This window comes from Tetrao urogallus, assembly GCF_951394365.1.
Source record: "Tetrao urogallus genome assembly, chromosome: Z".
Taxonomy (NCBI): Eukaryota; Metazoa; Chordata; class Aves; order Galliformes; family Phasianidae; genus Tetrao; species Tetrao urogallus.
Window position 1 is genome coordinate 45,287,069 of NC_136816.1, and position 72,089 is coordinate 45,359,157.

Consider the following 72,089-nt stretch of genomic DNA (forward strand, 5'->3'; position numbering starts at 1 on the left):
CAAACAAAACAGTGACATTTTGACTATGCCAACAATCTCACAGACTATCTGCTAGTGAGCCAGGTGCATATTTTTTGCCTAATTTGAAATCCATCATAACTTTCTAAACTGTGTTACTTTAGTAAATCGTATTAACTAAAATATATATCAAGCAAAATAAGACAGCCAGATCACTTATTTTCAAGTACATATGCTGGATCAGCTGTCTCCTAATTCCAAAGTAAAAAAAGATGAGAGATGTGAATTAACTGATCTTAACTAGACTGATTGTTTTGGGGATCCTAGAATAAACAAGTTCAAATTGAATTATGAAATTACCAATAAAGATCAGCACTATCAACATTTCTGAACTCTTTTCAAAAATTATAATACTACTCAACAATTATGGCCACAATGAAGTCAAGATATGTTATTTACCTTGTACGTTATCTCTGTGATTTATCATAACTGGAAACACATTAAGCCCTCAGGGCTTACCCTCAATTGGTTTAGATATGAAACTGTAACTTCATATGCACTGGTATCAGGAATAAATGCACTCTGGAGCTTGATACATGCCCTGGCATTGTGATGCCTGCAAAAACAGAACAAAGCAAAACAAAAATATATATTTTTATTATATTTGTTGTTGTATATATGAATATAAGTGAAAAGAAAACAAGAATATTTGATTTATGAAATTTCCATTCATATTTAGAATTTTTGGTGGCAATGATTTTTAGAAAGTCAGACATATTTTTCATAATATTCTATACACATTATTTTCTTTTGAAGCAAAAGAACATGCTAATGCTATTTGATCATGAACAGATTTGCACAAAATCTTTTACACCATATAGAATACTGAAAGTACTGAAGATTTTTATTTAAAAAAATGCTTTCAATTATGTGTATCTAATGGTTATAATTTAAATATCCAATTACTAAGAAATTAATTAGTCCAACAGTTTTCATGTTGCTTTTTTTTTTTTTTTTAACTCACTGAGAATATGGATTTTTGCAAAACTATTATATGTCATCCTCAATATAAATCATTTAAAAAACAAATTAAGAATTCTAAAAGTGTTGTGAAATGACATATAAAGTTATATTTAATAATTTTAATTCTGGCTCAGTACCAAAATATTGTTTCATATATTCATCATTAATTTATTTATTTTGAAAAGTGTAATAATGAACACTAAGTTTAGTAATAAGAAACAGCTAAGTTCCATTTATTAGCTCATCATGGCTATGGAAATTAGAGCAAATGCAGTCAGTTTTTCTTGGAATTATGAAGGAGTGAGGTTTAGCTGGAAATGTTTTCATGAAATGTTCCCATTAGAAATAAAAAATATATATATTTTATGCTTTGGAAAAAAATGGGGTTTTAAAAATGCAGAGTTAGTTTAGATTTTCTTTCCTTGTTCATTATTTAAAACAAAATTAATAAACAAAAATAATTAAAGATTGACTCTTTAATTTAAAGAATTGTTTATCTTAATAGGACTGTTTTTTCCCTACATACACAGGGAAAAAGAGCTGATGATTCCTTATCCACCATATAGTACTTAATATGCATATCTGTGAGAAGTGGCCATACCAAAAGTTTTGCGGGAGTCCAGTTAGATAGCATCAGTTGTCTTTATTTGTCCTTTGATGCTGTGACTGTAACATGAAGGTGTGACTTGCCCTTCACAAGGCCATGTTGGCTGTCTTGCATAAACTCTCTGTTTTGCATGTACCTTAACATAGCTTCCAGGAGGATCTCTTCCATCATCTTCCCAGGCTCATACCTGAAGCTCATTGGTCTGTAGTTTCTTGGATCTTCCTTTTGTTCCTTGTAAAAAATGGCAGTATCCTCTTCCTCTACCCAGGCACCAGGGTCTTCACCTGATAGTTGTACGTTTTCTCATTGTTAACACAACCATACATTAGTATCTTTTCAAACTGTTGTGCAACATGAACATATTACATGTTCTGTGGAATTTTTAATTCAGTAAACTCAGGGGATTTTTTCAATAATTGGAATATTCAGTGTCTCTGTCTTCCTTTTGCTTATTTTTTCATGTTTTCCAAAGAATTTCATGTATATCCTTAAAATGCTAATGTATTCATTTTCTCTCTGCTAGTTGGTAAATCGTTTTCTTTCTGCATTCCCATTTGATTGATAATCTTGTTCTAGAAAAGAATGAAATCTGGTCAAAATTAGTTCTGAGAAAACAAATCCAAAACCAAACCAAACTAAAAAAAAAACAACAACAACAACAACAAAAACACCCAAAAAACTTTTGCAGTTCATAACAGTAAGTAGAAGTTCTGTTTTTTTTACCAAAATCAAAACAAAACAAGCTTCACATAAATTCATTTACTCAGCATAGGTAGACCAGGTAGAGAATAGTCTCATTCCATTGATATAGAAAATCTATGAATTTCCCAATCTCTTACTTTTTTGTTTGGTTTTGAAACACTTGTTAGTTCCTTCATTAGTCAATGCATATGGTGTTGTAACATGTGAATGCCCCATCCCTAAAGACACTCAAGGTCAGCCTGGATGGAGTACTGAGAAGCCTGATCTAGAGGGTGGTAACCGTGATCACAATAAGGAGTTGGAATTAAATGATGATTTAGGACTCTACCAACCCAAGCCATTCCAAGCTTTTGTGGTTCTACAATTTCATCACACAACCTCAGCGACTTCATTAATAGGGAATCCTAGAAATCATTACCTCTTTACTTAGAGCACTTCCACTATAAAAAAAACTGATGGATTAGACACAGAGATTGATTACTGAGAGATAAAGTGCCAAGTTTTAATGGTAAGCAGATTTTTAAATGCTTAAGGTGCATTCTTTTACCTCTGAATCTTAGAAACATGAATGTTTTCCTAGGTTCTCAAAGTATGATATTTGTTTTTGTTAGGAATCCTTTGTTGTCACAGAAATTTGCCTGAATGTGTTAAAATGGTGAAATAAGCATACACGTAGCTGAGATGGAAAGGACTCAGATACTCCTAAACCACAAATTTTGTCAGTAATGCATTGTTTCAGCCTTCTGTTCTACTCACTTTGAAATAATTCTTTCCTGAAACAAAACCATCCTAGTTCAGTGATAATGATCTGTTAAGTTTTTATTATTGTAGATAATAAAATATCACTGTCAGTTATCTAGGACTTTTCATACCACTTTTGAACTCTATGAAAATTTTGGTGTTCTATATTCATATGGTAGAATTGCCTACCTTCTCTGTAAATAAATTATCTTTCAACAGAAGATATACAAGAGTGTGATCTAAAACATTTTGTATTTTTTAAATGTTTGTCTTACATCTGCAGTCAAAGGTGCCCAAAAATTCTTAAATAAAGAAAAACAAATGCCTTTTCCTATAAAACTAAAACTAAAACTAAAAATAAATAAAAATCAAGAGGGATGTTACATGAAGGTTCATTGTGAGCAGTATTGTTGCATACTAAATGAAAAGTTTTCAAGTGCTCTTTTTAACAATTATGCCACCAAAAGGTAATATTGTTAACTATTCTTTTCCATAATGCCTACAAAACTTGTATTTTATGAGATGATATATTTGTTATCTGGGTTTCTGTTAACAATATGGCATTGAGTTTTCATGACTCTTCATAGTCATAACAAGAATAGTTTATACAAAAATGTTCTGTTGCATTCACACTTTGGACTGATACTATTGAAGAGAATAAGGACAAAGAATGAAAAACAAACACTGTCTTACTGTTTAGGACAAGACATATCACATCACCTTAGGATTGGATGCTAATAGGAAGTCATTAGAGTTATTAGATTTATAAAAATATTGATAGAAAAAGCAAGAGTAAGGAAAACATTCTTGGAGTTATTTTTATGACAGCCCATATCATCAGTGAACATGAACTCTGCATTTCTTCCAATTGCAAATTCGTAACAAATTCCTACGTGCAGTTTTGTTGAAATGATGTGTGAAATTCTTATTAGTCTATAAATAAGAAGTGACGTTAGGCTCTCCATTACGATTACACAAATTATTTTTTTCTGATATTTCATAAACAATAATGTCTAATTTCAAATTTGATTTCAAAATACATTATATATTTTTTCTCAGCAATGTTATGTAACATGGTCTAAATGGGGGCTACAACTACTAGAAATTGCATGAATCTATTAATCTGCTATTACATTAAAACCATTTATCTGACAAAGTATGGAAGTTTAAGTTTATAGAAGTTAAGTTTATAGAAAGCTTTAATGCAATTGTTATCCACACTTTCAGCACAAAGCACATTTGCATAAAACTTAGTAAGATTGTAATCAAAATAGGGAAAAAAAAATGTATATTAGTTCAGTCAAAACCAATTCCTTGACAAATTTCTTTAGAACTAATGCGTACAGTGTTCTAATTTGGAGTTTATAAGCATAGACTGTCATTTGAAATTTGCTAATATTTGAGCAGAACATAAATTTGTTGGAAAGAATAGTTGTAACTGCCAGCTTTAGGCACTCAGGATATAGGTATTTTGAGCCAAATCTACTTTATTTGATGAAATGAATTACTCTGGTATATAATGTCAATTTACTTCAACTTCCAAGACAGACACTATACAGAAGATACTGTGTGTTATCTGCCCTCAAAGACAAAAATAATTTCTTAAACACTCTCTTCCTTAGTGACTTTGCAGTTCAACCTCTGTTGTTGTGTGGTTTTTGGAAAATGTAAGATAGGTAATAACAGAAGTTCTGTTAGGTTATCTCAAAGAAGTTGTGGAATCCCTCAGATGATATGTAAATGTCTCTTTGAAGATCAGTTAATGATGAAAATCCTAACACAGTAGCTGAATAAATTTAACTGGTCAATAGTTGCCTCTAAATATGGAAGGGCATATCTGACCCACAGGAAGAAGAGATAAGAAAGTGGTAAATTACTGTGCCTTTCCTATTTTCTTCAATTTTTTATTTATTATTTTTTTTAATTTTGTGTGTGTGTGAGTGTGTGTGTGTGTGTGTGTAAAAAGGTTATAGTGATAATTCTTTCATATACTGCAGTAAAACAAAATTTTCAGTTGTATGAAGAAGGCCTATATAAATGTTTTCATTTCAGGAAAAAAAAAATATGGCAGAACAAGGAAAACAATGTTTGTGTCTCTTTTAAACTTCAGATTTTTAAAGAAAAGGGAAATATATGAATGCATCAAACAAGAAATACTGAAGTTATTTGTATCAACCACTTCAGTTTATCAGACTAATCTATTCATAAAGTGGCATTTCACTTGTGGGAACTCAGCTTTATCTGACAGTTCAGCTTTGATAAACCATGTATGCTTCCCTTGGTACTGAACCCACAAATTCTATGTTCTATGGATCTCTGATAAATCTCTCTGAAATACAATTTTATGTTAAACTTTTATATCTTAAATCTAAAACTTTTTTCTTTTATTCTTTATAATTTCTTGAAATTACGACTAGAAGTATCTTCCTTTTCTTTCTAACTGCTATCCCCTCTATGAAATATCCATATGTTCTAAAATTAATTGTCTAGTTTATCATGTGTCTAAGAGCAAAAGTAAGTACTTAAAAATATATTGCAAACATGCACTTCATGCACATTATTTTTTTAATAAAATATGTTTTTAAAATAATAAAAAATTCCAAAAATTATAGAGACTGACGATCAAAGATAAGTACTCTATGCTTCAATCTAAGAATAAACCCAGACAATGTTTCCCATTGACTCTGAATTTATATTAAAGGAAAAAAAAAGTTTTTTTTTTTTGTTTTTTTGTTTGTTTGTTTGTTTCATTTTTTTCTTGGTGCTAATGGAACAGTCATTTGCCAGACCATAAAGAAAAATCAGATTGTTATTCTACTGTTTATTTGTTTTATTTTATCAAAACTTGATTTGAATGGTCATACATTGTAATTCCTTTTTGTTCTTTGCAGAGTTCAATATCATCTCCAGGGCTCTGTAAGATACAGAGACAGATTGAATGGTGCTACAGCTATTCATCTCAATGCATATCCTGTTTGGAGTCAGAGACTAGAATATTGTGAGAACTCCTCTGTGGTAGATTAAAAGAGTCAGATCAAGGTCTTTCTTCTGAAGAAAGTTTCCAAAATTGTTTCCTTTTATCATAAATGGAATTATGATTTGTGTTTTTAAACAAGAACTATAGTGTCTGTCTAATGATGATAAATCACTAGTTCTTTTGATGAGACCTATAAAATATTCCTTTATTTATTTATTTATTTATTTATTTATTTTTTCCCTGAAGATACCTTTTTGCTTTTATTTTCAGTGTGCTTTGATCAGAAAGATCCAAAGGGACAGGCTTGAGAAGTAGAACCATGAGAACATCATGAAGTTCAACAAGGCCAAGTGCAAGGCGCTGCACTTGGATCAAGGCAATCCAAACATTAATACTGAATGGGGCAACAAGTGGATAGCAAGCAGCCTTGTGAATAAGGACTTGGGGGTTGGTGGATGAAACATGAGATAGCAGTGTGCACTTACTTCAGAAAGCCGACCTTATCCTGGGCTCCCTAAAATGGAGTATCTAGCAGGTCAAAGGAGATAATTCTCCCTCTCTGTTTCAGTCTCATTAGATCCAGTCTGCTGTACTGGGTTCAGCTCTAAAGCCTGCAGTGTAAAAAGATGCTGATGAGCTAGAGCAGGCCCATAGAAGGGCCATGAAAATGATCAGAAGGCTGAGGCAGCCTATGGGATTGTACAATTTAAAGAAGAGGGGGCTGCAGGGAGACTTCATTGCAGCTTCCCAGTACTTAGAGGAGGCTTGCAGGAAAGAGGGAGAGATGGTTTGTTAGGAATTGTGGTGATGGGACAAGGGGTTTTAAACTAAAAATTATATTTAGATTAGATACTAGGAAAAAGTGAGACACTGGAACAGATTAACTACAGAAGCTGTAGACACTCCATGCATGAAAATATTCAAAGTGTTCAAGGCCAGGCTGGATGGGACTTTCAGCAATAGTAGAAGGTATTTCTGCAGGGACATTATAGCTAGGTGATCCAAGGTCCCTTTCAACTCAAACTATTCTATAATTTTATGCAACATTTAGGTTAGTACAATAGGAAAATGAGCTAAATGTTTGGGACGCCTGAGAAAAATGAATTACAATTAAGAAAACAACATATATTGGATCTGTTCTGATCAGCAAATACAGACAACAGCAGCAAATATTTCTAAAGTTTGTTAAGATCTTATACTATACGAAAGGAAGACATATGGCAGGAATTAATGCTATTTCTTTATTATCAAAATAAGTCAAACATTCTCCCCATTTTTATTACAGATCTCAGATAGGTTACTACTTAATCACTTCTACTAAAATTTAATGGGAAATCTATTAAAAAGGAAAATTGGCTGACAGGCTTAAATTCTGCAGGAAATTACTTTGAATTAATCATGGTTTTAAATACATAAATAAAATCAACAGCTCTCTTATGTTTCAATGTCCTTTCCCTCGTTTCATGAATAAATGGCTGCAAAGTATAACCAAATGAAAATTGATAGGGATCTCAGGTCTTCTGGTCTTTTGGTCTAAAACCATGCTCAGGCAGAGCCACAGGTTGACCAGGATTTTCAGACAGCTTTTGACTATCTCAACATCTCTGTGCAGCCTACTATTTGTCTGCAACCTCAACATTAAAGAAGTGCTTCCTGATGTTCATATAGAACCTCCTGTATTTCAATTTCTGTCTTGTACTAGCACTGAGTACCACTGAAAAGACCCTGCCTCTGACTTCTTTGCAGTCTCCTTTCAGTCTCCTTTCAGGTATTTTTAAAAATTGCTGAACTGTGTCTTGTCTCTTTATTCCTCTCTTGAACTGGGAAGGCTAGCACAGGATCCAGTACTCCAGGCATGGCTTCTTCAGTGCTCAGTCGAGAGGAAGGGTCACTTTCCTCAACTTGCTGAAAGCTCTATGCCAAATGCAATATGGGATATCATTAGCCTTGTTTGCATCAAGGACACTTTTTAGTCTCGTGTTCAACTTGGGGTGCACTAGCACCCCCAGGGCCTACTACCCCAGGGCTACTTTCAAACTTGGTGGAAATACTGATTCTAGTTCCTCTCTCGGAGCAGGATTTTTCAATTCTCCTTGCTGAACCTCACAAGGTTCCTGTCAGTCTATTTCTCCTACCAGTTCAGGTCTTTCTGGATGGCAGCACAGCCCTCTAGTGTATCAGCCAGTCATCCCAGTTTTGAACCATTTGCAAACTTGCTGAGGATACATTCTGTCCCATTATTCATATTGTTAATAAGAATACTGAACAGAACTATGCCCAGTATTGACTCATGGGGTATTCTGCTAGTTACTTCCAACTAGACTTTGAGTCACTGGTCAGTACTCTGAGCTAGTTTTCAATTCAACTCCCTGTTTCATCACCCAGTCCACAAATTAGAGGGGAATGGAATGGAATGGAATTCCAATACAATCTCCTTTTTAGTTACAGGAGGAACACACTCGGTCATTACTCATAGGCTGAATATTTTCCTAAAATGTCTTTTAGTACATTAAGAATCAAGACTAAATTGCACTAATTATGTATAGCTACACAGTGCTATTTAGTTTTCTTATTACAAATGGAATTGCTCAAGAATGGTTAACTGTAAATAAGTGCAAATTTGTCCCAATCTGATGTAATTTTTAAATTCTCATGTCGTCAACAAGTTCTTCATTTGACCTTTTGAAATGTCAGAATTTCATTTTTGTAGTATATTACTATAATCTTTTACTTAGCAGATGTCCAAGAGTATTAGAGAGAATATAATCTCTGAAAAAAGCATGACTGAATTTCTGTAAATGCTTTTTCTTGTCTGTTCTTTGTTTTTGTTTTTTTTTTTTTTTTAATTATTGATGATGTATGCAGAAAAAAGTAAACGTACAGAAAGGTGTTCCATTTTAAATCATTGTAAAATCATAATTTCAACATGTAAATCCTCTCAGGATAAATGTTTGAAATATATCTGTGCTTTGCATTAGCTAAGCAGAACTTTCATTGAGAAAGAAATAAACTGAAAATGTTATTATGGAAAATATACATCATCTGCCTAAGTTTACAAGAAATGGCACATAGGATATGGTTGGGTTTTCCTATGTCAAGATGAATAAAATCAGTATTAATGCTCCACAGACTGGACTACTGGTATGAACATCATGAAATTTTAGCATTTGCTCCTTGACATTGCGTTATAAAGAAGAAAAAAAAGAGTATTAAGTTTAGTACAGTTTCTTTATTATCATACTGAAATACCTAATTGAGGGAATACTGATAACCTAAATGTGTGTAGTAGAAAGAGAATATGGTGCAACTGTAATAATTCTAAAGTAAATAAGCTATCAGGGAACCTTCACAGAGAGAATGGTGAGATGGTGGAACAGGTTGCCCAGAGAGGTTCTGGATGCCCTGTCCCTGGAGATGCTCAAGGCCAGACTGGATGGAACCCTGGGCAGCCTGGCCTAGTGTTAGATTCGGAGGTTGGCAGCCGTGCCTGTGGCAGGGGGTTGGAGTTAAATAATTCTTGAGGTCCCTTCCAACTAAAGCCATTCTATGATTTTATGATTCTATGATTCTATGAATAAGTTTCTATTCATGTCAGAAAAGTGAGAGTAAACACTAGTACAGAGTTTTCCATTTCTACAAGCTTGTCTTTCTTTAACAAGCTGAATTGCACAAGTAAGGGAATCCAAGAAAGAAGGGCAAGAAAAGGTTAGGCATTATAATGTTAGCTTCATAAATAGATTTTTAATTTACAAAGGTTTTCATCTGATTGGGATTGGAAACTAAAATATTTCAATTATCTGTGAAAAGAATCGTCAAAATATCTGAGTTTTGTTTCTATCTTTGCATCTTATACTTAAATGCAGCACACTATCAGAGCCATTCTGACCTTTTCTATCTTTGAATTCCAAAATAAATTGAGCAGTTGCTTTCTATATCAGTTTTATTTGAAAACTGATTTTTCTTCAGAAGCTGTTGTAATACAGCTGTTGTAATGGAGTCATATACTTAAATATTTATTTATCTATTTCTCCATAGTCTTTTTATTTGCTAGGTACATGATGCTTACTTGTAAATTTAAAACAAATTCCATCACGTACAAGAGAAAATATATATAATCTGATGTAATGATTTACAGCCAAATGAATGAGAAATGATTATACATTACGTTAAAAAAAAAAAAAAAAAAGTATTGAATGAGCCTTTTAAAACTTTCTAAATATTTATGTCTTATGCATCAAAAGTACTATTAAATTTGAGTAGAAAAGCATCAGCAATAAGTAAATAGTATGTACCCCAGCTTTAACAAGCATTTTTACTTCTGAAATAAATGCCAGTGGAAAAATAGAAGGCCTTAAAACGCAAATATAAAGTTTTTGTTTTGTATTTGGTGATGAAAAGTCATAAATAATCGCTAGTTTTGAAGAAGATAGTGAGAAGAATTCTCTGTTATATAAAATATGTGTCTGCTCAGGCTAAAGATCGTAAGCAGCGTTATCAGTGACTACGACACAAAAAAGGGCTGTTGAAAAATATGCTTAATCAAAAAGTTGACTCAGTTTTCTGACACTCAGAAACATGTTTGAATAATAAAGCAGTACTTGCAGCAAAATTCCTGCTCACAAATGTATTTTTAAGAACTGAAAAATTATTTGTAAATTAGCTACTGCACAGCATAATATGTGATCTACACTTTTCTATAAAAGATCTAATGTATAATAAGACCTAAAGTATTCACTGTGTCTAATTTTTTCTCAAACTGCACTGCAAGATATATGTGAGCTGCATGAGATGCTGTTTTGCATTTCAGGTAGTTTTTATACCAATTGTCACATAACAAAGAGAGGAAATAATGTATGAAATCCATTGAACCTTGTGCCAGTCTGTCAATCAGATCAATCTATGCCTGTGACAGGGGGGCAGTAGGCCCCTGCCCTCACCCACACCACAGCCCCACAAAATGGGAAGGAAGGAAGGAAGGAAGGAAGGAAGGAAGGAAGGAAGGAAGGAAGGAAGGGAGGAAGGGAGGAAGGGAGGAAGGGAGGAAGGGAGGAAGGGAGGGAGGAAGGGAGGAAGGGAGGAAGGGAGGAAGGGAGGAAGGGAGGAAGGGAGGAAGGGAGGAAGGGAGGAAGGGAGGAAGGGAGGAAGGGAGGAAGGGAGGAAGGGAGGAAGGGAGGAAGGGAGGAAGGGAGGAAGGGAGGAAGGAAGGAAGGAAGGAAGGAAGGAAGGAAGGAAGGAAGGAAGGAAGGAAGGAAGGAAGGAAGGAAGGAAGGAAGGAAGGAAGGAAGGAAGGAAGGAAGGAAGGAAGGAAGGAAGGAAGGAAGGAAGGAAGGAAGGAAGGAAGGAAGGAAGGAAGGAAGGAAGGAAGGAAGGAAGGAAGGAAGGAAGGAAGGAAGGAAGGAAGGAAGGAAGGAAAAAAACAGCAGCAATGATCTATGGAGGAAAACTGATTTTGCTAACTATGATATTGGAATGCAAGAGAACGCAATACAATACAATCTAATTGAGATTGAGACTAATAAATCAAGTAAGATAGGAGAGAGAGAGAGTTCCTGAGACCGGGTCAAACCTGAAAAGTTTTGAATGGCTAGGAAAGCACCATCCAGCACCCACTTCCAGGCAGTAAGAGAGCTCCCCACCCAGAAGGGCCAGATCCCATGACTTCTGTAATGTATAGGGATAGGTACCTGGAATTGGAGCATTAACACTTTAGCTCCCAGTGCATTACCTGATGTTATGATGAGGAATACTGAAAACCAAAAAACATAAAAACATGACATTCCAACCCTTATTCTACATCACTACATCATGCTTAATATATATATACATATATACACACAAACAAACAATTATTAAAATGGATTACACATGTCTATATATACATATATATACATAGAATTACTGACTGCACTCCCCCAGCACATTTCCTTGTGGCACACATTGAACATCTCCGTTTTTCTGCATTACCCACCAAGTGGACCCAGGTCCCTGGGCAAAAACAGTTCCATGGAGAGGTCTGCCCTTTCCAGAAGCTGGAAGAACCCAAACTTCTTTTACCAACATGCTCTTTACATGTACAACAGGGACTTTTTCTCCTGCTATGGTATGTAGGGAGCTGAGTTGGGTAGGAGCATCACAATTGATCGATCCTCTAGTATTGACCGACCAGGTGGCTTCTGCCAAATACTTCTCCCAGTGCTTAAATGCTCTGCCACCCATTGCTTTCAGCATAGTTCTTAACAACCCATTGTATTGTTCAGTTTTACCAGAGGCTGCTGCATGGTAGGGAATATGATAAATCCACTCAATGCCGTGATCTTTGGCCCAAGCATTTACAAGAGAATTTTTGAAATGAGTCCCATTATCTGACTCAATTCTTTCTGGAGCGCCATGTTGCCACAAGACTTATTTCTCGAGACCCAGTATGGTGTTTTGGGTGGTAGCATGGGATACTGCATATGTTTCAAGCCACCCAGTGGTTATTACCATGTTAAGTACATAACACTTACTACTGCAAGATTGTGGCAAGGTGATATAATTAACCTGCCATTCCTCCACATATTTATACTTTTGCCATTGCCCTTCCTCCCAGAGAGGTTTCATTCTCTTGCCTTAAGGCTTTGCTTCGCTTAATAGCAAAACCAGTTTGCAGATGAATTTGGATTATTCACTTTCCTTTTGTGAAGACTTCTTCTGCTGTATCGCCCCACACAATGATGTCATACTGCAGGTGTTCAGGAGCACTGCCTGTTCCAATACAGTTCGGATCAACCCATAGCAAATGGTCGGGCTGTATTTCAACTCCTGTGGCAAATGGTTCCAAGTATACTGTACGCCCCTCCATGTGAAAGCAAACTGTGTCCTACATTCTTTGGCCAAAGGAATGGAAAAGAAGGCTTTAGCAATGTTGATAGTGGCATACCGTTTGGCTTTACACTCCAATACTGGAGCTCTAGCGTGTCTGGCACAGCAGCACTCAGTGGGGGTGTAACTTCATTCAGGCCACGATAGTTCACCATCAGCCTCCATTCTCCACTGGCTTTACACACTGGCCATATGGGACTGTTAAAAGGTGAGTTTTGCTGATCACTCCTTGACTTGCTAGTTGATGAATCAACTTATGAATGGGGAGCAAGGAATTCCTGTTGGTGCGGTACTGCCATCTGTGCACCATTTTTGTAGCAATCGGTACCTGTTGCTCTTTTACTCGTAGCAACACCACAACAGATTGATCGTCTGACAGGCCAGGCAAAACAGACAGCTGCTTAATGTTATCTGTGTCTACAGCAGCTATTCCAAAGGCTCATCGATACCCCTTAAGATCCTTGAAATGCCCCTTTCTGAAGTAATCGATACCTAATATACATGGAGCCTCTGGGCCAGTCACAACAGAATGTTTTTGCCAGTCCTTACCAGTGAGGCTTATCTCGGCCTCCAACGCAGTCAATTCTTGAGAGCTCCCAGTCACTCCAGAAATATGGATTGATTCTGTCCCTTCATGACTCAGTGGCATCAGAGTGCACTGTGCACTGGTATCCACCTTATATTTCAGCGGTTCTGATGTGCCAGGCCATCAAATCCACACAGTCCAATAAACTCTATTATCCCCTTTCCCCCCTGTCTCACTCCAATTTATAGGAGGGAGAGGAGGTTATTTTATTATCTATATACCCGGCGTGAGATTAGAAACAATGGTTCAAATGTTGGTCTGACCAGTTTATTACAAATCTTAATTAGGGAAATGGGGAAGGGGAGGACGGACACTATTATGAATTAGGGTAATGGGGAAGGGAAGGAGGGCGATAGAAAAGATAGAAAAGAAGAAGCAAAGGAGTCTTTGTAGGAAGCAAGAGGGAGATAGTCACCACCATGGATCCAGCGAGGTTCATAGTTCTGTCTTTGATCTTCTGTAGTGGCGGGTTGTTCGGGCATTGATGACCATGAGGACCCACGTAACTAACGCCACAACGCAATTCATGATGTAGAATTCCTTACTGGAGCTGGAAAGTGTTTATCTTTAACAGCTGAGATTTTTGATAGTGCACGTGAGAAGGAAGGTTCATCACCTTTAATTATTTGGATTCTCATTAGTTTGATCAGCTCCTTCATTAGACACTTTTGATTATCCTGATCTTCATCAAACATTTGTGATATTACTACAGGTTTGTCACGATTAATCAGTACAGACACTTACTCTTGCATTTCATTCAGTTGGTCCATTATTTGTGAGATGGCGGAAATGGAAGTGTTGTTCATAGTTTTGGAGCATTAGAATCATCAAAACTAAGGGTCTTCTCTGTTGGTCCTGTTATCTGTCAAACATTGCTGTTAGTGTACTGACGTATCTTTCTGGTGCTGTTGTTGTGAGTCTCTGCTATATATCAGTCGTCGTCCTCACTCTCTCAGGGTCGTGGTCTGGTGGGTGGATAGGAACAAAGTTAGGGTCATACAACATTTTCACCACAGCTATTTCCCTCAAATACTGGATACCCTTTTCAACTGTATCCCACTTTTTCATCACAGGCTTCAAGCCGTCTTTGAAGGGATACCTTTCCTCCACAGCTACTGTCACTCGTTCCCAGAGGATGGCAGCCCCATCTAAACATTGACTAATTCCTCTATCAATTGCTGGATCTCTGGCAATGGCTCCTAGTTGGCAAGCTTCATTACCATCTGCAGACAAGCTACTGGCCCTGCTGTCCCAGCAGCGAAGCGCAACCAGGAAACGAGAGTTTCATTTGGGTTCTGTGTAAACTCCTTTCCTGAGCCTTGGATTTCAGCCATCTTCAGAGGCCGACAAGTAGTAATAGAGACTTCCTCTTCATCACTCTCTTCTGCATGTCTCTTAGTTTTTCCTTTTGCTTTCCCTGATGATGGTGGTTCTGAGGAGGGCCCTCACCTGGATCTTCCTCCTCCTCTTTTTCCGCTTCTTCTTTTTTCTGTTCTAGATGCTAGGACGCTCATTTCCATTTCTTGCCTTCCACACAGGCAACTGATACTGTTACTGGTGTCTCCTGTGATTGATCAGATTAGACTTGGAGATTTTCCCCTTTGGCTTGAACATCAGCTGGGAAACTCTCTCTCTCTAGAATAGTATTATATAGATGTCTCGCTCCAATTTATAGGAGGGAGAGGAGGTTCTTTTATTATCTATATACCCGGCGTGAGATTAAGAAACAATGGTTCAAATGTTGGTCTGACCAGTTTACTACAAATCTTAATTAGGGAAATGGAGAAGGGGAGAACGGACACTATTATGAATTATGGTAATGGGGAAGGGAAGGAGGGCGATAGAAAAGATAGAAAAGAAGAAGCAAGGAGTCTTTATAGGAAGCAAGAGGGAGATAGTCACCACCATGGATCCAGCGTAGTTTGTAGTTCAGTCTTTGATCTTCTATAGTGGTGGGTCGTCAGGCAGGAGATGACGATGAGGAGAATGACCATGGCGATGATGGCCCCTTTTCAATAGTTTCAAAGTGGTCGAGTCAGCTGTCTTTGGAGTGACAACTCAAATCCAAAGTGGTTGAGTCAGCTCTCCTTTGAGTGGCAGCTTCTGGCTCTGGGATCTCAGCAAAAACTCCTTTGTTCCCATCTTCCGGGCCTTGCCAGCAGATAAGAAGGAGCAGGAATGCCCATCTGCATCCTGTTTCTCACAGAACACGATGGTATAACTCCCCAATTTTCCTATACCTAGCTGGAGCAGTTTAGTCACAGGCGAGATCTTCTGCCAGTGAACACTCCTGAGCACTCTCTTTCGCTCTTCTACAGAGCAAGCAGCTCTGGGGGAAGGGGCTTTCAAATGTTCCCAAAGCGATATCGATTGTCACACGGTTAGCACCCATTAGTTGCCTCCTCAACAAATCACTGAGTCTTATCACAAGAAATACCTCAGCAAGCAAGCTTTGAGCCAAAAATTCAAAGAAGGATTCTCACAATAGGACATGATAACCACAAGCCAAACCCCAAATAAATTGTACCTCCTTAGATCTATGTAAGCCACACTGTCCCTGACTCAAATACTGGCTTAGTTTCTCGGGATCCCACAGGTGTTCAAGAGTGAAATTCCATGTGACTTTGGGTCCCCATGCTTCTAAGATTTTTCCTAAACCTCTCCATATTCCCTGCCAGTCAGCATTCTCTGGTTTTGTAGGAGACTCCTTCCCCTTATCATGAATGTCTTGAAATACATTCAGGGAGACTGATAACACGCACACCAAAATAAGCATTAATTCAAAATTTGAAAAATGTGTGACAAACTGAGAAGAAAGCCTGGAAACTGGTCTGAACACCATGTTGTTTGTAAAATTAGCTATTCCATTTGGGATGTAGTTGTTTGTAAAATTAGCCATTCCATCTGGGATGTAAATGTCAAAATTCAAATCATACCACATTGCATATAGGTACCGTACAGATGTCTCCATCAGTGCCCTTATTTGGTTATATATAAACACAATTCCACAACAAGTAATTATGACATTGATAATTGGCCAGTAAGTCATGAGTAACATGATGGATTTTAATCCTTTACACAGCACCCCCATGATAAAGAGTGGGTTCATTGCTGATATCTGCTAAAAAGGGGTTAATGAATTGAAGCTAAAAGAGGAGGGGGGAAAAAAAAAAAAAGGAAAAAAGGAAAAAAAGGAAAAAAAGGAAAAATCCACTGCCCAGACTAAGCAGTGCTCAAAGTTTACAAATATCCCAGCATATTGGCAGTACGCCTGGCCTTTCAAGGTCAAATTTTCCAGCACAGAAACCTGAACTACTGAAAATGTTCCCTAACGAAGCTCTCTGAGAGCAGAGAGAGAGATTTGTTCTAAAAGCTAAAAGGCAGCTTTTGCCCCCATTCTCCAATAAAAACTGTCACAGAGTTAAAACTAGATCAATCTATGCCCCCCTGTGACAGGGGGGCAGTAGGCCCCTGCCCTCACCCCCCGCTGCGGCCCCACAAAATGGAAGGAAGGAAGGAAGGAAGGAAGGAAGGAAGGAAGGAAGGAAGGAAGGAAGGAAGGAAGGAAGGAAGGAAGGAAGGAAGGAAGGAAGGAAGGAAGGAAGGAAGGAAGGAAGGAAGGAAGGAAGGAAGGAAGGAAGGAAGGAAGGAAGGAAGGAAGGAAGGAAGGAAGGAAGGAAGGAAGGAAGGAAGGAAGGAAAAAAACAGCAGCAATGATCTATGGAGGAAAACTGATTTTGCTAACTATGATATTGGAATGCAAGAGAACGCAATACAATACAATCTAATTGAGATTGAAACTAATAAATCAAGTAAGATAGGAGAGAGAGAGAGAGAGTTCCTGAGACAGGAGAGAGAGAGAGAGAGTTCCTGAGACCGAGTCAAACCTGAAAAGTTTTGAATGGCTAGGAAAGCACCATCCAGCACCCACTGCCAGGCAGTAAGAGAGCGCCCCACCTGGAAGGGCAGATCCCATGACTTCTATAATGTATAGGGATAGGTACCTGGAATTGGAGCATTAACACTTTAACTCCTAGTGCACTATGTGATGTTATGATCTGGAATACTGAAAACCAAAAAATATAAAACCATGACAAGGTCTTTCAGCATTTTGATGTTTACCAAAGCCTTTTAAAACAAGTTTTTATTAATTAGGGAAGTATTCTTATGACTTGTGACCAAACACATTTCTTCACGTGCATTTCCAGATACTGCATTTTCATAGAGGTAAATGATTGTTTATAATAAACCCATGCATGATCAAAAGCTTAGTTCTACGTCACATTATTTTTCCTTTTTTGAAAAAAGTTTATTTTTATTTCAGTTTGTTTTATTATTGTTATTTTTGCCTTGTTTTTGTTCGTTTGTTTGTTTGTTCTCCCTTATGTCCATGGAATCATTCTCTTCCCTGACAAACTTACATTTTGTTAGGGGAAATATATACATACATACATATATATATATATATATATATATATATATATATATATATATATATATACAAACATATATATATATGTTTGAAAAGAAGTATACTTAAAGTGTCATGGAAATTTATTTTCACATAAGTTTTCTACATACCTAATTATTACCATGAAGAAACAGCTTGTTTTCATACTGTACACTGAAATAAGATTCCTATATTGAAAGTTGGTCCTTAGGGAGGAAGAGTTCAAATAGTAAAGGAACACTCTTTTCTCTTAGACACAAGGGTCTAAATTAGAATAGATAAGAAAACAGGTTTCTGATTATATTTTTTTAACATATGTAATTAAATTAGATTCACTTCATTGCTAATAAGGTTAAATCATGTCTGTTACATATCTTTTCCAGGGATTCAAAGTCCCAGTAACCAAGTGGTAGCTGATATTTTCTCTTCTACTACTACTTCTTTGACTACTAAGTAGTTAAATAGAGACAAAAGAAAATTACTATATTTATGTACATTACAGGTTTGGTTTTTTTTTTTCAATGAAAATATTTTCTTTTCTGCTTTCACATAAATCGGAGTATGGAAACCCTTCTTACTCAACTGTTTTAGCAGTATCTGTGGTACTTATAATGGAGACATTTATTTATTTATCTAAGGGTTATTTGACAGGAATTTAGGACATCCATTTTAATGACTTCTCATTAATACACCTAAAAAACTGTCATACATCTCTTCAATTCAGAGTTGGCCTGCAAAGTGAAACATACAAGTTAGCCTTAAAATTCAGTGTTTTAGATTGAATACCACTGATCATATCACCATTACAATTGCTTTGATTTCTTCAAAGCATTACATTTATAATGCTATTTGTGAAATTCTTAATTGTAATTTGTATTTCTGAGACTATATCTTTCCAAGAAAAATTCTTCAGTGTTCTAGAAGTTGAGGGTGGTCTGACTGAAATTCAGACATATTTTGTGGCATGGTGAGAGAAAACAAGTCTTAACAGCTTGTTTCTAAAACAGATCTGTGAATCGAGCTAGTGAATAATCCATGTGAAAAGTGATAACTGAAATCTCCAGGTTTTATTTTAATTTTATATTTATTCTAGTGAAAACTATGTAGTAGAAATGTTTTTGCCAGAAGAATAGGAAAGAACTGACTTATTTACAAACATCATTAACAGTATTCTGTGTAAGTTTCTTGCAACATTACTACTGGTCAATAGCAAAATTACAAGGAAAAAATGTTAGTTCATATAGTTTGTATTCCACAGCCTAGAAGTGAGCTAGAAGTCCCTTTTACACTTTAACAGATTAAAGAATACTATATGGTATAATACCATATTGAAATATTGCATAAAATACACTTCGAAATTTGGATATGCTTTAGACATGATCTGCTAACTTAATTTCTTGACTTTATGAATAGGAGAAAATGTTTGCAGTTATTGATATGTTTACAATGTATAATTTATTTATTTATTTATTTATTTTACTATCTTCTGCCTCTAAATTAGTACAGAATGTAGTTGCAAATAAGTCTTGCTGGCTTGAGTAATACCTTTCAATGTTTCTGAACTGTTTATGATAGAAAGGATTTCTAGAGGCTCTCACAATTTCTGAAGCTTAATTGAAAATGCTAAAGTTTATAATCATTATTCAGAATCCCCTTCTGTTTTCACAATCACAGCTCTTAAGAAGAGACATTTGCCTTTTCACAGAAAAGGCAAAACCTATGATATTTCAATGACTGAATTAGGTTTAGTGCTAAATGGAGATCTAGTGTCCCTAACTGCAATTACTTGCCAAAAAAACACTTCAGAAAAATTTTTTTCATGTCTAGCACACAAACTGTTCTGAAATAACTAGCTGGGACTAAACATGTATCTTCTCATAAATCAAAAGATTATTAAATTAGCTTATTTACTGAAAATTTCAAATAGAGGTTCATTAAGTTAGTTTATACACTGAGAATTTTATGTATAAAATATACAAACATATGCATAATCCCATGACAAAGTTCTGCAATACCTTCCAACTGTTGTGAACTGTGGTAGCGGAAGTGTAAAGCAAACCTTTTTCATGAACATTCTGATTTATTGGATAATAAATGAAAAGAATAGAGATCCTATGAATACCTCTACAAAAATACAGGTGGGAAATAAACAGAAGGACATTGAAGCCATATGACAGTTAGAAAACTGTGACTAATTGTAATCCCACAGTTCATAGGTACAAGCTTTTAAGAAGAGATGAACAGGGCAGGAGAGGCAGGAAGAATTGACCTCTGTGGATATACTGCAAAAAGCTGACTTGAAAAAAGCTCAGATCAGGCAGAGAGCTTCTGGGATAAAACTGGGGACCAAATCAGTAAATGACATCTGGTGATCAGGATTTACTACAGACTCTCTAGCCAAGGGAAGCCTGTTAATGAGGTCTTCTTGTTTCAGCTACAAGAAGCCTTGTGATTGCAGGCTCTACTTCTGGTGGGGAGTTTCAACTCAGGTGTGTGATGGGAAAGCAATGCAATAGTAAATGGATTTCTCAGACATAGAAAATGCTGAGGTACTTAGTGAGTGCTTTGCCTCAGTCTTCACAGGTGATTGGGCTTCCCATGTCTACCAGGAACCTGATCCTCTAGGGGAGGGTGTGGGGGATGATCTCTGCCAGTGTAGCAGTAGAACACATCTGAGACCTACTCATGAAACTGAATGTATGTAAGTCCATGAAGCCGGATGATCTAACTGTATCACTTAAGACAGACTTATGTATTTCTTTTTGGCTATGCAATAAGCCAGATAATTTATAAAGAAGAAAAGTCTGATAGTATTTATTTTTGTGTATTGCATTATTATTCTTGAAATATTAAAAATAATTCTGCTTTTTAATAATTACATTTATCATTCTGACATCAGGTCATCCATTCAGGTGTAAAATTCTTAGGTGCTCTTAGATTTATCCTTTGGTTCTCTTTGGATTGATTGATGTTGTTTTGTACTTGGTCACAAGCAAGAGTTCCTTTTACATCACAGATTGTAGCCTGTGGAGAAGCAGGAGAGGCTAATTAGTCAGGGAGTCTATTTGACAAACAAAGGAGAGGAATATTTATGTAGACTTTGTGTTCTTTCATTTCTTCCTATGAGTTCTGGAAAGTGTATGAACTCCTACTGTTCTCAGAAAAGTAGAGCTTAGCTCAGTACAGGCTCCTTAAAAATGTATATGAGTTGAGATCCACTAAAGAGGTTCAGAAAGACATTATAGCTGTTGTATAGCTAATTTCTCTGATATTAAGACTTCTATTTGATAGATGGTACCAAAATATCACCAATACACCTGGTAGACTTTGTGTGAGGCAGTCACAGCAAAATCTGTCTATGGTAGTTCACCTTAATTATTGCTGTATTTCTCTGAGTCTCTGATGCTGTGTTTTCAATATGTTGACATTTACACCTGAGGGAAAGCACATCGAGGGAGCAGAGGTACCAGAAAAATTTGTGAAGAATTAACAGATTTTCAGCCAAAGTGGGAATTTAGTATAACCTTCATACTGAGGAAGGACAAGATCATTCCCTATGGTTAAAAAAAAAAACAAAAAAACTGAATATTTCTCACATATTAGGTACATGAAGTGTAGTGAATAAAATGATGTTTCAGATTTCTGTGAAAAACAAAACCAGATTTCTTGTAGTTCAATCTATTTTACGAACAGTCAGTGTTCCCCATGTCATACTAAACATAAAGTATTTTAAACTTTCAAAAGTATAAAATTAAAAGAACTGTGAAATCTGCAGAGGGGAGAAGTTTAGATTATTTTATAGTTTACTGGATGTCCTTGAGAGTGTGAACTTGAAGTCTGTGGGCATTAAAGACGTATTTTTGTTTTATTTGTTTTCATTGATCTGTTTTCAAAGGTGATTTATCAGTGGCTGAATAACAGTCAAATATTGTCATTTATTTGTCATTCCTATTTAAAATATATCCTAATGGTAGCATGTTGTCAGTGAAGAAATTATTCCAGCGTGCTAATGAGTTTTGATAAAGATAGTGTCTTTATACTCAACCAGCTGTGCAGCTCACGTGAAACAGATGTTAAGCACTCCACAGTACTCAATGTAATGTTTCTCTGAGGCATAAAAATTCTCGTTTTTGTGTAGTAGGTATATTACATCATAACATTAAACTTGCTTTAGGGATAAGATAACTCAGTCAATTGAGGTTTTTTGCTAATTATCCCCCTTGGCTATTTCATCCTTTAGTATGAAGAAAATAACTAATTTAATTAGGAATCTTAATACCGATGAAAGGTGTGTACATTTCTGTAGCAGAATTTACCATCTTAACATATTATTAGTATTTCAAAGTAGATCTAAAATACGTATAGCCTAGATTTGCAATGCTCTTATTAAACTTGTCATACATGTTTATAAAGATCAGACATATGTAAAATAATCATGGCTTTTAAAATCTTTTAGCAGAGATGCAATCATATCTAGTGAACACAAAATCATACTCAGGAAGACAGAGTTTAATGAGTAATCACTTATCAATTATGAGTAATCAATTTGAATGTCAGGGGGAAATTCTTTACAGAGAGAGTGGTGAGGTGCTGGAACAGGCTGCCCAGAGAGGTTGTGGATGCCCCGTCCCTGGAGGTGTTCAAGGTCAGTTTGGATGGGGCCCTGGGCAGCCTGGTCTAGTATTAAAAGGGGAGATTGGCGGCCCCGCATGTGGCAGGGGGGTTGGAGATTCATGATCCTTGAGGTTCCTTTCAACCCAGTCCATTCTGTGATTCTGTGATTCAATTACAGTACTATCTTATCATTAATAAATATATGCCTGGGATTGCAAGTGAAAATCATTGGTGCCCCAATTATCTTCTAATTAATTTTGCCAGATGGAGGAAAGGGGAAGCCAGAAATACTTGTACAATGCATATCAAGTTCTGGCTATGTGGCTGTGCCAGCATGAGGGTTTTGGCTTTTATGACATTATAACTTTCTTTTATAAGATTATAACACCATAAGATTATAACATATTAGGGGCAGATGGGATCCACCTATCTAGAATAGGCAGGGCAGTCTTTGATGGCAGACTGCCTAACTTACTGAGATGGGCTTTAAACTGAAGAACATTGGGGATGGGCTTCAAAATGACAGTGCTCACATCACTGAAACTGACATGGGAATAAGCCAGACAAAATAGAACAGTAAAAAATACGTTTTTTCCCTGCATCCCATGAGATGAGCCATAAGGCCAGCCACCTCATGAGTGTGTATAGCTATGGAGAATCCTATCACCCTAAGGATGCCTGCACAGTCTACTCCATTGTCTTCTCAAAAGTGCCTTTACACAATGCACACATGACAGGGCATAAAAAGAAAGAACAAAAGATCTGTATGCAGTCATAGCCCTGATCTATCTGTGACAGCTCACGTGACTGGAATGCTGCCATGGATAGCTATGTCTTCTTTAGGAAAGATAAACCAGCGTCAAAGTGGTAGAGTTGTTCTTCGTGTGAGAAAACAAGTTGAATGCACTGAACTCCAGCAAGGAAGGTAGTGAATGAACTAGTAGAGAGCTTTTGGCAAGAATTAAGAGGCAGGTAAATTAGGGTGATATTATTGTGGGTGTTTATTACAGGCCACCTGATCAGGATGAGGAAGTAGGTAAGGCCTTCTACACACAGCTGCTGGAGGTAGCCTCATGATTCCAGGCACTGGTTCTCATGGCAGATTTCATTCACTCTGATAAGAGTTGGATAAGCAATGCTGCTATGGAACATTCAGCCAAGGAGGTTCTTGCAGTGTTTTGAAAATAACTTTCTGATGCAGGGACTGGAGGAGCTGACAAGAAGTGTGCTTTTGGATCTTGTTCTTACTAATAAGGAATGTCTGGTGGGGATGTGAAAGCTGGGGACAGCCTGGGATGCAGGGAACACAAGTAGAGTTCACAATCTTGTGTGAAAGAAGCAAACTAAAAAGTACAATTACTGCCCTGTTCTTTAGGACAGCCAATTTTGTCCTTTTCAAGAACCTACTTGCACGTAACCCATAGCCTAGAATTCTGGGATCTAAGGAAGCTCAAGAGAGTTGGTCAACACTTAAGCACTATAACTGCAAGTGCATTCCTAAAAGTAAGAAATAGAAAAAAATGTCAGGAGAAATGTAGGTGAACAAGGAGCTCATAGAAAAGCTCAAAGAAGAGAAGAGGAAAAACTATGGAATATTAGAAAAGAGATCAGAATACTCTGAAGAAATATAGGAATGCTGTTAAGGTTTGCAAGAACACAATGAAGAAGGCTAAGGCTTTCTTGGAATTAAAATTTCAAAGAAGGTCAAAGACAAAAAGAAGGCTTCTTTAAATATATCAGTATTAAAAGAAAGTCAGTATTAAAAGAAAATCTGTGTCCACTGCTGCATGAAATCAGTTCCCTAGTAAGAGGAGATAGTGAGAATGCAGTTTCTGAATACTTTTTTTTTTGTTTCAGTCTTTGCTAAGTCTGCCCCTCAGAAATCACAGAGATAAGAGAGTCTGGAGGAAGGAAGACTTCAACTTAGTTGAGAAGGAGTTGGTAAAATATCTCTTAAGTAATATCAATACCTATGTGTGCATGGGCACCATAGGGTTTCATTCACAAGTGCTGAGGGAGCGGACAGAAATGACTGCCAAGCCACTCTCTTCCTAGATAATGGGAGAAATTCCTGAGGACTGGAGGATAGCCAGTATAATCTCATTCTTCAAAACAAGGCAAGAAGGAGCTTCTGGGCAATCACTGGCAAGTCAGCCTCACTTGCTTTCCTGGGAAGGTGATGGAGTAACTAGTCCTGGATTTATCAGTAGTCAGTATGGAATGTCCAAGGTGAAATCATATTTGGTCAACACTGTAGGTTTCTAGGATGTTATCACTGGTGGGGTAGATGAGGGAAGAGCAGTGAAATTTATTTATCTTGACTTCTGCAAAGCTTTTGATGCCATCTCCCTAAGCATCTGCAAAGGTAAGCTTAGGAAGTGTGGAATAAGTGAGTTGACATTGAGATGGATTGAGAATTCAGTGACTGGCAGAACTCAGAAAGTACTGATCAATGGTACAGACTCTAATTGAAGACCTGAAGGTTGTGTAAAAGCAGAAGGGACAACGGGCAGAAAGTGAAACACAGTAAGTTACATACAAACATAAGGAAGAACTTCATTTCAGTACATGAGTAACAGCTGTGGAGCAGACTGCCCAGAAATGTTATGGAGCCTCCTTCTCTGGAATTATTCAAGAATTCCTTGGGAACTTTCTTATGGAACTTACCATAAGGAACCTTGGAGGGTGATCTGAACTCAACAATTCCAAGCGGAAGATCTCCAAGTGGAGATTGTCTAGAGATGATTGTAGGGATCTTCCAACCTTTATAATTTTGTGATTCTGTAATTTTTATTTTAATAGCACATTATCTGATATCACATTATTTTGATCAAATTTCCATTATACATCTCAGTCAGCTGTTTAATTCAGCTTTAGCTTCAATTTGTGGTTATATTTATTAATCATTAATTATTTACAGTGCAGTATTTAATTATTTCTGAAAAAACAAAACAAAAACAAATCTAATCTTCTCTGAACTGTAGAAATTAGTCTTTCTGGCAAATTAAGGAAATTAAGAAAAAAGGCTGTATTCCACAGAAAAGTGAGCACATAGTACAATGAATGAAACATATTACAGATAAAGCACAGTCAGAATTTTGTTCTCTTCAAATAAAGCGGGCATCTGTCCTGATATTAAAAATAAATAAATAATAATAAAATAACTATTTGAAATTTATTGGATAAAATTAAGTGAAATGTCCAACAGTTTAATTGTACTTTTTATTTTTTTTTTTCCTTCCTGTGCCTGACACATCCTGAATAAATTATTGAGATTTATCTAGCACTACTAGATTAGTGGTACTCTTTTTCTGTGTATTCAAGGCCGAATAATAATTTGCAAAATATTCTTATATACTTGATCAAGTTATTGGTTTTCTCTACAGTGAGCAAAGGAGTGGATTAACTACGTGATTCTACAACTGCAAAAGTTGCAGTCTTAAATGACACCTAGAAAGAATAAATAGAATGAGAAGCTGAAAATGGAATTTCTTCTTCTCTCTCTCTCTCTCTCTCTCTCTCTCTTTTTTTAATTCTTCTACATATGCTTGAATGCATTGTTTAATTTTTAGGTAGTTCTGTGTGGAGCCAAGTGTCCTTGTAGATCCCTTTCAACTCAGAATATTCTATTATATTATAATGTTAACTGTCCATAATTCTGCTCATGTCATTGATAAGCTGAAATCTTCATCTTTTGAAAATATGTTCTGTTACTCCAAGTATATTCAAACATATTTAAAAAAATATCATTTTTAACCAAAAAATATGCACTTTCTGAGCCAAAGAACTGATTGTGTAGCTTATTATTTAAACAGCACCTACTCTGCCACTTAGCCTTGAAGATGACAGAGCAAAGACAGAGATTAATTCTGAGCAGATAAATCAGGTGAAATGAACAGAAAGCATGTTTTTAGAGAAAACTAAGGACTGAATTCTGGGAAAGGAAGTGAAAGCATTCTTATATTTTAAAGCTAAAGTAAAAATTTGCAGAAAGAAATCAAGGCTTTCATTTTGATGCCCATTCAGTGAAATTCTTTTGGCATGTTACCCTTAGATTACATTTGTGACTTAGTAAAATTTGAAGTTATATCAGCTGAATAGTACTCAGACATACTACAGTCTGGAGAATAATAATAGCATTGCAGTTACAAGCTCTATAAATGTACTGAATGTACTAATTTTTGAAGTAATCACAGTATCTCTCGTGTACTCTGAAATTACTTAACAGCATCATTTATGTGAAATAATTTACACAGTTAATTTATGTTTAAAAGGTCTAATTGCTCCACAAAACTGACTTCAGAATAATATACTTAATTATTTTAAATTACAAAGGAGAAATTTTGGAGATTTCTTTGATACCTGCTAGGATGAAATATAATGTGATTTTTTTTTACATGAAGATTTTAAATAATAATTTATTTAAAAAAAAAAATTAAAAATGTTCAGTGCCAAGACTTTCCAAGGTTATGAAAGATAAAAATTAATAGCTGTTTTGCATTATTACGTGTGATTTTTTGCTAAAATGTTTATGTAGTTGAATAACTTTTGTGTACTTGTGTAAATTTGAGGTGTTATAAGGACAAATTCATAATGGGAGCTTCAAGTCTTTGAAGCGTTCAGCTATATGCATTATTATTTTCTGTTGTCAATAGTTTATGTGCTGGTTTGGCCCAGTTCTGTGACCAGAGGGGCAAAGGGATTTTGCAAAATCCGCACTTCCAGAAAAAGGGAACAGGGGAACCCAAAATAATTAAAAACAGCAGCAATGATCTGAGGAAAAAATATTTTACTAAATATAATATCAGAATGCAAGATATCACACCATAGTACAATATAATTAGAATTGAAGCTAATAAATCAAATATAATGAGAGAGAGAGACAGAATGTGCAAAAGGTGGATAGGCCTCACCACTACACTAAGGTGAGATGTGCAGTCCAGTTGAGCAGCAGGGAGACAGGAGGAAAGCCAACGAAGAAAAGCGCATCAGGCGACCTTGCCGGGAGTTATATCTCCTCTCTGACAGCAAAGCCTCCTTGGGAATGTGGCTCTTCTTCTCTTCCGGGCAGGTACCCAGAACTTGAGCATTAACAGTTAAATTCCCAGTGCACTGCATGATGTTATGGTGTGGAATACCGAAAACCAAAAATCATAAAACCATGACATTCACCCCTTATTCTACATCATGCTTAATATATGCAAACAAAACATAATTACCAAATATTAAACACATGCACAAACAAACCTAAATAAATATATATACACATGAAATTACTGACTGCACTCCGCCAACATCAAATTCCCTTGTGGTATACAGTGAACATCCCCGTTTTTCTGCATCAACCACCAAGTGGACCCAAGTCCCTGGGCAAAAACAGTTCCATGAAAAGATTTGCCCTTCCCAGAAGTTGGAAAGACCAAACTGGTTTTCCCAACATGTACTTTCAGTGTACTACAGGGACCTTATCTCCCTTGACAATATGTAGGGAGCTAGCAGGACCATCGCAATTGATCGATCCTCTAGTATTGACCAACCAGGTGGCTTCTGCCAAATGCTTCTCCCAGTGCTTAAATGTTCTGCCACCCATTGCTTTCAACATGGTTTTTAAGATGTAGCATTCAATTTTACTAGAAGCTGGTGCATGGTAGGGAATATGATAAATCCACTCAATGCTATGATCTTTGGCCCAAGTATTTACAAGAGAATTTTTGAAATGAGTCCCATTATCTGACTCAATTCTTTCTGAAGTGCTATGTTACCACAGGTGTTGTTTCTCGAGCCCTAATATGGTGTTTTGGGCAGTGGCATGGGATACTGCATATGTTTCAAGTCACCTAGTGGTTGCCTCTACCATAGTAAGAACATAACGCTTAACACTGCAAGATCTTGGCAAGGTGATATAATCAACCTGCCATGCCTCCCCATATTTGTAATTTTGCCATTGTCCTTCCTCCCAGAGAGGTTTCATCCTCTTGGCTTCTTTAATTGTGGCACATGTGTCACAGTCATGAATAACCTGTGCAATAGAGTCCATAGTTAAATCCACCCCTCAGTCTCTAGCCCACTTATATGTTGCATCTCTTCCTTGATGGGCCAAGGTCTTGTGGACCCACCAAACTAGAAATAATTCACCTTGTTCTGCCAGTCCAGGTCTATTTAAGCCACCTTAATTTTGGCAGCTCGATCTACCTGATGGTTATTTTGCTGTTCTTCAGTAGCCCTACTCTCGGGCACGTAAGCACCTACATGGTGCACCTTTACAACCATATTCTTTATTCAGGCAGCAATGTCTTTCCACAATTCAGCAGCCCAAATAGGTTTACCCCTTCTTTGCCAGTTATTTTGCTCCCACTGCTGTAACCACCCCCATAGAGCATTTACCACCATCCATGAGTCAGTGTAAAGATAAAGCATTGGCCACCTCTCCCGTTCAGCAACATCTAAGGCCAGTTGGACAGCATTTACCTCTGCAAATTGGCTTGATTCTCCTTTCCCTTCAGTGGCCTCTGCAACTTGTCGTGTGGGGCTCCACACAGCAGCTTTCCATGTGCGATGCTTTCCCACAATACGACATGATCCATCTGTGAACAGGACATATTTCTTTTCATTTTCTGGTACTTCACTGTATGGTGGGGCCTCTTTAGCATGTGATACTTCTTCTGCTGGTGATGTTCCAAACTTTTTACCTTCAGGCCAGTCCATGATGACCTCTAGGATTCCTGGATGGCTGAAGTTCCCCATCGGAGCTTGTTGTGTAATCAACGCAATCCACTTACTCCAAGTGGCATCAGTTGCATGATGGGTGGAGGGAACATTTCCCTTGAACATCGAGTTCAATACAATACAGTTCAATGGCAGTCCAGGTGCCAGAAGGAGCTGTGTTTCAGTACCAACTACTTCAGAAGCAGCTCGAGCCCGCTCATACGCGGCTAAGATCTCTTTTTCAGTTGGAGTATAGCACTCTTTGGACCCTCTGTACACCCAACTCCAGAATCCCAGGGGTTGGCCTCAGGTCTCTCCTGAGATTCTTTGCCACAAACTCCAAGTGGGGCCTTTCTCTCCAGCAGCAGTGTAGAGGATGTTCTTCACATCCTGTTCCATCTGTACTGGCCGCAGGGCCATCTCTTGTTTAATCTGCTCAAAACCTGCTGCTGCTCAGTACCCCATATAAAATCATTTTTCTTTCACGTCACATGATAAAGAGGACTTACAATGAGGCTGTAGTTTGGAACATGCATTTTCCAAAAACTCACTATGCCCAGAAACGATTGTGTCTCTTTCTTATTAGTGAGCAGAGACATGGCAGTGATTTTGTCGATCACATCTGTTGGGATGTGACAATGGCCATCTTGCCACTTTAAACCTAGGAACTGAATTTCCTGGGCAGGTTCTTTCAACTTTGCTTCGCTTAATAGTGAAACCAGCACAGAGAAGGATCTGGAATATTTGCTCCCATTTCTCAAAAACTTCCTTTGCTGTGTTGCCCCACACAATGATGTCATCAATGCACTGTAGGTGCTCAGGAGCGCCTCCCTGACTCTCTAGTTGATGAATCAACTTATGAATGGGGAGCAAGGAATCCCCGTTGGTGCAGTACTGCCGTCTGTGCACCATTTTTGTAGCAATCAGTACCTGTTGCTTTTTTACTCATAGCAACCCCACAACAGATGAATCATCTGACAGGCCAGGCAAAACAAACAACTGCTTAACACCTTCTGTGTCTACAGCCGCTATTCCAAAGGCTCATCAATACACTTTGGGATCCTTAAAGTATCCCATTCTGAGGTAATCAATACCAAGTATACACAGAGTCCCTGGGCTAGTCACAATAGAGAACTTTTGCTAGTCCTTACCAGTGAGGCTGATTTCGGCCTCCATCATAGTCAGGTCTTGGGAAGCCCCAGTCACCTCATGAATATAAACTGATTCTGTCCCTTGGTGACTCAAGGGCATTAAAGTGCACTGTGCACCAGTCTCCACCAGGGCCTTATATTTCTGTGGTTCTGATGTGCCAGGCCATCTAATCCACACAGAGCTAGCTGTGTATGCTGGTGTCCAAAAAGGCCAATGGCATTCTGGCTTGTATCAGAAATAGTGTTGCCAGAAGGAGCAAGGGAGTGATCATCCTTCTGTACTCAGTCCTGGTGAGGATGCACCTAGAGTACTGTGTTTAGTTTTGGGCCCTGTCTCGCTTCAATTTGTAGGAGGGAGATGAGGTTCTTTTATTATCTGTGTACCTAGTGTGAGAATAAGATACAATGGTTCAAATGTTGGTGCAACCAGTTTATTATAAATCCTTATCAGGGAGACGGGAAAGGGAAGGAGGGCGATAGAAAAGATAGGAAAGAAGTAAGAATCGTATAAAACGGGGATAGTCACCACCGGGATCCAGCAGTGGTCCTTTGCACGATATTGTGTTTCAAAGGCAAAAAAAGCAATGGGGAGAGGGGGGTGGGGGTGGGTGGAGAGCAGCAGCGTGGCCAGCCTTGGGCAGCATGCAGGTAGCAGGAAGAAGTCACAGAGCCAATGTGGGAGGAAGCAGCAGGAGTCAGGTAGCAGGCCCAGGAGAGTCCGTCAGCATGCAGGAATTCTGTAGTGAGGAATCTGATGGCAGACACCTTTGTTCTTCCACAGCATGCAGGTAGAGCGCTGGAGGGAGAGAGGTCATGAGGCTTCTCATTTCAGAAATCTCTTCTTTATAAGGAATCTGTTGCCAGAAAACCTCAACCTCATGGTTATAGGTCCCTTTTTATCCTTCTTCTGCCAGCCTATGTGACATCGTTGGGTGCTTGAGCAAGGGTCATGTGAGTACCCCCTGAGATGGCCATTTTCCTTGAGATAAGTCCAAACAAAAGACCGCTTCACGGCCATTAAGCTGCAGCTTATCTCTCTCTCCTTGCCCCTGTCCATCTCTGTCCTTCAGACAAAGGATTTCACAACCCTTGCCCAGGACTTATCCATCAGTGTTCTCCAAACAAAGGATTTCTCAACCCTTTGGCCAGCACTTGCCTGGTCTTGTTCATCTGTGTCCCCAGCAAACTTTGAGACAATGATGTAAAAGAATAATCTCTTACAGGCCCCTCACTAGAAGAATGACACTGAGGCTCTGAAGTGTGTCCAGAGAAGGGCAATGAAGCTCTTGAGGAATCTGTAGCACAAATCTTACAAAGTGCAGGTGAGGGAACTGAGAGTATTTCGTCTGGAGGAGGCTCAGGGGGAACGTTGTTCCTCTCTATTGCTACTTGAAGGGAGGTTATAGTGAGGTGGGTGGGGGTCAGCTCTTCTCCTATGTAACTATCAATAGGAATAGAGGGAATGGCCTCAAGTTGTGCCATAGGAGATTCAGATTGGATGTTAGGAAATAATTCTTTTCCAAGAGAGTGGTTAAGTGCTGAAATTAGTTGCCCAGGGGGACATGGAGTCACTGACTGTGGAGGTGTTCAAGAAATGTTTAGACATTGTACGGATGGACATGGTTTAGTGGGAAATATTCGTGATAGGTGGATGGTTGGACTAGATGATCTTAAAAGTCTTTTCCATCCTTGGTGTTTCTGTAATATTGTATGATATTCTCTCTGCAATTACCTTCCATCTCTTTTATTACTTAGTTAATAGTATCAGATAATTACATATATAATGTGTAAGTATTATATGTATAATTATACACATTTTTTATCTTGAAACTGTAGTTAAATTAGAATTTTATACTGTTCATGTTGCAAAACTGGCAAAATTTATGGCAAAATATTGGAAGAAATCTATGGATATTCAAATCCTGTTAGTCTGATGCTGCACACATCCTTTTTATTTAGTCTGTACTGAATACTTAGTAATAAACTAAGTATATAATAAGACAGGAGAGGTGAATTTAATGTCAACAAAGATGGTGGAGGGTACTTTTGTAAACCATCAGAGGGATAAAAATTCTGAAAAACAAATGTTTTCTATTTTTACTGTTTAGATCCACAGTGGCATGTGACCAGTTTAAAACAGACTGAATTCTCTCCAGCAAGTGATTAAAGCTTTTCCCAGATTTAGTCCCATGAATGAGCAAGGCCAACTGTGTTTTTGTTGTTGTTGTTATATTTCTTTTGATATATTTGTGGTTGTTTTGTTTGTTTTTGTTATTGTTAACTGTTTTGGGTTTGTTGTTTTTTTGTTTTGTTTTGTTTCATAATGTTAAAGTCACATAAATGGAAAACATAATGTGAAAAATTCATTGTGTGTGTCTGTCAACTTCACTGTATCTATTGTTATCCATCGATGATCTTAGCAAAAGTGAAATAGTCTGGAATTAATATGAAAGAACATAAAAATCACTTTATATAAATTTACTTCAGACTAAATTTGATAGAGTGGAAGGTCTTTGAGGCTCACAACATATTATTAATGCTCAAATAGTCTTTATGGACTTATGTATAATGACTAATTCAAAATGTATAATTCACATACCTTTGGATTTCATCTGTGGTGAGCTTCTTTGTTGGAATATGTATAAGAAGATAAAACATTAAAAAAAAAAAAAAAAAAAAAAAAAACCTTTAAGTATTAAAAATCACATGAAATTCCTATGAATATTCATATTGTTTGGATTAGTCGTGCAGACCGCATTGTAATATATTCCCTGATTAAATGGTGCAAGGCTTTCATATGCAAGTATAAAATTTTAAAATTCAGTGTCTATGAAATGTTCACATAAGAACTGTGAAATTATCAGTCAGAAATGATTTATAATGAAGGTTAATTGAGCTTTAGCAGGCAAATCAGGATAGAATTTGTTTTTATTTCTCTAGATTCAGCAAGAAACTTTTGTGTATTAGCATAAGAAATTTAATATTTTTCAATGAAGTGTTATCCCTGTGGAATAAAAGTAAATGGTAAAAATCTACTTCAAAGATGCCAGTACAATGTATATTAAAGACAGCATTTGTCCTTTAGAGTGATCACAATGAATGAACTGTCTTTTATTTTACCAAAAGGTGTATAGAATCTGAAAATATAATCTGCTGAAAAAGTATTTCAGCATTTTTTTAGGTTAAAAACAGCACAAAGCAAAACAAATAAATGCAATAACTTTTCAGTCTCTAGCATGGCTATTTTTTTTAGTAGGAGCTTTACTTAATCTCTTCACATCTTCAAATAACTCAAATACTATAGTGGTTTTAAGATTTGATTATATAAATTAGAAAACAGATTGATGAATTCCAACCTATACATCTTTTTCCTATGTTCTGCTCAGAAAGTCTAGGTATCAAATGAAACACTTCAGAAGTTAAAAATTGTCATGTCTTATGAGTGAGCTACCTGAGCTGTCTTCTGCTGGGAAATGTTAAATGATATGGCTTTTGTTTTTGTTTTTGTTTTTTAAGGGTTATTTGAATGATACGCATCTATATGAAATTTACTTAAACATTTTAAAAAAGTAAAAAAAAAAATTAAAAAAATTGAATTATAGCCCTGGCCTTCGGGATATCCAGCTTTGTTCTTTTGAAGAAACAACTTGCAACTACCCCATTGGCTCTAGCAGGCATGTGCAATGTGTGGCCTGCAGGATGTATGCAGCCAGGGATGGCTCACAATTTAACCTGCCCCTTGTCTAGTGCTATAAAAGCAGCTTTTTACAATGAGTGACCCTGGGTACACATCAATTGCTCAGCAGCAACCAAGCTGCCAGTGTGCTCCTTTTAGCAGTGGCTCATCTGAAACTAAGGCAGTAGCAGGGCAGTGCTGAACAGTGCTTTCTCAAGTGGTAGCAAATAACTATCTGCATTTTAGCTAAACTGAGAGCTATTAACAGTGAAGAACATGCAGCTGTACTTTCCATTTTAGTAGAGAAGTTTGAGAATATGTTTCAAGATCACACACACACATGAGCGCATGCACACACACACACGCATACACAAAGTTTGCAACACCATTCCCAGTTAATGTAAATACATTATCTGCAAATTTTCAATTGGAATGGATTTCAAGTGGAATTTTAGAATTTCAATTGCATATTCAGATTCACGTCTTCTTACTAAACTTTCGTAAGAACTCTCTTAATGGAGAAAAATATGCTTTACTTCACAGTTACGTGTCTTCAGTGTCATCACTTTTTGGCAGTATGCACATCTGAACAGTCGTCAAGGATGAAATACAGGAAGAGTAAAATTTTATCGAAAATCTCTGATGAACATCTTGAGAACTTGCTAAGGATTGCGGCCACTCCCACTGAACAAGGCTGATGTTTTAGTTTCACAAAATCAAAGTCAAATATCCCACTAGTTTTATGTTTATAATAATTTCATATTATTATATTATTATATTATAATATTTCATATTATTATAAGAAAGAATAGGCATCAGAATGTTTGCAAAAAGTGAATTTTTGAAAACAAGAGGTTCTTAATCCATGTGTTCAATTCTCTGGCATCTTTTTCAGTTCTAAAATACAAATATAAACTAAATGTAAGTACAGTGTACACATAGTCTGTAACTAATCTGTATCAGCAAAATTTTTGCTTAATTGAAACAGTTCTTCAATGCTTACCCAAATTCACTTTATTTCAGCATCTAAATTCTGCTATCTATTTACATTTTTCTACAGACTGTGTTTAGTTTGAAAATCACTTCTAGAATCTGCTCTCTTATGCATTTAACAGTGTTGACTATTTTGTCCTTTATTAAACACTGCTGGTGGCTGACTGACACCAGGGACTTTAATGTTCTGCTGCTATTTCTCCAGAGGTAGATGAGATTCATTTTCTCTCCTCTGACCTTCTGGCCATTTTCCTGCATGCCAACAAAGGTATTTGTCCACATAAGTGCTGATGTTTGTAGACAAGATGAAGACATTATGTGAGTCTAATATGTCCAGTAATTTCATAGAGCTCCCTATTTCTCATGTGTTTGCATGTTTTTGTGTTTTTGTTGTTGTTGTTTGTTTTGTTTGTTTGTTTTTCCATATTAGGCTCAAGATTATGTTTAATTCTTGTTTTTAGTTTGTGTTATTGTTACTTGTTTTTTTTGTTTTTTTGTTTTTGGCATTTGAGCCATGTACCATTTTTGACCATCAGAATTCTGTTTAAAAAGATAAATAGATTTAGAAACTGCAGCTTACCTTAAATAAGAAAGGCACAGAATGCTATTAGAAATTATCTGTACTCATATTCAGACCTCTGTTTCATTAAATTTGGCAATACAATTTTTATTTTCAGAGTATTGTAAAGATTTTGCTGATGTTTTGACTACTTTTCATTATAGTCTACTAATGTGGCCTCTTTTATGTATTCTTTGTAAGGCCTTTTACAAGAACAAGTTGTAAGAAATACTAGATCGATCTTCCTCAATTAGAAGACCTATTTGCTTGATATGAGAGGCAAGAGGTACTTCCACATAGTGATAAGAGATATCAAATATTTTTGTTTTAAAAACTTATTTTCTAAACTCTATGCATGGAAATCCTTGCTTAAGGAAGATATTTGTTTCAGAAGAAATTTCTTCTTCTGAATGTTTCTCAACTTTTTAAATGTAAATTTACTCCTTCATTTTTTGGGATCAATTTGAGGTCATCTGCTGTCACACAAAACTGTTTTTGTCAGTCAACTGCCTAACCTACTGAATAAACTTTTGTTCTGAGATTAGTAACAGGGTATGACTCCCATTTGTTATACCAGTCCTTTCATTCATACAGAATCATTAACTCCTTCATAAAAACAACACATGGTGTATTTTTTAGCTATTATTTGTTTATAAAATTTTGATTGAGAAAGCCTTTTGACAAAAACATAATTCTTGAAAAATAGATGTGATGCCAACCAAATTTCTAATCACTTTTTGTTTGTTTGATTGTTTTGTTTTGTTTTATATTAGTAATGGTTATGTTGTGATCTGTAAAGATACCAAAGACTGGCTAAGAATATATATTTTTTTACATTAGAGACATTTAATTCTTCACATAAATAAGCTGATTCCTTGTGACTTACAGTTGACATTCAAAAGTAAGGATTAATTGTTTTACTTGCTTTGAGGAGCTCTGAAGTCTTTGATGGTGAAAAATTTTAATAATTGTAGGTGCTTCTTTTCATGTTCTTCTTTAAAGAACAAGCTATGGATTAAGAATATAATTCTATAAAAAGTGTTAGTACTGCACTGTTTTATATTTGGGACATGTAACTGTTTGCAAGATAGTAAACTAATCAAATGAAAAGTCCTTTATTGCTAGTATATCTTTGGCTGATCTTTTTATGCAAACCTCATGTGGAGAGGTAGCTGTATTTATAATGGAAAAAAAAAAAAAAAAGCCATTATGGTCTTTTGTTCATGACTTTCTTAATTTCCACTTTTTGTAAGAATTTTTACTAAACCATCACAAAAATGAGTAATACATGGTCAGTATTTATAGTCATATATGACAACTTTTCAGATCTATTCTCTGTATAGGATGAAAACTGGAACTATTTAGTCCTATGATACTGATTTTATCCCATACAGACTTTCAGAAAATAGTATAAAGACTTTTAATATAGTTTTTATAATGACTGGATAGGTAACTGACACAGCATTTATCTGTGCAATGTTGTAATAAATGCAATAATGCATTTAATGACAGAATATAACATTAAAAATCATGTAAGATGTGTAGTAAAATTCAGCATAATAATAACATATACAATACATTTTCAGTGATGACTTTTCATAGTGGTCTACTTTCTGAAACAGTGAAGTATAGAATCACTGCTTGGATTGAAACGGGCCTTAAAGATCATCTAGTGTTCCAACTCTCTATCATGAGCAGGGCTGTCGCTCGTTCAATCAGGCTGCTGAGAGTACCATACAATCTGATTTTGAATACCTAAATATTGATGTCAATAACATATTTTTGAAACTTCACATTTAAACATTATTAAAATAGAAGTCAAATGCTGAAATGATAGTGGCTGCATGTTTCAGTGTTTCACTTTTAATTGAAAAATAAATTGCGTATGTCTTTAGTTGTTGTGTAACTGTAGGTGATGTAATGTTTCAAATTGCTGAGAAAGATATTATATACACTTTCTAGCAATTAAACATAATTCCTCAAGAAATGTGAAAGCATATGATACTCAGTGTGACAGAAAAAGATATCTTCTTTTACCTCTGTGTAACAGAGTTGTGTTCTTCTAGTACACTACATGAGATAATTGCAGTAGCAGGAGTGATGTTTCTCTGCTGAACTAGATGTTTTTCAGTACTGAAAATGAGAATTAAGAACTAAATGTGCTTTCTGCATATTGCAAGATAGTATTCAGAGTGAAGGTCTTATAATATTAATGTTAGCAAACTCAGCAATAGATTGTAGCCTGTTAGAACTTCCTGGATTTTGATTCTGTAAGATTGGGTAAGATTTCACACTGTATCAATTTAAATCTCTTGAAACTGATTCTTTTCTTCTTCCTTCAACAACTATATATATTTTGCTCTTGTGAAAAATGTAAAGGAGTTACGTAAAAACTCTGAGTTAAATATAAATTCTCATCTCATACTTTGCTCATGGTAGAAATTAGAAGATATTTTAAAGTGCATTTTTTCCAAACTATGGAAAGAAGCTATTCTTGATTAATAAAACAGTCTTATTGTCATCCTTAGACAGTTTCATAATGGGAGAATGTACCCTAGTTTCCTTCCATGCTTGTGTCTTTCGTACAAAAATCTCTTTTTATGACTTACCTTCAAAAAGTTTTAATGTTTGGGTTTTTTTTTCCCCTTATTCTCAAGAAGAATTCTAGGTTTTTATGTTTTATTTATTTGTTTGTATTTTATCCATTTCAGTCTTCTTTCAAGAAGGTATCAAGTACATTTTATGGAAATGAGATAGGACATTAAATAGGATAGGACATTCTCTTTGGGACAAAATATTTGTTCTATATTAAGTCCACAAGTAAACATTAATAAAATAGAGATGTGGAATATTACGTTTTTCCTAAAAGTTCAGGGTGACCATCAGTGGGGCAGATATTGTATGTAACATTTTTCTTCCCTACCATTTATTCCTTTTCAATATACTAAAGTCATAGTACTAGGGTAGAAATGTTTTTGACTTCAAGTTACACGTTTGAAAAAAGCTCTATAAAGAACTTCATTAGTAAGAGAGTGTTTTGATATTAACATACTTAATGACAAAATCTGACAGAATTTTTTTTAATGAACTTTGAAAACTAAGTCCTTGATTTCACATTTTCTTTTTTTATATCTCTTCATATTCTGATTTAAAGCTATGTTATCATGCTTTCTTTAACAAATAAACAGTTAACTGAATTATTTGAAAGTGGAAAGTGTGCATTTTTAATGAGAAGATATAATAGGATTTTTAAGTAATTTCTTAAAATATGTTAAATTGAATGCTGCCAGAATTATACAAAATTCATCTGCATGCTATATTATAGAATGACCTGGGTTGAAAAGGACTACAATGATCATCTAGTTTAAATGCCCCTACTATGTGCAGAGTCACCAACCACTAGACCACTGGGCTTTGCATAAGTCCAGGTAGATGCTTTATATAAGGTCTATATGCTATATATAGGAAAAAGTAGCAATATGACATTTTCACAGTTTTATCTCTCTGTTATCACTATTTAATGGAAAAATTATTTATTTTTTAATTAACCAAATTGGTTTTGGTTCATTAACCAAAACACATAAACTTCCAGTCCTTTACTCAAGCATCTAGGAAAATATGAAACTGTTTGAGAGAGGTAAGGACTTTGCTAACAGAGCTGTATTTTGGATGATAGTGAATCTGAATGTAAATTGAATGAAAATTTTTCAAGATCTCTAAACTGAGTTTCCCTCAAGGCATAAAAAAATTGGAAGATGCATAGCAGTTATTGTACAATTTGTATTGTACAATACACAGGATATTCAATAAATGACAGATATATTACAGACATTAATTAAATGAACAAAGGTGAAATCTTGCCAGCTACTGAACATTCAGTACAACCTAATAGTGGCAAATCCTTCTCACTCACTTTGAACAATAACAAAATTTCAAGATGTGTATCTAACTTCATCCGAGGCACCAATTAAATATTTGTGGTGTCTGTTTCTCTGCAGTTTTCAAGAACAGCTGTATCATTAGAGCATTTAAAGTGCTGTGTCAGCAGGAAATAAAACAATAGCTGCAAGAAAAAAAAACCAAAAAACAATAAAGCATAGAGCTATTACGTGCTTTTTGTGCTGAGTGTGGTGTACCTTGGACAGCATTTTTCCTTATTTATTTATTTATTTATTTATTTTACACAAGGGATAATTGAAATATAATTTAAGTCTAAAAAAAAAACAAAAACCAAACAACACAAGATTTATGAGAGCATCTCTAAGTAGACATGATTGCCAGTGCTAATTTCTCACTTCAGCTCAATTATTTTCATTTAATTTTTTAAGAAATAAAACTGAATCTATTTAGATTATCTCTAGGAATCTTCTAGAAAGTATAGAATCACACAAATATGGAGCAGAACAACCATTATTCTGTTCCATTTTGAGATGACTGAAGCACAGCAGGATTTATCTGTGTTAGAATTTTTGAAACACAGAACAATGTTAATTTCTCTCTCTCTTTCTTTTTTTTTTTTAACCTAGAATACAAATCCTCATTTTACTTAGATTTAAATCTCTTAGACAAATATGTCAAGTCATACAAGCATAATGCTTACATCAGATCCTTCCATCTTTCTATTTCAAATCAATTGAATTTACTCTTTTTTTTTTCCTATGTTGCCAAAAATAGTAAATGTAGAAATAACCATTCCTCAATAGGACTCAAGTGTAGTTTGAGTAAGAGCCTGTCTTTCCCTGTTTCAAATAAAAGGTGCTCAGGTAAAATGATAAAACAAATGAGTCAGATATAGAATGGGGCATCGTTCCAGAAATGTGAGGTCTCCATAAACCAGCCCATACAAAGTGCTGCCTTTGACCTTACAAGTACACCTGCACATATTACAATTATTATCTTTTTTTTCCTTTGAACCCTGTTAGATACAATTCTAATTGGAGAAGAAATGGAACAACTTTTTACTACTGTCATAACAGACTATATGTATGGAGCAGCTTTTTACTACTGTCATAAGTAGTAAATATCCATTCTAGCTAAAAAGCTGAGCCGGTATTATGTCAGGAAACTGATGTAAGACACTGAGGTGGTTCAAGTGAAATATATCTAACTAAACATTCTGAGCATTGACTTTTTGCAACTGAACATATCAAATAGTGTTCAAAGCACCATCTAGAAAAGGAAATTTCATCTGTAATGCAACAAAGAGCCTGCTATCTCTGCATTTTTTAATTTAATTAGTCTCTCATGGATTCTAAATTAAATTACAATGAAATAGATCCACTGAGTCTATCACAAGAACAGTCCTTTCTATTAAAACATTCTGTTTAGATTTCTGAGAATTGTATGTATAATATTCCAGAAGACTGAAATGTTTTTGAGGGATAAAATGCAAATTTCATCCTTGAATTCAGGAGGGGGAAAAAAAAAAATCCTGTTCAAATCTGAGTGTGGTTGTGGAAAGATATATGATTGATTTTATGAATAAGAAAGTTTACAGAAATAAGGAGGGTTAAACTTAGGAGTCAAATACTAAAACTGTGCCTGTCTTATATTATCATTCCTCCATCAATGGTTTACATTTTAACTATATGTTAGTTTGTGTGTTTTTTTTTCAGGGTAGAAATTTATAACATTATCCTCCAACTTAAATATAGAATCAAAATAATTTCAGAAATGTTGAACACTAACTAATGAAATGCTTCCTTTGTAGAATAATATAACATCACATGTCATACGCTTTAAAGTAGAGCAAGGAAATAATAAAAAGAAAAATTGAAGGAGGTTAAGAGACTCATTAAGATGTTGATTCCAGAGAACTACTTGATGAGAGCAAAGAAATTTTATCAATTAAGTTGGACTGATAGCATCTTAATTGTACCATAATTTGTTGCAACAGAGAAAGACGTGGATTCCTGCAGCAATTTTGATAATATTTACAGAGATCAAAAATTTTTCTTTATCAGTATGCATGTTAATCATTACTTTGTTATAGAGAAAAGAATACTTTCACCAGTAATTTGAAAAGGAATTGGAATTTGGAATTATCCAAGAATAAAATTCTGACCAAGGGTTTTTTTGTTTGTTTGTTTGCTTGCTTACTTGTTTGTTTGTTTTCCCACTTTCATCCCTCTAGTTTCAAAGCCTTTCACATTGAGTCCATTTGCTTACAAGCAAAAAACTGGTAGCACTGTGCATTGGATTAGTCCTCTCTGCAGGATAGATTATCTTGTGGGGCAGGTTCTCTTCAGAGTTAAAATCTAATTTTGTCTAGATTCAATAATCATTGGAATTTAATTTTTTTGAAAAGAATTCTATTCAGTAATGTCCATCATTGGAGCTTTCCATGAACATGAATTGTGTTTATATCTGCTTTAAGAAGCTTTGAAGATTTTATGTTTCTTTGTTTCCAAAGACCAAAAGCTCTGCTGTGTCTGTAAAATAAAATTAACAGATTCTGACACTAATTTTAAAAGTACCATTGAATAGATCCACATTTAATTAGTTATCCAAGAAATAAAATTTCAGCATTTGTTTCAAATGGTTTAATAATTCTGGTTTCTCAGTGATGTTTGGAACACAACTCAAGTGTGATTAAAATAGCAAATAATTTTGTAACTCCACAAAAATAAAGATTTAGAATTTAAATCTCTAAAATATAGTTCATGTCTGCAAGTTACTGGGCTTCTCATACTGAATAATTTCAGGACTTTGTAATCTGCATTGTGCAAAATATGGAAAATGTTGTCTAAAGGCATAGCATCTTTATCAGTGCTGCATTTCTAAATAGAATTGGAATGGACTGCTGCTTAGTTTTGCTTCTGTGTTTCAGAATCCGAACTTATTTCCCCCTCATGTAAAACATCATCTCTGTTTAATCCTGTAGGTAGTTATTTGGGGTGCATTAAAAAGAGCGTGTCCAGCAGGTCAAGGGAGGTGATCCTCCCCCTCTACTCTGCCCGGGTAAGGCCTCATCTGAAGTATTGTGTCCAGTTCTGGGCTCCCAGTACAAAAAAGACAGGGATCTCTTGGAAAGAGTCCAGCAAGGGGCCACAAAGATGGTAAAGGGCCTGAAGCATCTACCCTATGGAGAAAGGCTAAGTGAACTGTGTCTTTTTAGCCTTGAGAAAAGGAGACCGAGAGGGGACCTGAGGGACCTCCAGGTCTATAAATATCTAAGGTGTGGGGGGCAGAATGGCAAGGCCAGACTGTTTTCAGCAGTGTGTGAAGACAGAACAAGGGGAAACAACCAGAAACTGGAGCATAGGAAGTTCCGCACAAATATGAACAAGAACTTCCTTACGGTGCGGGTGACGGAGCACTGGAACAGGCTGCCCAGGGAGGTTGTGGAGTCTCCTTCTCTGGAGATATTCATGACCCGCCTGAACACCTCCTTGTGTGACCTGGTGTAGGGAACCTGCTTTGGCAGGGGGGTTGGACTCGATGATCCCTGGAGGTTCTTCCAACCCCTAATGATTCTGTGATTCTGTAATTTCATTTAGTGGAAGGCTGGAAAAGGTTGTAAATATATCCAGTTGTTTCAGAAATTGTCACAAAATCTCACAGACACACAGAATCATAAGAGCTGCAAGGGACCTGTGGAGAACATTTAGTCCAACTCTCAGCTAAAGCAGATTCTGTAGTGTAGTTTTGTAGAGCAAAACTCTAACAGAGGTGTGTCAGAAACCAGTATGGCTGGACACAATTGTTTCTGAAAAAAATAACAGAAATATATAATTAGTGGATAGACAATGTTAATATTATTTATAATAGCACAGTTCTCTAAAGAATAATGATGAGAGATTTACCACCTCGTCTCTGCTCTGCCCCCAAACTCCTATAAATACTTAAAGTATATTTACCAATTTATTCAATCTGAATGTCTAGACTAGCAAATTTCAAGCCTGCTTGTGTTTCCACGAAGATCTGTCAGCTTTTATGTGGTAGTCAGCAAAACATTATATTTAGGAAGCAGAAATTGAATTATTTTTTAACTTAATGTCTGGTCTCCAAATAATTATGTTTCATTTCCAATGTCGAGTTTTGTACATTATGTTTGAACTGAAAAGGCTATATTTAGCAGGGCAGTTTATAACACTACCATTTCTTTACAGAATTTGTCTATGATTCTGTTCTCAGGTTCACCTACTTTAGTCTGAGAAATATGTATTCTCATCTAGTCTTTCAAAAAAACTGATTTTTATTCTTTATTTCAGTCCTAAGAAATTGCTTTTACTGATGTGTTTCAAGTGGACAGTCACTTGGTGCTAGTCACTGCCTTCAAGTTTGGCCAAAGCCAAAATGTATTCAAAGCATTTGTAACATGGTTATTTTAAAGAAGATGTTGTTTTAAAGATGAAATTGTATGTAGCGTACTAATTTTATGAGCACGCTTCACTCAACATTGCATTACTTTCTCTTCCACTTTTTAAACTGAAGCTTTGTCTGCAGTATATTATCTGTGGGAATTTTATGGCTTTTTAGGAACAGGTTTTGGCTTTAGAATTTTACCTCAGAATCTGGAAGACAAATTCCTTATTTCTAGCTGTTGTGTTTAAAACTTTAAGATGCATTCTAACGTTGCTTTGAAGGGCTTTTGAAGCTTTAAGATGCATTCTAATGTTGCTTTGAAGGGCTTTTAAAGCAATTGCTGTAGACAGCAACACAAATGGAAAATAATACAAACATGAAATTTTTAGGTACTCGTAGTGTTCATAGATTTACGTTGCCTTCATACGCAGCTTTACTGGAAGTTACTGACTATCCTGTGGAAATTAGTGCATTCCAGCTCTAACATGGCTTATTTACTCCAGATTTTTTAAACACTGTATTTCCTTTTTTCTCCAAAACTGCATATGGTGTGAATAATTATTTCTGTTTTTCAGGTTCTGTTAGTGTATTACACAAAGCTTGAATTTTGAAACTTAAATCTTTAAGTAAAGGAGGCATATTTCAGAGGAGGAAACATCTAGAAAGCTGCTTAATAAATCAGCAAGGTTAAGATGTGCACATAAGATAGGATTTTTTAGAGTGCCCTGATCGAGTTGGTGTGGCTTTTTTTAACAGTAGGTGCTGATATATTAAGCAACAATAAGTGTGACATATTTATCTATCTTAAAAATACTCCTGTTCATACGATACCCTATGCTACTGCAAAAATAAAATAACTATTATTTATATAGTCTTGGAATCTTGGAGTCATTCTGCAAAATACGTCCAGTAGATTGAAGAATATTATTTCTTACTTTTAAGTAGTCTTCAAGGAGGAAAATAAGAAAGTAAGGTTTCCTCAGAAAATAACTGTAACAAAAATCTCTCTCACTCACTCACTCTTCTTTTCTTTTTTTTTTTTAAAATGAATATTTTGTTTATCTCCAATGGGATATATTCAGAAATTATCCATGTACTAGAAATGCAGCAGAATGGAATTGAACCAATCAGAATCATTTGTGGTTTTTTGTTGACCTGATCCTGCAGTGTGTGCCAGAAACTGATTCAGAGAATATAAGTGGCACTTGATTAAAATACCAACAAAGCTGTTATTAAACAGGCAGAGCACAGAAGCCAAAAACCTGTTGCCAGAGAAAACACAATGGAATAAATATTTTCAAAACATTTTCTGAAAATGGAGCAACTAAAAATTAATGATTAAATAATGTCTAAATTTTCAATGAAACAATGAAGGAGCTTGGAATAAAACTTAAGAATAAAATGGTGCAGAAGTATACATTCCTGAGAAAATAGATTTTGACAGAAAAGTACACTGGGATTTTTCCATGAAAGATGCCAGAGAGAACTTAAGATTTTCCTCTTGTCCTGTTATGCTGTTAAGTCCTTCCTAGTGAGCTTATTTATTACTCTTCTTGCTATCATTTATTATTTTGCTGTGGGTGGTGGCTTTTTTTTGTTGTTGTTTTGTTTTTTTTTTTGTTTTTGTGGTTGCTTATTCTTTGAGGTGAAATATAAATTCGATATTTGAAGATGCTAGTTTTTAATCCAAAATTTTTGTTTAGGAGTCATATTGTGTTTCCAAGTCAAGCAAACATGCAGTGGTGTCATACATGATCTTTTTAATGTGTATTGTAAAATAGTTAGGAAACTGATGAGTTAGGAAGTTGATGCAACCTTTTAAAAACTTATGTAAGTGTCCCTTTGTTCAGAGAAGTAATTACTTCCAACATAAGGAAATACCTATAGTGTTCACAAATTCACAATTAGAGTTATAGAAGATATATATATTATATATAAGATATATATATTATACATATATATATAATACATATATATATATATATTATATATATAAGATATATTATATATAAGATATATATATTATATATATATATTATATATTATAATATAATATATATATATATTTATATATATAATATATATATATATAAATACATATAATAATATATATATATTATATATATTATTATATATATTATATATATATTATATATTATATATAAGATATATATTAGAATTATAGAATTCACAATTCAGGCAGCTTATGTACGTGAACCTAGTGACAATTAGGATGGTGAATTTAACACAGCCTCAGAAAGAATCTGAACCTTAAGAAACGTGCATTAAATGGAAACAACAATATCGACTGCATTACCTCTCAGAAATTTAAGCACATTATACATTGAGAAAAAGAGTTGATTCACTGGGATAGGCTTGGAAAAATCATCTACTTTGCAAAATAATTTTTACATCTTCAGCTATAAAGACAGTGATAAGAGTAAAACACAGTAAGTGTCCGTTGCTATTAACTTATGTATTTACATAGGTGCTGTGTATGTATAAATCATTGCAGTAACAATGTTGACTTCAACCTACTAATGAAATAAGCTGAAAATTGTTTATTTTTAATGTACTCACCTGCGGAAGGATTTAAGGTGGATTTTTTTTTATAACATGAAAAAATTCATTAACTATCATGCATTGTCCCAATATGAGAAAAATACCTAAAGTTTTAATTACGTTTTCAACTTTAAGATAATGAAAATTATGCACTTTGGCTCACTGAGGAAAAGTGATCATTAATTTTTGACTAATTTCTTTTGAATTTCTTTTTTATTTTTACTTTCTATTTACATATTTGTCCTTTTCCTGATGTATCTATGTTATTGATTCTACGTGTAAGTTTTATATATGTATTTTTAAGCTGAGTTCTTGTTTGATGTTTGCTTGCTTTTGCTTTCTTTACTGTTGCTTGTTGTTGTATTATTCAAACTTGGCAGTGGAATTGAGTGTCTTCTCTGGAATTTTGACTCTTAAAAATTCATTGAAAATATTTGCTGTCACAAGATCAGTTGTTCTATATGGTAGTAAATATAGGTGACTGTATCTACACCTAAATTCTTGAAAAATTGGAAAAAAAAAATGAAATTAAGGAAACTATCTAAAAGCTTTGAACAAAGTTCTATCATATTTGACTTTATTTCCTTAACTGCAATTTATTACTTAAAAACTTATGTAAATTTTGTTCTGAAAATTCTGTTGAATCATAAGAAGTAGTCTACTAGTAGATGCATTGGACCAGTTTTCAAAATTGTCTGTCTAGAGTAAGCGTACAAAAGGACTCTTAAGTGTGAAGATGGTAATAGGTTTCCCATTATAACAATACTTTGTATTGCTATGCTATGTTCTACTATCAAATATCACCACACTTTGCAGCTACTAATGACTTTAGTCCCCCAGTGCCCCAGTGAGGAAAAGTTCCTATTCCTGTCTCACAAATTACTTCACATGTAAGAGATGGAAGGTCTAACAGAAGTTACCAGCCACCTTAGGATATTGTAAGAATTGGAAAGGTGAACCAGCTAGAAAGTCAAGTGTGTGATTTACTTTCCTTGGAAACACTTTTATTGATGCTGGTAGGCAGCAGGTTTCACATTTCCAGACAGATGGAAAAGGTAGGGAAATGCCAGTTCATTGGTTTCTGCTTCAAAACAAAATATCTCTTCAGAAAGACTGTCTCTTTATAATTGTACTAATACAAGTCCATTGTGCAAAATTAACTCATATAAATTTCCTTTTTCTTACTGTAATGGCAATTTTGTGTAATTGTGTTATTTTTTCAAGGGCTAACTTAGAACTCTGGTAAAGTTTCCAATCTGTGTTTATAATTAGTTATAGTATAAGGTGTATCATCAGTGAAAGTGGAAGTTCGATGTTACCTCTCCTCTAACTTCCAAAATTATTATATTTTGAATTGGCCTTTCACCTAACCAACAACAACAACAACAACAACAACAAAATAATGCAGAAACAGCTTTGTTGTGGACTGAGGACTTAGGGAAGAAAAATTTGTACAGGAATCACAGACAAAGGGTGGATGGATCTAAGAAGACCAGAACCATGAAAATGGCTGAAGAATATAAGGGAGCACTATAGCTTTCTGATTGGCAGGAGTGATGTCCTAGTTTATGAATAGTTTATATTTGAATTCAACCATTCTGTCTAATACTTACTTGTTTGTATGTAGTTATTTTGCAATGAAATGCTTCACTGTAACTTGCTTTTCCTGAATTTTATCTCAGCTATTAATCTTCCAAGAAATTAATGTCCCTTTTCTGCATTTCCCCCCAAAACTGAATCCTTGGCATGACAAGCATATTTTCTTTAACGATAAACTTGATTTCATTATGCTCAACTAAATTTGCAAGTGAAGCTTTTTCTGTAATCAAACTATGACACTAGCATCAGACACTGTGAGTATAGGAAAGGTCTTTCTAAATGCAATCTTTTTCTACCTTTTAATTAGAAATATAATTGGCCAGTAGAATGCAATGTCATAAATTATATTGCTGAATTATATATTGCATAAGTTTCATAGGAAATTGTGATGCTTTTTATCACCAGCCATTTGTATTGTCCTTCTTAAAGATCAAAATGTAAATCTCTTTTATAGCTTGATGTGAAAAACAAATCCTTTTTTCACCCCAATAAAAAATGAGTAAAATTAAAGGAATTCCCATAGAAAAACAAGTTTAGACTTGAGCTTTTACAGAGCTGAGTGCACCTTCTCCTAGTGTTCACAAATAGTAAGGTCAAAGAGATATTAAAAGAAATCAATTGGGTATTCCATACAGGGTGAAGGGAAATACACAGGGAATCTATTAATTCAAAATACAAAATTGTTTTTGCTAAAAGAATGTGTCCACTAAAGGATATTCAGCCTGTATTGTTATGATGAAGAAAATTTGGTTTTTCTTCATAGAAGTATTAATTCAATAATTATGAGATAGGGGTAAAAGACAAGTTGATTTGTAAAAATGATGAAAGCATATAAATTGTTGGCTTAAATTGACATTTAATATGCTACTTCAGTTAAAATATATGTATTTATCAATGTAGTGGATTGTATGTTTATTAAAGATTTATCAAATCTAAAATATGAATTCAGCAATTATCATTAAATAAAATCATCATAGCTTTAGTAGTTCTATGAAATGCTACAGCTTATTAGCAGAATATAATTTACTTACTTGTTTGTTTGAGGTACTTATGTATTTGACCTTACATTTGTGTTACAGAAAGATTTTATTTCTATACATTTATTTTTATGTTATATAAAAAGTCAGGTACACATGCAGCTGTATAAAACTATCACAAAAAGTTTATCTAACATAACGATTAAGTGCTCTGTTATGTCCAAGGATATCTATGACATGTTCAAAAGGAACGGAGATAAAAATGAAATTTGCAAATGTTGTGACAGTTCAACTGTAAATCAGATAGTAATTTTCACAGTGAGTATGAGTAAATTCTCAGGAGGCAGAATTATTGGTGCCAGGAAACATTATTCATTCTCTGCCATGGTCAACTTTACCTTGCAGTATGTCCAAGGCCATTATTATTATTTAAGTACCTTCTTCAGTGATATTCATGATTTGCTTAAGGACAGTCTCTGGATTACTTCTGCAGTGTTAAATGAATATCTTCTACTAAATGTTAACTATTTCAGTTCTGTATATCTGTACGGCAAATCATAGGATGCTGTAAGTTTCACTATATCATTTAATTGTCCTGTACAAATGAGTAGTTATACAGTAAAAAAAAAATAAAATCATCCAAAATACATCCAAAACTAATGCATCTATCATTGAGCAGTGGATTTTGAAAACAAAAATAAAAAATTGTATTGAGATAGGTCTAGTGGAGTCATTTAAAAGACTGCCTTAGTAGCTTTCATGCTATGCCATTATTTACGCTGCAGTGTTAGGAGGTGTTGCTAGTAAGATACACAGAAATTCCACAGAATAGCTAAAAATGTTTCTTCATCCTCAAAAGAGAAAAAAGGCTTGTCTCAGAAATATGAATGCAGCTTATTTATTTGCATATTACTTTTTTCCTTTTCACTCTTGATCATTCTCTTTTGCTTCCTTTTCTACCAAATTCCATTCTCTGTCCACCAGACACCATGGAAAGTAGACTATTCTTCATGATACTTATTGGCAAGAGGGAAAATTAGGTATATATCAAATTTTTCTAATCTGTTTCTATGGAACAGAAATAGGTAATAAGGAAACAATGTGCTTAACACAGGGATATGACTAAAACAAGCTTAAATTCTGTAATGGCATTCTGGACTCTGCACTGATGGACCATGCAGTCACCCACAAAAATATATGTTGTAGAGAAATGAAATATAAAGGAAAGTAATTGTTTTGCAGACTTTTTTGCTCTTTCTGCATTTTTTTCATTTAGTTTTTCTCTATTTGTGACTTCTCATTTTGTCTCCTTAAATGTGATCCATCTCACTTTACTGAGACTTCCAAAACTGACGTATCATGGTCTATGTATGCATATATCTACTCATTTACTTGTTTAATTTGTGTAGCACATTTTAATTTCAATTTTTGCTTTATTCATGAATAGAGACCATTCCTAGCATATTCCTAATTGCTAATGATTTTCTAGTAAACAATAGTACAGGCTTAGAGACCCATGCTGCTTTGAGATATTTCAAATTATCATTCAATCAAAATTAATTTTAAAACTTATCAGTGTGGGGTTTTGATTTTTTTTTCATGATTTCTTAACACCAATGAAACAAATTTTCAACTAGTACTGTGTGTTGTTGTCATTAAGCTCACTGAAATATGTACGGCAAATAGATGGTATCAACCATCAGCTCCTCTGAGCTTCCAGATGTTTAATTATACATTTCATGATGCAAAATCTGATTTAAATTTTACTGAGTACTTTTCTCAGTTCTTCCACCTGTGATATTAGAATATTGTTCTAAATGACAAAATATTTAAAATGAAAAAAAAAAGTTGACATTACAGAAGCCTATTAGGTTTGGGAAATCATGACCAACCTGGTAGCCTTTTATAGTGTCATCAGAGGCTAGGAAGATGTGGGAAGAACCATAAGCATTGTGGCTTTTGACCCTCTCCTGTAACATCCTTCTAATGAAGCTTAATAAGCTTCTGCAGAGAAGGACTTAACAGTCCTAGCAGACAACAGGTTGAATATGAGCCAGCAGTGAACCCTTATGGTCAAGGCCAATAGGATATTGAGGTACATTAAAGAGACTGTAACAAGCAGAGATATGTTATTCTCCCATTCTACTCTGTTCTGGTGAGGCCGCAAATGGAATATTGTGTTCAGTTCTGGGTTCCCCAGTACAAGAATGACAAGAAATTATTAGAGAGAGTAGAGCTGTGGACCACAAAGATGATTAGGGTCCTGCTTGGAGCATCTTTCTTATGAGGAAAGGCTGAGAGACCTAGGACTGTTTAGCTTGGAGAAAAATGCGAGAGGGGATCTCATCACAATCTATAAATAACTAAAGTGCAGCTGTCAAGTGGGTAAGTCCAGGCTCTTTTCAGTTGTTTGCAGACAAGAGGCAATGAGCAGAAACTGGAACATAGGAAGTTCCATACAAATGCTAGGAATAACTTCTTTACTGTGAGGGTGACAGAGCACTGGAACAGGTTATCCTGAGAGACTGAAGAGATTCCTTATCTGGGGACATAAAGGCCTGCCTACATGTTTTCCTGTGAAAGCTGTTGTAGCAAATCTCTAGTAACTGGGGGGTCGGACTTGACATTCTTGTATTTTCCTTCAGGGATGAGAGTCTGTTGACTGTTAGATTTGTATTGGAGTTGAAAAAGGAAGAGAATACTACTTTAAAAACAGCAATTATACCATTCTCTAGCTTACCACTTAACAAAGCTAGCTATCCTTAAGGAAGAAAAATGTAATCATAAAAAAGTAATTTTGCTTAAATCACAAAATATTGGATGCTTGACTACATATCAGTTATCCATGAAAAAAAAAAACACCCTCTTGTATCTAAGGTGCTATTAATTTATATTCACTATAATTTGAGGGAATGTTTTATTTATTTATTTATTTATTTATTTTTACTTCTAAATCAGTCTTTTATCAGCAGTTTGCTGCAATAGGATATTAATCTATTAATTCTCCAGTCAAATCTCTCTTGTGATTTACAAGTGTCTTTGCACGTACACTCAGCCAAAAATCTTTCTTTTTTTTTTTCTATTTGCTATCACTTTCTTATTCTCTAATCCTTTTAATTGAGCCTCTTAATTTACTACAAAAGAAACTCCTGTTTATTTTTATTTTTATTTTTTTATTTATTTTTTATTTATTTTTTTTCCTGCTGTTGTTTGCCTGTTATAAAAAGTAAATGTCACCAACTTTGATAATATTTTTCTGTTACATTCTGATCTTACATATTAGAAGTAGCAGTACAGAAAACGCTAAAAGTCTTTATGGGAATAGATGTTATGAATTCCTAGTGTCTCTCACAAGCATTTGTAATTATTTGTTTTTCAGAGTTTGATAATCACAGATTTAGGTTTGCTTTTGTTTTACCAAGCATGAATGTAAGCTGGACAATGAGTGGACTGAGAATAGCCCTGCAAAGAAAGACTTGAGTTGTTGATAGCTAAAAAACTGTATCTTGTAACACTGCATCCAAACAAATGTGGCCAGTAGGATGAGGGAGGTGATTCTCTCACTTCACTTCACTCTCATCGGATCCAACTTGAAGTTGGATCAGCTCTGAAGTCTTCAGTATAAAAAGACATTGACCTGCTAGAGCAGTGAAGGTCAACAAAGACAATGAGTGGGCTGAAGCAGTTTTTCAGCTTAGAGAAGGCTCCAGGGAGACCTTGTAAGTTTCCTTCCAGTTCTTAAAGGAGGCCTGAAGAACATGTGAGAAGACACCGTTTATCACAGAGTGTAGCATTAAAGATTTTTAGTCAAAAAGAGGGTAAAATAGATAGTAAGAGAAAATTATTTAATGCAAGGGTGATAATGTACTGTAACAGGTTGTCCAGAGGAGTGGGAGGATGCCTGCTTCCTGAAATTGTTCAAGACCTTGCTGCATGGGGTTTTAGCAACCCGATCTAGTAAAAAGTACATCTGAATGGTGAATTGAGTCCCTCCCAACTCAAACAATTTTATGATTATATTTTTCCTAAGTCTCAAAAAGCAATACACTTAGGTCTAAAGATTTAATATTTTTATTTTTTTCTGTTTATTTATTTTCATCTTTGTATCATTTGAAATTAACAAATGTCATATCATACAGTAGTGAAATAACAATAACTGCAAAAATAATGAAGAAAGACTGAGGAAAAGCACCTGTATATTTCTGGATGAGGGTTTTTGTTTGTTTGTTTGTTTGTTTGTTTTTTCCATGCAAAGCTAGAAAATCTAATGTTATCTTAGGCAGGCCCAAGTGTAAATAAATATGTAAATGGCTTAAGACAAGTCGCTACACTTCTACATTAATGTTATGAAAATCTGTGCTAAAAATGGTGTAAAGAGCACTTTCTCAATATGTGAGAGCCTTGTAGACAGACAAGGGCCTATAGGATGTCCTAAAAATTTCTTGGGACTTGTAGTCTTTTTTTTTTTTATCTGAAGTAATACTGAATGATGTCAGAATACACTTCATATAATAGAAAAAATGTGGAGGTAAAAAGAAAAAAAAATCTTCAGATAATATTGAAATTTTGTGTAATCTATCTACAAGGCTTTTCTATGAAGAATGATGTTATTTTTCAAGTACTTCATGTTGTGCAGATGAAATTACAATTAGTTTTTATTTTATATTATTTTTACAAGTAATATAACTGAGTACCACAAATAAAATATTAAAACTATTTTTTTTCCAGTATTTTTATGTTGGAAAAATCTATTAGATGTAGGTGAAGATATGGGAATTCTATAATCTTATTCACTAGATGCTAGACTTGGCAAAATGCTTGCAAATCAAATGTCGGCAAAATATCTTTAGAAAAAAATGGGGATAAAAGAATCTAATCTATAATAAGAATCTAGTCTTCTGAAATTTATTCTGGGACATACGACAGAATAATCACCTTATAAAAATCCAGGACAAGATATTCATGCACCATGTAAATCTTAGTCCATTAATCATTTAATGAGAAAAAAAAAAAAACAAAACGTTTTCTATCTGAATTTCTTTTTTTTTTTTAATTGTCACTATGATTTTCATCTATTGCTGAACATGAATTTAAGATTTAAGGTAGTTTGGTTTTCTTGTGACAGCTGTAGTCATTTTAATACTCAATGTCATGAAGGGACAGCACAGTAAAAATATAAAAAGCCAATCCTGCTGCATATGTATGGCTTGTGAGTAGCTGAAACTAAATTTTGTCTATTTGTGAAGTCTAAAATACAGCTGAGATTACATCAGATTTGCCCTTCAGCTATTATAAGGAAAGAGAAATATATGTTAAATAAAACACTCTTCAAGAGACTTCATCTTTCTACTCCCCCTTTAAAGCTATTTTTTCTTAGTGTCCTACTTTTTGTGTAGTTTACAGTAACTGAGTCATGGTACCTAATTCCTGTGAAATGTAGCAAGTGGTATCATTCATTAACTTCCTCTGACAAAAATAAGATTTTTGTATTAGTTTGAAAACAATGGATTCAGTTGTGTCCATCAGCTCTTATTAGATACTCAGAAAATTAAGAATTTTGCTTTTATTTTGACTGTGAATTTTCATCTAGATATAGCCGAGCGTTTGTGCAAAGAATAAAGCTCCTTCCCACTTTATAAATGTTGAGCAAATAAAAATCAATCTCTACTCCCTTTTATATGTTTAAATTTGAATTTGGCCATAGCTAACCAGTATCATTCAGAGTACAACTTTATTTTTCTTATTTACTCAAGCTCTTTGTTATTGCATACATGAAATTACTACCTGAGCTTTATATGAAACTATTTGCACTGTCTTTAATTGTGAAAAGTGCTGCAAATTATTCAATTGCTATAGTTTCCTACTCATAACAAACACACAAAAAAATTACTGATTAACTAAGTAAGCCAAATTCCTCAATTTGCTGTTTGTGCCAATTCAGTGAAAGACAGTGTTTAGAAATAATAATAATAATAATAATAATAATAATAATAATAATAATAATAATAGGAAAAATAGACAATCACCAGACAAAAATAGCATGTGTAAATTGTAATACTGAGAATATCTCTCTGTTAAATATCACAGAATCACAGAATCACAGAATCACAGAATCACAGAACTGTAGGGGTTGGAAGGGACCTCCTGAGACCATCGAGTCCAACCCCCCTGCCAAAGCAGGTTCCCTACACCAGGTCGCACAGGTAGGCATCCAGGCAGGTCTTGAACATCTCCAGAGAAGGAGACTCCACCACCTCCCTGGGCAGCCTGTTCCAGTGCTCCGTCACCCTCACTGTAAAGAAGTTCTTGCGCATGTTTGTGCGGAACTTCCTATGCTCCAGTTTCTGGCCATTTCCCCTTGTCCTGTCTCCACTCACCACTGAAAAGAGTCCGGCCTCGCCATTCTGCCCCCCACACCTTAGATATTTATAGACCTGGATCAGGTCCCCTCTCAGTCTCCTTTTCTCAAGGCTGAACAGACCCAGTTCACTCAGCCTTTCCTCATAGGGGAGATGCTCCAGGCCCTTCACCATCTTTGTGGCCCTCCGCTGGACTCTTTCCAAGAGATCCCTGTCTTTTTTGTACTGGGGAGCCCAGAGCTTACAACCCACTTTAAGAATTGGACATAAGTGGGTGTTATATATGTAGCAATCTAGCCCAGAATCCTCATATTGATTTTCAAAGAGTGGCAGCAATTTCTGTTATGGAAATCAGATTCATTTACAACAGGCTTTTCAGCTTGCTCCAGTGACAGTTAAAAAGGCCTTCAATTTACAACCACGGTTTTTACCTTAGTGTTATATTTCTTTTCCTCTTCAAATTGGTGAAGGAAACAATAAAGATCAGAAAGGCTATCTTTGCAGACCATTGGCTTTCCCTTTCTACACAAGCCATGGGTTTAGTAGAGTCCATATCTCTACAACAGCGCCATTTGTAATTTCATAAGGCAGTGCTGAATTTTAACTTCATAGAAATAACTGCTTATTTGAAGGTACATCCATAAAATTTGTTTAATCCAAAAAGAAGCTTTTCCTTACCTTGTAAGTATCTGGTCAAATCCAGATTATTGGATGCCTTAATGTAATGCCTTTGAGAACTGAAAATGAAACTTCACAAACACAAATATATGCAAGGTGGGGCATGAGTGCCAAAATTAATTAACAATCTAGAAGAAAAAAAAAGACAGATGTGTCTTTACTTTTGTGATTGAACTACAATTTTTCAGCTCCTCCCTCCCAGTGTTATTCTTGCCTTCTGGAAAGGGGAACTCTGATGTTAGTTTTCATCTACTCCATCTGCTGAGTTTTCTAGCATTGGAAGAGACATGTTTGCAATAAATACTTGGTTTGATATTTTAGGGCATATTCTGGCTTAATATAAATCCAATGTAGTCCACTAGTGTATCTGACCGAGCTCTGTATCTGACCGAGCTCTTCTTCTGACCCAGCTCTGTTTCTGACCATGGCAAAAGGAGATGCTCCTCAGACAAAGTCTGATCTACAATTTCAGACCACACAAATTTTACTGTCTCAGTAACCACAGGATTTGATTAGAGCTGTTAGAGAGACAATTCTGTTCATTCTATTTAATATGCATTTGCAAATTTCTTGTCACAAATTTCTCTTTCGACTTTTTAGTCCTATTGATCCTGTCTGCCTACACAGCTTCTTATAGCAGCACATTATAGAAGCTCACTGTCTGCAATGGCAGGGCTGCTGTACAATGTAAAAGGATATAGCAATTACGAGTTTATCTATTGATATTCCAGGTGAATCTAAGTAGTAAAAATCTGAATAAGAAATGTTTTCTGATTTTGTGGTTATCTTGCTCTCTGCACCACTACAGCATGGTAGTCAAAGCAGTTCATCTTTTAAATTTCAAAACATTCTGCAACTATCAGTATTTCCTGAACAACTGCTTTCAATGTAATGTTCATCTATACTATCTAACTGTGTTCGATCCTTTAAAAGCTGTAATCTGATCTGCTGCAATAAACTCTGCATACCAAGCCAAAGCTGTCTTGTCTGCCTCGATATGGGAAAATCCATCTTGCTTGTTTAGAATAGCATGAGACCAAAATAAAGTCTGAGGATTTTTTCAAAACAAGAACTTGAATGTCAAGGTACAAAACTTTATTAGGAAAACATTCCAAAACATGATAGAATTTTATGATGAGCTATATATTCTTACAAAGTAAGAATATACTTTGAATGTACTTGTAGTTACTAATATTATGTCATGTTGATTTAAGAACTTTTTACAGTATATACTACTACTTTTTTAGTGAAGTATAAAACCTTTTAATCTCAAAAGGATAAGATTAAACTTCATCATATTTTTAATGTATTTACTGTTTGAAGTAACTGTGAAACTACACATAGTTAAAGCCATATGAACTTTACTGTGGGATGTCTTCTTCCAAGAATGTATCAGTCTCACATCAGGTTTTGAAATTGCATATATCAGATTGGGAATTTTTTTAATGCAGATTTTATCTATGCTTTTTGTGAAATACTTACCGTTTTAGCCTTTCATCAGTCAAATCAATGACTTAATACTGACAAATTACAGAACAACCTATATATATCTTGAATATTTCAGGAAATCACAAAATCACAGGTTTTGGAAGGTACCTCAGGAGATCACTGACTTAAATCCCTCTGCTAAGAAGGTTCCCTGCCATAGATTGCAAAGAGCCCAGTGGGCTCTTGAATATTTCCATAGAAGGAGATCCCACAAACCCTCTAGACAACGTCTTCCTATGCTCCATCACCCTTACCTTAAAGAAGTTCTTTCACATGTTTGTGTGGAACTTCCTATGTCGAAGTTTTAGGTCATTATTCCTTGTCTTATTATTAAACACCAGCAAGAAGTGCCTGGCCTCATCCATTTGCCTCCTACCTCTTCTTAGATGTTTATAGACATTAGCCAGACCCCTCCCCTGCCCCCAATATCTTTTTTCCCCACACTGAACAGACCAAAGTTATTCAACCTTTTCTCATATGGGAGATGTTCCAAGCCTTTATCATCTTTGTAACCCTCTGCTGGACAACTTTTAGGAGATCCCTGTCTTTTTCGAACTAGACACAGTATCCCAGAACTGTATTTTAAATGTGGCCTCAATGGGGAACAGTAGAGGGAAGGATCACCTCTCTCAACAATGCTCTTTTTAATGCACTCCAGGATAACATTGATCTTGGCAGCACGAGCGTACTGCTGTATTTCCATGCCTGTCCATATATTTTCTTAAAAACAAAAAGCTATAGAACTTTATTTCTGAGAATGAAAAACTTGAGGAGGAAGTTTTGGCATAAGGTAACTATATTCCCTTTAAGAATTTTAGGTCTAGAATTCCTTTGCAGGACCATTATTAAAATATACACATTACATTCTGTATTGATCTGTGTTTCTGAGATCACTTATGACTGCTACTGCTTCTACACACACGTAAATTCTAGAAAAATCTTACTGACCATTAATCCTGAACAGTTATTGCAGGTTTAGTGAAAAAGGTTTTTTTTTTCCTCTTCTTTCTTTTATTTCTGATTTTTTTCTTACCACATTAAATTTTTGCTGTGGAGACTAGCCTCTGAGCAGGTAAGTCGGCGCTGGCAAGGGATCTGGAGTAAAAAGGCCAACCAAAAAGCTCTTTTTAAGGCTTTTTTAAGGCTTTTATGAGGCTAGCATCAGCACTAGAGCTAGCAGCTTGTGGGCAGGCTCCTGAGTCACTAAGGGTAGAGCTGGCACATTAGCGGCACAGCTTAAACACCCACCCTTAACCTTTACACCTGATAATAAGCTTTAAATAGCTTCAAAGAGGGTGGAAGCTAGCTTCCTGGTGTGTGAAACACACCAGGTAAGAAACCATTGTTTCTGCTCAATGAGAAAGGATGAGGTGCAGAGACTTAGGTCCATCGGGGACTATGAGCGGGAGATTGACTGGTGGAGTAACTAACTCACTGGCTTACCAGAGGGAAGGGTTCCAGAAAAAAAAACCCAGAAAGGTGGTGAACCCCCTTCCTTGTCACAGTTGGACAGACCTGATTGATGGGGAAAGTTGGAAGAGAGTCCCGACCGGGTGTCCCGACACAGGAGACACCCATGCCTGCCCAGCCCACTTCCCCAGCTCCTTCTAAATAACAGGTGCCAGTTGCTGGAAGTTGAAGGGGAGGTGAGTGGAGAGGTGTTGGAGGATCTGCCTAGGAGAGAGCCTAGGGCAAGGTGGTCACCCCCACGCCTTGAGACTGCCTCTGACAGGAAAGAAAGAAGGGTGGTCGTGGTGAGTGACTTCCTTCTCAGAGGAACAGAGGGCCCCATATGCAGACCTGACCCAGGCCATTGGGAAGTGTGCTGAGTTCCTGGGGCTTGGGTCAGGGACATAACCAAGCAGCTCCCAAAGCTGGTTAGATCATCTGATTACTTTCCGCTACTCGTAGTTCAGGTGGGCAGTGATGAAATCGCTCAGACAAGCCTACGCACAATGAAAAAGATTTAGGGTTTAGGGCATTTAGTTCAAGGAGAGGGAGCTCAAGTGATCTTCTGCTCTATACTTTCAGGGGCAGTGAGGGACTCTGAGCGGGATCGGAAAGCACAAGCAATGAATAATTGGCTCGGAGGCTGGTGTCGAGCCAGAAACTTTCGGTTCTTTGATCACGGGGCAGTTTACTCGGCCCCTGGCCTGTTGTCTGTCTGTGGAACCCATCTATCTTGAAGGGGGCAACAAATACTAGCACAGAAACTACGGGGCTTATTGAAAGAGCTTTAAACAAGCTATGGAGGGGGAAGGGGACAAAAAATCTTCTCAACAGATGAGCCTAGGGGAATGATGCTTCAGCTGGGGGTGAGGCAGATGACTCGTCTGAAATGTGCCTATACCAATGCACGCAGCATGAGCAACAAGCAGGAAGAGTTGGAAGCTATTGTGAGTCAGGCTAATTATGACCTTGTTGCTATTTCAGAAACATGATGGGACCACTCCCATCACTGGAGTGCTGTGATAGATGACTACAAGCTCTTCAGAAGGGATAATTGAGGAAAGAAGGGTGTTGGTGTGGCCCTTTATATTAAAGACTGTTTCGAGATTGAAGAGCTCAGGGTTGGGAATGATAGAGTGGAGTTTCTATGGGTAAGGATCAGGGGGAAGGCCTGTAGGGGCAGCATCATGGTGGGGGTCTGTTATAGACTGCCTAATCAGGATGAAGAGTTGGATGAGGCATTCTATAAGCAACTTGCGGAAGTCATGCAATCGCCATCACTTGTTCTCATGGGAGACTTTAACTTCCCTGATATATGTTGGAAATATAATATAGCGCAGAGAAGCAGTCCAGGAGGTTTCTAGACTGCATGGAATATAGCTTCTTTATGAACTGTTAGGAGAGCCTACCAGGGGTGGTGTCCTGCTAGACCTGGTTTTTCCTGACAGAGAAGGACTGGTGGGAGAACTGAAGGTTGGGGACCGTCTTGACCACACTGACCATGGAATTGTAGAATTCTCCATTCTTGGAGATGTCAAAAGAGCGACCAGTAAAACTACTTTCTTGAACTTTCAGAGGGTGGATTTTGATCTGTTCAGGGCGCTTGTAGCATGGGTCCCTTGGGAGTTGCTTCTCAAGGGTTAAGGGGTCCAGGAAGCCTGGACACTCCTCAAGACAGAAATCTTAAAGGCGCAAGAACAGGCTGTCCTTGAGTGCTATAAGGCAAGCCGTAGGGGAAAACGACCGGTGTGGATGAGCCGGGAACTACTGTTGAGACTCCATGAGAAAAGGAGAGTCTATGTGCTCTGGAAGAAGGGACAGGCTACTTGAGGAGATTACAAGGAAGTAGCTAAGATATGCAGAGAGGAAGTTAGGATGGCAGAAGCCCAACTTGAACTCAGATTGGCCACTGGAGTAAAAGACAATAAAAAATCCTTTTATAAATATATTGATGGCAAAAGAAGAACCAGGGAGAATTTCCATCCTTTACTTGATGCAGCAGGGAATGTTGCCACTGAGGACAGGGAGAAGGCTGAGGTCCTCAATGCTTTCGTTAAATCTGCCTTTAATAGATAGATCAGTTATCCTCTGGGCATTTTTTGCCCATATCTGGAAGTCTGGGACACTACTCAGAATATACCCCCAGCAATTCAGATGGACACAGTCAGAGAGCATCTCCTCCATCTGGACTGTCACAAGTCCATGGGACCAGATGGGCTACACCCTCTGGTTGCTGAGGGAGCTGGCGGGGGTGATTGCTGAGCCCCTCTCGACCATCTATCAGCACTTCTGGTTAACTGGAGAGGTCCCAGAGGATTGGAAGTTTGCTGACGTGACTCCCATCTTCAAGAAGGGCTGGAAGGAGGATCTGGGAACTATAGGCCTGTTAGCCTGACCTCGATATCAGGGAAAGTAATGGAGCAAATCATCTTGGGTGAGATCACACGGCATGTGCATGGTGTCCAGGGGATCAGGCCCAGCCAGCATGAAAGGCAGGTCGTGCTTGACCAACCTCATCTCCTTCTATGACTGGGTGACCAGTCTGCCAGATGAGGGAAGGGTTGCTGATGTAGTCTACCTAGACTTCAGCAAAGCCTTTGACATGGTCTCTCACAGGCTTCTTCTGGGGAAACTGGCTGCCCGTGGTCTGAACAGCTATACACTTCTTTGGGTAAGGAACTGGCTAAAGGGCCGTGCCCAGCGGGTAGTGGTGAATGGATTTAAGTCCAGCTGGCGACCCGTTTCAAGTGGTGTCCCCCAGGGGTTGGTGCTGGGGCCCATCTTGTTTAATATCTTTATTGATGACTTAGATGAGGGGATCGAGTGTACCCTGAGTAAGTTTACAGATGACACCAAGCTGGGAGGTGGTGTTGATCTGCCTGAGGGTAGGGAGGTCCTTCAGAGGGATTTAGACAGGCTGGATTGCTGGGCTGAGGTGAATGGGATGAGGTTCAACAAGGCCAAGTGTCGGGTCCTGAACTTTGGGCACAATAACCCCAAGCAGCATTATAGGCTTGGGGACGAGTGGCTGGATGAGTGTGAAGAAGAGAGAGACCTGGGGGTGTTGGTTGATGCTCGGCTGAACTATGAGCTGACAGTGTGCTCAGGTGGCCAAGAGGGCCAACGGCATCCTGGCCTGCATTAGAAATAGTGTGGCCGGCAGGAGCAGGGAGGTGATCATCCCCCTCTACTCAGCACTGGTGAGGCTGCACCTTGAGTACTGTGTTCAGTTTTGGGCCCCTCACTACAGGAAAGATGTTGAGGTCCTGGAGCGTGTCCAGAGAAGGGCAACGAAACTGGTGAGGGGTCTGGAGCACAAGTCTTATAAGGGGCGGCTGAGGGAGCTGGGATTGTTCAGTCTGGAAAAGAGGAGGCTCAGGGGGAGACCTCACTGCACTCTATAACTTCCTGAAGGGAAATTGGGGTAAAGAGGGGTTTGGCCTCTGTCTCGCTCCAATTTATAGGAGGGAGATGAGGTTCTTTTAATATCTGTATACCCAGCGTGAGATTAAGAAACAACGGTTCATATGTTGTTCCGACCAGTTTATTACAAAACCTAATCAGGGAGACGGGGAAGGGAAGGAGGGCGATGGGAAAGATGGGAAAGAAGCAAGAGTTGCGTAAAGTGGGGATAGTCACCACCAGCATCCAGCACTGGTCCTGCTGCACGGTGTTTGAAGGTCCGAGGCAGACACAGCGGGGGGCGAGGAGCAGCAGCATGGCCAGCCTTGGGCAGCAAGCATGTAGCAGAGGAAGTCGAGAAGCCAATCCTTGAGGAAGCAGCAGCGCTCAGGCAGCAGGCACAGGAGAGTTTGACAGCATGCAGTAGTCACCTCACGAAGAATCTGATGGTCAGGAGTCCTACCCTCCTGGTTTTCGGTTCCTTTTATATCCTCCTTGTTCTCCTGTCTACATGACAAGGATAGGCCTTGATCACGAGTCATTGAGTACCCGTTGAGATGGCCATCATCCTGAGATGGGTCCACACAAAGGAGCACTTCACAGCTATTTAGCTTTAGCTCATTGTTGCCCCTGGCCTTGACCTGGCCTTGTCCATCTGGTCCCCCAGACAAAGGATTTCACAACCTTTGCCCACGACTTGCCTGGACTTGTTCATCTGTGTCCCCAGCAAGCTTTGAGACAATGATGTAAAAAAATAATCTCTTACAGCCTCTTCTCCCAGGCAACAAACAGGATCCAGGGAAATGGCCGCAAGTTGTACCAGAGCAGGTTTAGGTTGGACATGAGGAAAAACTTTTTCTCTCACAGAGTAGTCAGGCACTGGAATGGCTGCCCAGAGGGGTCGTGGAGTCACGGTCCCTGGCAGTGTTCAAGAGTCGTTTGGATGAGCTGCAAGATATGGTTTAGTAGCTTGTGGTAGCAATGGTAATGAGAAGACGGTTGGATGAGATGATCATATAGGTCATTTCCAACCTTGTGATTCTATGATTCCATGAAATCATCAACTTTCTGTCACACTGTATGACTTATGCTTCCACCTTCCTTTGTAAACCAAAACAGCAGAAAAAAACCACCAAAATGCCAATACTTATTTCTGCAGAACAGAAATATAAATCTGATTTGTGAATATCCTTGCAAAATGTAATTTGTTGTTTAAACAACACGGGGAAGTTCCATCTCATAGAGATGAATATGTAGAGACAGAAGAATTTATGTTTGGAGCATAATTGTTAGCCATTATTGCTATCCAGTTGTCAAATGAAAAACTAGTTTCTATTTTCTAAAGATGTAGTATCTTTATGTAACGAATGATGAGAACGATTCTGTTTTCTCCTGTTCTTGCAAACATACTCACTAAATAATACCTGTGAGTTGAAACATTCTCTGTTGTTGGTTTTAGTGTGCCAAGAGATGAGAAAGCTGTCATCAGCAATTAAATCCGGCAAATGTCACAGGAATGAAATATATAAACTTGAAAAAAAAAAAAAAAATCACAGTTTTTTTTTGCTCCTTGGCTGAAATTGGAATGGTGTGAAGGAGAAGCTGAAAGGGTAAAAAGCAGATTCCCAAAGAAAACTGGCTATAAATAGTGTTTGGCCTAATTCTTACTTATTCTGTAGATGATTGGTACTGCTGCATAAAAAACACTAAAATATTCACTTCCTATTTTTTATACTAGGAATATTCTGCAAAAACTTTAGAGGAGTGACCTTGTTTGAATGCAGAAAATCCAACTTGTTCCACTGAACTTCAGTATTTTTTGTAAAACAAAACACCACACAAAACAAACAAAGGGTAACAAATAAACAAGCAAAACCTGTCTTAATTTGCTTGAATGTGTATTTACAGAAAAAGTGTTATTTTGTCTTTGTTTGAAAATACATTAACAGAAGCCACTTAATTTAAAATATATTTTCCAATTAATTCAAAATAAAGTAAAAGTTTCTATCTCATCTACGGGAATTTCTTTATTTTTTTTAATTTATTAATTAATTTAATTTATTAATTTAATTTAAATTTTAATTTAAATTTTAATTTAAAATAACTTTATTTTTCGTATGTTATGTCAGGAAAAAAAAAAAAAAAGCTGTCCCAGCAGTGCTGTACTGTCTTTTATGCTTCCTGACAGAATAATAGTAAACATATAAAAAAATAGTGAACATATTAAAAAAATAGTAAAAAATATACACATACCTAAATTCATAGCATTCTCCTTAACATTCTATTTCAAAAATATAAGTTGGTATTGTATTTGCCTCAGCTGCAAACTTTAACTCAGCTGTATGCATACAGACCCTAAAATACATCATATTGTTCCCATTCTGTCTTTAATGTAAATGTGGCACAGTACCATCTATTCCACTTTTTAAAGTACGTTATCTCAGACAATGTTTTGTTTCAGATGAATGTATTCATACTTCCAAGAACAGTATAACCAGTATCTTAAGGAGGGAAAAAGGCTCATTTATTCAAGTAATTAAATACAAACCCATCAAACTTAGTAATATTTGGAAGGTGCAAAATATATCTTTATATTGCTTACATCAAATAGCTTCAGTGATTATAGAAGGAAAAGACTTGCGAATGTTATTTATTTCAGTAATGAACTGGCTAATTAATTATTCTTTATAATACCAGGCCTTCTCTGTAAGATGCAATATTGTCCATGTTCAAGGGGCAGTTTTCTCATGTATTCAGTTTAAGAAGCATGTATGTGATCTTATAGAATAAGACATATTTCACTTGGGCGAGCTATTACTTTATTAATCTTGAAAAGTTTCTTATCATTATTTGAGGCTGTTTTAATTTTCTGAAGAAAAAAGACTAATGTATTTACTCTGTTTCCCTTATTCCCGGTAATTTTCAAATTATGCAAATTTTAACCACATGCAACAACAGAAAGTTAGGTTCCTGAAGTATTAATATGTTACAGATTCATAATGTGTGGTGGAAGGAGAAGTGGAGACACTTACTGCCCCAGCTCAATACAGCAACAAGCGGGCAAGAGCAGTGTGGTTCAGTTCAGGTTATTTCTTCCCAAGTTGCTTCCTGCAGTTCCCTCCAGCCTTGTATGATCTCAGAAATGTGATAAGATGCTTCAGTTGTGTCAGATGTTGTCAAATGATTACTAGGAAATATTACAATTAGTAAAGAAAGTGGAGGTAGCTACAGGTATGCGGTGATTGGGAAATAGCAGATAAATCAGGTTTCATTAATTCCTGTATTCAGACAAATAATGCAAACTTATACATTCATTAAAAATAAATATGTATGTTTTTTGCTCTTTATCTGAATTGATTATTTGAAGTTTTCTAGAAAAAAAGTCAGTTCCTCAAATTATCAAATGAAAGGGAATGACATGAACAGCATGCTGTGGTATATCTCTTTTACAATCATGCATGCAAGCAAACTAATAATTTGAGTAATAATCTGAGAATAAATTCCTAATTTACTGATTCAGATAGAGATTTTCTAGAAAATCCTCACATGTATTTGCAGCTTTGACTATTTTTCTTTTGTGAACAACTGTGTGCTTTTAGCTGTAATGCAGAAGATAAAATTATCAGCCTGCTAAATATATAAACAATAAGTATTAGATTATTTATCTTGAAAAGATAAAGTTGTTTATCTGCCACAAAGGAAGATGGGTTAGTATTTTATTTGTGATTATTTTTTATTTTTCACTTACCAGTATAGCTAGTTTAGGTTAATCTGTTGCCTTCTCTGAGTATAGTTTAATATCAATTTTTTGTTTGCCTATTGATGCAGAGATTCTGCATATACAGACATTACAAGGATTTAAGGCTACTATTTACAGTAATATTTTTTGTTATTTTCAAATGCTTAAAATATCACTTATATTAGCTATTGTATTTCATTCTTCACTTTATGAAATTACGCTGTGTTACGCTTGCCTGTTATATAGCAGATGAAAAGTGAGAACTTTTACTTGCATACATAGGCTTTTACAACCTGATGTGAGCATATATGTATAAGCGATAGAATTTTCAGCATTCTTTTCTCATCGAATACTTGCAATTGCATTGACATACTATTCAACACTGACATAAAATGTTCCTTGCCAGGTCAGTATGTGAACTCATGCTCTGAGAGATTAATATGTAGGAAATATTTCTAATACTAAAGTACATATTCAAGGCAAAATATTAGCAGAAATACATTGTTTTGTTAGCTCATTTGGAACTGAAAATCTCTTTAACACTTTTTATAACACAAATTAACTTGAAACCTTGTCATCTAGTTTCACTGCAACCAAGTGAGAACTAGCACAACTGAGCTAATTCATTTGGATAACAGTGCATATTTTTGTTCCTGAAGATGATGCTGAACAGTCTAGTCCTAAAAGAACTGCAATAAAGGCTGGGGCACTTAGTACGATTCGGATTTCTGAGCTTTCTTCCCTACTATTCCGCTGGGAAGAAAAAGCAGGAAAAAAAAAAAACACACACCACCAACAAAAATACATCAGACATTTCACAGCAGAAATATTGAACTGCAAGGAGATAATTGGGACTTACAGGAGGAAAACACTTTGGAAATGTTCTCCTGCAGTCAGGTAAGTGCATGCCTGAATTTGAGATCTGTATAAAGGAGTATAATATTACTATGCAAGCCGTAACACAAAGAGCTGTGAGATTTCAGCTATCATAAGAAGTCAAAAAAATGTTTTGTTCTGCTTAACAGTGCTTTTTCTTTTGACTGTTCTTGTGCTGTCACAGGTGTCCCATTTTGTTAAAGCATTTTATCAATCCTATAAAATGAGGGCATTCACTGTCTTTAGGTATCCTAGAGGGCAACATTTAACTAATTATGGCTAACCAATAGCAAAACCATAAAATAATCACTTCAGGCTGTCATACAATAATGACTGTGATTATATGTATACTATATACCTTCAACAATTCAGTTTTGTCCTTGTTCTAGAGACAAATGTGTATGCAATATTGGAAGAGCCACTCAAATAATTTCCCTGGGAGTCGGTAGTACTGTCTATATTTTCTGCTCCTAAAGCAAGAGGAACCAGAAGGATCTAGGGATATATGCTAAGACTTTCTGTTTGTTTGTTTTATTTTAATATTTTACTTTCCATTATGGAGGAAATGTAAGATTGAACTGTAGAATTTTTGCTTACTTCTCTCCAACATTGCATTGCTAAGGAGTCAGTCAAAATTTGTTCCTGTTTCCTTCAGCAAGGGCATACTCTGCTAAACATAGTTCACATTCCTTGTTCTTTTTCCCTTAATTTCTGCAGAAATATTTTGAAGTATGCTATTCCTACTGGGCTTATGTTATTAACTGCATATGTCTTAGAAGTCAAAGTCAAAGAACTATAGATTAGATATTTCATATGCCTTATTTTCTTTGGTTAAAGATTTTTCACTAAAGCTGGGTGGTATAGCACTTGAGGGACACTGCTATGTTATAAACACTCATATTTTATTTAGTTTATGTAGTTTTAGCATTTTGTGAGGCTTGCCTGTCTTTTTTTTTTTTTTTTTTTTTTTTCTACTTAGGCTTTAGAATCACTGCTGATACAAACTGGAAGAACAACCTATTACTCTTGCACTTAACAGATGGCTTGCAAATGTCTTAGACATATAAAAAGTGATTATCCTTAAGGAATCTTTCTGTGAGAATTATTTGAACATATTTTATCACTCTACCACCTTTTACCACTTATGTTGAACTTAAGAATTATATTAAAAAGTTTCTCAAGAGCATATTTCTCATGCTAGCATCTTCTAAAATTATGGATACTGTATAATTTTTACCATGAATGACTTGCTTTTTGTCTCATGAGATTTGCAGTTAGGAAAGCTGTGAGAAGATGCAAAGAAATAAATAGTCTGGTTTTACTTAATGTCAAAATTTTATTTTTAGTTCTTTGATAATATGCAGAAGGTTTAAGAAGAATAAAAATCCAGACAATTTTTCGATTCACTGTGGATTTTCTTTCAGAAAGTTATGTTTTTTTAACTCTTAAAAGTACATTTTTTGTCTCTAGAGTTTAATTATCTCATTATCAGTTGCATCATTTAAATCTTTTCTGCCTCTTTATGTATTTCACATAATCTAGATTTTATTATTCTTATTGTTATTGTTATTATTATTGTTATTATCATCATTTTAATTATGTCATATTTTACCATTTTTGTTTCCCTGAGCAGTTCTGGATAATTTTGAAGATTCTGTGATACTTTCTGTTACTTACAACTTTGTGAAATTTAAACTATCTTTGAAATTTAAACTATCCCTGACAAATCTTTTATAGCTCACAAACAAATGTCAGTTACATGCTGTTATTACCACAGGAAATTAATATCCAGAAGTGATTTTAAAGTAGTTTACTACATCCTTCTGGAAAACAAACAAATAAACATAAAATTAAAAAACAAAACAAAACAAAACAAAACATAAAATAATTAAAAAAAAAAAAACCAAAAATACATTCATATAAAACTTTATTGCTATTTAGCAACTATTACTTTCCCCTCCCTGTGATTATAATGCCACATGTAGATTATGGCATCCAGGCCTCAGACCCCCAGTGCAAGAAGGGTGTGAAGCTGTTGTGGTTTAGAGGAGGATCACAAAGATGGTCAGGGGATTAGAGGGCTGGAGCACCTCTCTTTTTAAGAAAGGTTGAGGGAGTTCGGGATCTTTAACTTGGAGAAGATTACCCAGTGAAGTTGAGTATGCCTCGTCATTGAAGGCATTCAAAGCCAGGTTGGATGGGGTGCTGAGCAGCCTGATCTAGCAGTTGGCAACACTACTCATGGCAGGGGGGTTGGAGCTTAGTGGTTTTTAAGGTCCCCTTCAAATTCAAATAATTCTATGATATGATTCTGATAGTTCTTTGCACTTACATATAGCTGATATTTAGCATTCATCCTTGGCTGTCAAGGATTTGGAGGAAAACACAAATTCCAAACTATCACTTCTGTCTTCTTAATTTTGTCTCTACAGTTTCTACTTACCCTCAAAACCTATGTCTTTTGGATCCCAGATACAAATGCTCAGTATATTGTCTGAATTACAGTTTGAAATATGATTTGTTCAGAGTATGTATGTATGCTTTTTCATTAATTAATTCATAGTTTTTTAACTTATTCTCCAACCCCTTTCCAAACAGTTTTTTGTTTGTTTGTTTTTGATGAAGATGGTTGTGATGGGATATAGTTATTAACAAATATCATTTTATGTGTACTCATTATTAGTCTGGACTATACCTTCAGTGTTGTAAACGCAGTGTAATTTCCCTTAGCTAATATTCAAAACAAAAGAAATTCAAATTCAAAGCTAAATTCAATAAAGTATATTTGTTGATTTCAAATATTTTAGTAGTCAAAAAGAATCAGAAGATATTCATGTTTGCTTGAGGAAAGCACTTTAAACATAAATACAGTGCAGTATTAAGATCAAGTGTACAAGGTTGATTTCCTCAATATGAGACAAAGATGAATACATGTAACATTTTCCATTTTGATTCTTGTATGGATGTTATTCCACTTGCTAATATCATGGCATTGCGTTTATCCCTAATCACTGTGTGACAGAAATATCAGAATAAAATTGATACGCATTTATTAATAGCTAGTGTACTGGTAAATTGTTTAACAGTGACTATTGTGGCGAACAGGAATAATCAGTTCTCACAGAACATCAGCTATTACGTTATTCCCACAAGTTTCGACTTTCATTTCCTATTTTATCTATTCTGCCTAAATATATTTGCCATCATCAGAGTCAGTGAAGACTACATGACTATATCCTTTGGAATGTTGAGCTTCACCCAAATGCCAGCAGTTTATGATGTGTAAAAACATAACTCTTATTTTTGTGCAAAAAATCAGATAATCTCTGCCCCCATATCAAAACAAAGAACTATTTTAAGCTTTGTATTTCATGTTCAGCTAACAAAACCCTGTAGTAAAATGACATTAGACATTTATATACAAATAAAGGAAAAACATTTATTCAGAAATACAGACCAGGGTACTCTGTGGAAGACAAAGTCTCAACACCTTTGTGGGACCTAAAGTTATTGAAGAAAATATTCTTGCAAACTTTAGTGTGAGCCTTATTTCTAATCTAATAAACTGAAATCAATAGTGCTGTTTGAATAGCATCCACTCTAAACATTAGTAATAAAATAAACGTAATAAGTATAATATTTTTAACCTGGTTTTTAACAAATTGTTCAATTGTTAATAGCAGAACAATTATATAGCACATATGTATATATATACTATTTGGAGTTTTGCTAGCTCTTTGGAAGTAGCATTTGAATAAAAATGAAAAAGTTAGTGTATGGAATTTGCAATTATATTACTCAGTTTTTGGAGCTCTAGTGTTTGAATGACCATTACAGTTGTTACTTAAATGAATTACAGTACAGAAAAAGAAGCTTCCGCCTTTCAAAAGTAGAATCTCGGTAAGTCATTTTGTATGTGTTACCTTATCATGATCTATTCCTTTGGTGCCTATATTATGCAGTACATACTAAACTGTAAGATGTGGGTAAATTACCTTTATACAATCAGGGAAAGTGGAAAAATTTTCAGTAAAACTGTTGTCTTGATGCATTTACATTGCTGAGCTACAAGAACAATTCCTTTGCTAGGCAGCACATCTGCAACAATGCAACTTATTCTAATTCTTATAATTTCACAGCTGGTATAAGCATTTGTGATGTAATTCTCTCTATAGTGACTTTATTACATTTTTTGTAAGGTAGTTATCACAAACAAGTGATCCCCTACATATATTATAGTATAAAATAATCGAAAGAAAATAGTGTTTCCATCACTGGTTATGTGTTTTAGCTATGAAATTTCATCTCTGTTCCTCTCCTTTTTTAATGGTTTGAGTGTTTTATAAATGTGTTCTATTTTTCATATCTTATCCAAATCACATAATTGTGTGGTGAAGTACCTTGCCTGAGGTTAGCAAGAACAGGAGACAAAAGCAAAAAATAGAATAATAATAATAATAATAATAGTAAAAATCTTATATATTTCTAACTCCCTTCAAGCAAATATATATATATAAATATTTCTTTTCCTTAAATTAAGGTATCTTGAAAAAACCAGGTTGCCCATGAGGAGGATAAATCATAAAACTGGATATGCCAAAAAACAAATTTCACAACATCTTTTTCTTCCTTTTATTCAGTTACAACTCAGACGCTCAAAATAAAGTAGACTCATGGCATTCAAATATTTATTATTTATTATTACTATTATTATTATTATTTTTTAAATAACTGCTAGACTAAGATAATGAATTTTCTTATCCTGAGTATATTCTTCAATTTCCAAGTGCCATTGACATGTCTTTTAGGTTCCTTAATGTAGTCTTCAGCACTTTCTCTGTAAGAACATATGTATTTGAATATGTTCTTAAATACATTCAATTATGTTAACACTTTCAATAAATGCTAGTTGTTTTAAGCATTACGTATCTGTGCTATATTTATTTAGGAAAACTTACAGTTGTTATCTTTATCCAATTTTAACATTATTCAGCACACAGAAAGGTAGAACATGCAGATGTGCTATAATCATATTGCCACTCTGTATTAA